This window comes from Rhinoderma darwinii, chromosome 3, assembly GCF_050947455.1.
Source record: "Rhinoderma darwinii isolate aRhiDar2 chromosome 3, aRhiDar2.hap1, whole genome shotgun sequence".
Classification (NCBI taxonomy): Eukaryota; Metazoa; Chordata; class Amphibia; order Anura; family Rhinodermatidae; genus Rhinoderma; species Rhinoderma darwinii.
The window spans coordinates 155,867,271-155,939,359 of record NC_134689.1 but is presented as its reverse complement, the minus strand read 5'-3'; the positions used below and the strand labels follow the sequence as shown (position 1 = coordinate 155,939,359).

General features: G+C 40.6%; 1 protein-coding gene across 4 annotated transcripts; it reads left to right on the top strand.

Moving 5' to 3' along the window:
• The first annotated feature begins 13,529 nt into the window (after nt 1-13,529).
• Nucleotides 13,530-55,369, top strand: CPSF6 (cleavage and polyadenylation specific factor 6). Of its 4 annotated transcripts, none has more exons than XM_075856932.1 (10): nt 13,530-13,709; nt 17,735-17,944; nt 20,003-20,106; nt 25,336-25,481; nt 30,927-31,100; nt 33,077-33,563; nt 33,654-33,769; nt 37,161-37,314; nt 37,776-37,966; nt 54,951-55,369. In XM_075856932.1, the coding sequence occupies exons 1-9, from the start codon at nt 13,650-13,652 to the stop codon at nt 37,960-37,962; spliced, it is 1,638 nt and encodes a 545-aa protein (XP_075713047.1). In that variant the 5' UTR covers nt 13,530-13,649; the 3' UTR covers nt 37,963-37,966; nt 54,951-55,369. The 4 variants fall into 4 exon arrangements, with proteins under 4 accessions (XP_075713047.1, XP_075713046.1, XP_075713045.1 ...); XM_075856931.1 differs by having other exon boundaries at nt 37,773-37,966; XM_075856930.1 differs by having other exon boundaries at nt 30,924-31,100.
• Nucleotides 55,370-72,089: the final 16,720 nt, after the last annotated feature.

Genomic DNA, 72,089 nt, shown 5'->3' with positions numbered 1-72,089 from the left:
AAGGTCAACAGAAGAAAGTTCAGGGGCGTCAGGTGCCAAGGAGAAGGCCCATTCCTGGGGGTCGTCCTGGAGCCGGGACATAATTATACCCACTCGCTGGCTCTCAGAACCTGAGGAGTGGGGCCTTAAACGGAAATAGAGCCTACAACTCTCCCGAAAGGAGAAAAAAGTCTTCCTGTCCCCTGAGAACTGGTTGGATGTATCTCAACTAGACAAAGTTTCTAGGCTAATATAATTATTGCTTTATAAAAATATTAACAATGGAATTACAGGTTATTAAAACTGAAGTGGCAGAGGGGAGGTAGTGATGTGAAATGCTAAGGGCACCACTAATGTTATCATGGTTCTTATGAGACGGAAGGCAGGTATTAAAACAGTGATTTTAAGAGGGAGCAGAAAGAGGTCTAGCTGTCCCTATGAAAAAAATATGGGTCTCTGTAAACAGAGCCCAGTTCTATCCAGGTGTAGAAGCAAAGAAGTCTTACACAATTTAGGTCTGAAAAAATTCCATAAAACCATTCAGAGATACACTATATGGACAAAAGTATTGGGACACACCTCTTAGTTATTGAACTCAGGTGTTTCATTTAGTCCCATTGCCACAGATGTAAAAAAAATCCAGCACCTAGATATGCAGTCTCTTTACAAACATTTGTGAAAAAACGGGTCATTCTGAAGAGCTCACTAAATTCAAGTGTATATAATGGGATGCCACCATTGTAACAATTCAGTTTGTGAAATTTCTTCCCCTCCTAGATATTCCATGATCACCTGTGAGTGGTATTACTGCAAAGTGGAAGCATTTAGGAACCACAGCAACTCAGCTACAAAGTGGCAGACCACGTAAAGTTACAGAGCAGGGCCTACAAGTGCTGAGGCAAATAGTGCATAAATGTTGCCAACGCTATGCTGACTAAACTTCAGAATTCCAAACCACCTCTGGCATTAACATCAACGCAAAAACTGTGCGCCAGGAGCTTCATGGCATGAGTTTCCATGACTCAGCATCTGCATGCAAGCCTTACATCACCAAATACAATGCCAAGCGTCGGATGCAGAGGTGTAAAGCATGCCGCCGCTGGAATGTGGAGCAGTGGAAACGTGTTCTGTGGAGTGATGAACCACCCTTCTCTAACTGGCAGTCTGCGGTAGGTGCGGGTCCCAGAGGTGGGACCTGCATCTATCTGACATTTATGACATATCCTGCGGATATGTCATAAATGTCCTTCATGGGAAAACCCCTTTAAAGAGGCTCTGTCACCAGATTATAAGTGCCCTATATTGTACATGATGTGATCGGCGCAGTAATGTAGATTACAGCAGTGTTTTTTATTTAGAAAAATTATCATTTTTGACGGAGTTATGACCTATATTAGCTTTATGCTAATGAGTTTCTCAATGGACAACTGGGCGTGTTTTACTATATGGCCAAGTGGGCGTTGTGGAGAGAAGTGTATGACGCTGACCAATCAGCGTCATACATTTCTCTCCATTCATTTACACAGCACTAGCAATATAGCTATATTGCTATGTGCTGACACATAAACACAGTATAACGTTACTGCAGTGTCCGGACAATGAATATACATTACCTCCAGCCAGGACATGTGTATTCAGACTCCTGACACTTCTCTGCACTTCTCTGTGATTTACAGCATAGCAGGCGAAGTCTCGCGTGATTACATTGTAAGCTGTCATTTACAGCTAGATCTCGCTGTGCTGTGCTGTAAATCACAGAGAAGTGCAGAGAAGTGACAGGAGTCTGAATACACATCACGTCCTGGCTGGAGGTAATGTATATTCATTGTCCGGACACTGCAGTAACGTTATACTGTGTTTATGTGGCAGCACATAGCGATATAGCTATATCGCTAGTGGTGTCTAAATGAATGGAGAGAAGTGTATGACGCTGATTGGTATAATGTGGTGACAGAGCCTTATTATATGTATTAGGGTGTACTGATGCTAAATTGTGAATATATATTTATGTTTAGGTACATGTGTGGGTGTTCGTATAGTATTGTAATATATTGTACTGGTACTGTGCCTTGTGTAGTACTAGTATACTCAATACATATTAACTTGTTATGTGTATTGGGGTATACTGATACTATAATGTGAATATTTACTGTGTTCTGTGTATTCTGTGTTTTATTATCTAAGTGTGATTTGTATTATTGCTTTTATTATACTATTGTGTCAGAAAAACTGTGGACATATACACTTAGGGCAAAGCAGATAGATAAGCATTATACAGGGGAAAAGGTAGGGGAGCTAGGCATAAACCTAGTGACCCCGATATAAAGGAGGTAGTAATAGTGGGTGACACTAGCCCAGTGAATCCCACGATTATACCAGCCCTTTAACACGAGACAACTGCACTACTCCAGTCCGGTGTACTAGCCAAGTCCAGTGTCTGAGACAACTGCACTACTCCAGTCCAGTGTCCTAGCCAAGTCCAGTGTCTGAGACGTCTGCAATACTCCAGTCTGGTGTCCTAGTCAAGTCCAGTGTCTGAGACATCTGCACTACTCCAATCCGAAGTCCTAGCCAAGTCCAGTGTCCGAGATGACTGCAGTACTCCAGTCCGATGTCCTAGCCAAATCCAGTGTCCGAGACAACTGCACTACTCCAGTCTGGTATCCTAACCAAGTCCAGTGTCTGAGACGTCTGCACTACTCCAGTCCGGTGTCCTAGCCAAGTCCAGTGTCTGAGACGTCTGCACTACTCCAATCCGAAGTCCTAGCCAAGTGCAGTGTCCGAGACGACTGCACTACTCCAGTCCGCTGTCCTAGCCACATCCAGTGTCTGAGACAACTGCACTACTCCAGTCCGGAGTCCTTACCACATTTCATTATCCTGCACAGGCCTGCTTCCCCCTGACTGTCTGGCATATACCCACGTCTGACCTTCTAGGTACTTTAGCATTACTGACTCTCACGGACTCTGTTGATCAGCAGCTGCTCTGTTGCGGCAGAGTGGCCCAGTAGGTCCACATACCTGCAAGTTGTTACAGATCTCACATTTAAGATCTTTGGTCCTGAAAATCAGAAATATAATTTTTCTATATTACAAAGTGGCACATTGAGCCATTACCACACTTGAACATGCCCTTAGGGCGATTACTGAGAATGTACTATAAAAAGATAACCAGGGATGCCAGTGCGCATGCACCCTGAGGAAGCCTGTGTAGGAAGAAACGTGTTGGTGACATAATGTAGAGCCCCATGTAGAGAGATTCCGGGACAAGCGCCTGGATGAACCATCAGCGACGCTGAACTATATGCTTATCTAGCACTTAGGCTATCATAGCAGTTGCATGGTGTCCGAGACCGCTATGGTATATGCTCCCACACAGAATACACCTCTCCAGTGGCGTAGCTATAGGGGTTGCAGCGGTCGCAATTGGGACCGGGCCCCGAAGTCAGGGGGGCTCGCATGCAGAAAGAATGATCCAAATTCCCCTCAGCTAGCATGCAGAAAGAATGATCCAAATTTCCACTGGTGTGTATATCTCGCTGGTACTTGTGGTACCACACAGAAGTGAAACTGCAGAAATGCAACTGCTTGCTGTGTATATCCTCAAACGTGATGTTCTAAATCTCCAACAAGGGAGAAAAAGGAGATAGTGCACTACCTTTTGGAAACTGCAAATTCCACGACTTTATTCCATACTTACAAAAATGGATATAGATAAAAGCATAAGATAAGCTCTTGTAACACGCCAAATAATGCAACCCGACCCTGGGTTTCGCCCTTCTGGCTTCCTCTGGGGCATCCGAAGAGCCTGGAGCACCTTCCTGACATGCTCAATGTGGGAGGACCAGTCCTTGGAAAACACAAGTATATCATCAAGGTACACTACAAGAAATACCCCCAGGTAGTCTCTTAAAATCTCATTTATGAAATTCTGGAAGACCGCGGGAGCATTACACAACCCAAAGGGCATGACGAGGTATTCGAAATGACCTTCGGGCGTGTTAAACGCAGTCTTCCACTCATCCCCTTCTCTGATTCGGATAAGATTATAAGCCCCCCGAAGATCAAACTTAGAGAACCATTGGGCCCCCTGAACCTGATTGAAGAGATCAGGAATCAAAGGAAGGGGATACTGGTTCCTTACAGTGACCTTATTCAAGTTTCTGTAATTAATGCACGGCCTAAGACTACCATCCTTCTTCCCTACGAAGAAGAAGCCAGCACCTACCGGAGAAGGAGAAGTAGAGGGGCGAATGTAACCCTTGGCCAGGCTTTCCTGGATATATTTTCTCAAGGCTTCACGTTCGGGACAAGAGAGATTAAATATCCTACCTTTAGGGAGCTTAGCTCCTGGTACCAAATCGATTGCGCAATCGTACTCCCTATGAGGAGGTAACTCTTCGGAGGCTTTTTTAGAAAAAACATCAGCGAAGTCCTGAATAAACTCAGGTAGAGTGTTCACCTCCTCAGCGAGAGAAATCAAATTAATAGAAAAACAGGACGTCATGCATTCATTACCCCATTTAGTAAGATCCCCAGTATTCCAGTTAAACGTGGGATTATGCCTCTGCAACCAGGGAAGGCCTAAAACCAAATCGGACGATAAACCGTGCATCACCAACACAGAACACTGCTCCAAATGAATGGAGCCAACAATGAGTTAAAAAACAGGGGTATGCTGCGTAAAATAACCATTAGCAAGTAGAGTGGAGTCGATACCGACTACCGGGACAGGATTGGGCAAATCAATCAATGGCATATCTAGAGACATAGCAAATTCCACAGACATAATATTAGCATAAGACCCTGACTCCACGAAGGCACTGCCGGTGGCAGACCTACCATCAAAAGAGACCTGAAAGGGAAGCAAGATCTTATTAGGTTTCATATTTGCGGGAAATACCTGTGCGCCCAAGCGACCTCCCCGATGGTCACTTAGGCGCGGAAGTTTTCCGGCTGCTTATTCTTACACCTAGGACAGTCATTCACTTGATGCTTGTCATCCCCACAGTAGAAGCAGAGACCATTCTTCCTGCAGAACTCTCTACGTTGTTGGGGAGACACGGAGGCCCCGAGTTGCATTGGTTCATCCGAGTTTTCCGTGAAAGAATGAAGCAACGGAACCTCGGGAGCCATCATACGGGAAGCCAGAGGACAGGGCACAAAAACGTTCAAGTCGTCGTTCCCTGAGACGTCGTTCAAGACGTACCGCTAAAGCCATAACCTGATCTAGAGAGTCAGAAGAGGGATAGCTAACTAACAGGTCTTTCAGGGCTTTCGACAGACACAATCTAAACTGGCACCTCAAGGCAGGGTCATTCCACCGAGAAGCTACACACCACTTCCTAAAGTCTGAACAGTACTCCTCAACGGGTCTCTTACCCTGACGTAAGGTCACCAGCTGACTCTCGGCAAAGGCAGTCTTGTTAGTCTCGTCATAGATGAGCCCGAGAGCAGAAAAAAAAAGGTCAACAGAAGAAAGTTCAGGGGCGTCAGGTGCCAAGGAGAAGGCCCATTCCTGGGGGTCGTCCTGGAGCCGGGACATAATTATACCCACTCGCTGGCTCTCAGAACCTGAGGAGTGGGGCCTTAAACGGAAATAGAGCCTACAACTCTCCCGAAAGGAGAAAAAAGTCTTCCTGTCCCCTGAGAACTGGTTGGATGTATCTCAACTAGACAAAGTTTCTAGGCTAATATAATTATTGCTTTATAAAAATATTAACAATGGAATTACAGGTTATTAAAACTGAAGTGGCAGAGGGGAGGTAGTGATGTGAAATGCTAAGGGCACCACTAATGTTATCATGGTTCTTATGAGACGGAAGGCAGGTATTAAAACAGTGATTTTAAGAGGGAGCAGAAAGATGTCTAGCTGTCCCTATGAAAAAAATATGGGTCTCTGTAAACAGAGCCCAGTTCTATCCAGGTGTAGAAGCAAAGAAGTCTTACACAATTTAGGTCTGAAAAAATTCCATAAAACCATTCAGAGATACACTATATGGACAAAAGTATTGGGACACACCTCTTAGTTATTGAACTCAGGTGTTTCATTTAGTCCCATTGCCACAGATGTAAAAAAAATCCAGCACCTAGATATGCAGTCTCTTTACAAACATTTGTGAAAAAACGGGTCATTCTGAAGAGCTCACTAAATTCAAGTGTATATAATGGGATGCCACCATTGTAACAATTCAGTTTGTGAAATTTCTTCCCCTCCTAGATATTCCATGATCACCTGTGAGTGGTATTACTGCAAAGTGGAAGCATTTAGGAACCACAGCAACTCAGCTACAAAGTGGCAGACCACGTAAAGTTACAGAGCAGGGCCTACAAGTGCTGAGGCAAATAGTGCATAAATGTTGCCAACGCTCTGCTGACTAAACTTCAGAATTCCAAACCACCTCTGGCATTAACATCAACGCAAAAACTGTGCGCCAGGAGCTTCATGGCATGAGTTTCCATGACTCAGCATCTGCATGCAAGCCTTACATCACCAAATACAATGCCAAGCGTCGGATGCAGAGGTGTAAAGCATGCCGCCGCTGGAATGTGGAGCAGTGGAAACGTGTTCTGTGGAGTGATGAACCACCCTTCTCTAACTGGCAGTCTGCGGTAGGTGCGGGTCCCAGAGGTGGGACCTGCATCTATCTGACATTTATGACATATCCTGCGGATATGTCATAAATGTCCTTCATGGGAAAACCCCTTTAAAGAGGCTCTGTCACCAGATTATAAGTGCCCTATATTGTACATGATGTGATCGGCGCAGTAATGTAGATTACAGCAGTGTTTTTTATTTAGAAAAATTATCATTTTTGACGGAGTTATGACCTATATTAGCTTTATGCTAATGAGTTTCTCAATGGACAACTGGGCGTGTTTTACTATATGGCCAAGTGGGCGTTGTGGAGAGAAGTGTATGACGCTGACCAATCAGCGTCATACATTTCTCTCCATTCATTTACACAGCACTAGCAATATAGCTATATTGCTATGTGCTGACACATAAACACAGTATAACGTTACTGCAGTGTCCGGACAATGAATATACATTACCTCCAGCCAGGACATGTGTATTCAGACTCCTGACACTTCTCTGCACTTCTCTGTGATTTACAGCATAGCAGGCGAAGTCTCGCGTGATTACATTGTAAGCTGTCATTTACAGCTAGATCTCGCTGTGCTGTGCTGTAAATCACAGAGAAGTGCAGAGAAGTGACAGGAGTCTGAATACACATCACGTCCTGGCTGGAGGTAATGTATATTCATTGTCCGGACACTGCAGTAACGTTATACTGTGTTTATGTGGCAGCACATAGCGATATAGCTATATCGCTAGTGGTGTCTAAATGAATGGAGAGAAGTGTATGACGCTGATTGGTATAATGTGGTGACAGAGCCTTATTATATGTATTAGGGTGTACTGATGCTAAATTGTGAATATATATTTATGTTTAGGTACATGTGTGGGTGTTCGTATAGTATTGTAATATATTGTACTGGTACTGTGCCTTGTGTAGTACTAGTATACTCAATACATATTAACTTGTTATGTGTATTGGGGTATACTGATACTATAATGTGAATATTTACTGTGTTCTGTGTATTCTGTGTTTTATTATCTAAGTGTGATTTGTATTATTGCTTTTATTATACTATTGTGTCAGAAAAACTGTGGACATATACACTTAGGGCAAAGCAGATAGATAAGCATTATACAGGGGAAAAGGTAGGGGAGCTAGGCATAAACCTAGTGACCCCGATATAAAGGAGGTAGTAATAGTGGGTGACACTAGCCCAGTGAATCCCACGATTATACCAGCCCTTTAACACGAGACAACTGCACTACTCCAGTCCGGTGTACTAGCCAAGTCCAGTGTCTGAGACGTCTGCAATACTCCAGTCTGGTGTCCTAGTCAAGTCCAGTGTCTGAGACATCTGCACTACTCCAATCCGAAGTCCTAGCCAAGTCCAGTGTCCGAGATGACTGCAGTACTCCAGTCCGATGTCCTAGCCAAATCCAGTGTCCGAGACAACTGCACTACTCCAGTCTGGTATCCTAACCAAGTCCAGTGTCTGAGACGTCTGCACTACTCCAGTCCGAAGTCCTAGCCAAGTGCAGTGTCCGAGACGACTGCACTACTCCAGTCCGCTGTCCTAGCCACATCCAGTGTCTGAGACAACTGCACTACTCCAGTCCGGAGTCCTTACCACATTTCATTATCCTGCACAGGCCTGCTTCCCCCTGACTGTCTGGCATATACCCACGTCTGACCTTCTAGGTACTTTAGCATTACTGACTCTCACGGACTCTGTTGATCAGCAGCTGCTCTGTTGCGGCAGAGTGGCCCAGTAGGTCCACATACCTGCAAGTTGTTACAGATCTCACATTTAAGATCTTTGGTCCTGAAAATCAGAAATATAATTTTTCTATATTACAAAGTGGCACATTGAGCCATTACCACACTTGAACATGCCCTTAGGGCGATTACTGAGAATGTACTATAAAAAGATAACCAGGGATGCCAGTGCGCATGCACCCTGAGGAAGCCTGTGTAGGAAGAAACGTGTTGGTGACATAATGTAGAGCCCCATGTAGAGAGATTCCGGGACAAGCGCCTGGATGAACCATCAGCGACGCTGAACTATATGCTTATCTACAAACCAATAAAATACCAACAGACAGAATTCAATACAAAATAGTGCTCAAAGAGCTAGTAAACTGTAAAGCATCGTTGCTGACTAAATTGTATGCACTATATTGGATCCTGAGTGAAAACCAAGATATACTTGGTGCATCGATCAACAATTAACATGAGAATAAACCAAGAAAATATGATCGACTTCAGCACATAGTTTTTGAAAAATTGTACAAATTTTTATTAAATAACAGACATGAGACAATTAAAAATAGAACAGGGGATGAGTCACACAACAATAAGACGTCAAAATCAGTAAAAAATCAGGTATGTATATAGTGTCACCGTGTATATGTTAGTTTGTAACAGCAGAAGTGAAACAGGCATATGATAAGATCGAGAAATAATGTTCAATTGAGATCAGGGCTGATTAGAGCCAAGTAGGTCCAAAGACGACAAAAGTATGGTCATAATGACTGATAATGGGAACGAGATCTATATAAGAGCAAAAAGGTAAGTACGGATCCCAAATATATAGTAGTACCATATCTCAGATAAATCAAAAGGAATGTAGTCTAAGGAGATACAGCACTGGTAAAGATAACGATCACTATGTAACACACAGAGGGTAAGTACAAATCGCAAATATACAGCGATCCCAAAACTCAGTCCGATTTGAGGTCAATGGATGATCAAAAATAATAAGCACGGTCAAACAACAACTGCTGAACAGGACAAAAGATAGAGAACATACCGGTGGACATGATGTAAAAGGAGACGTCTGAACCCGACGCGCGTTTCGGACGAAGGCAGTCGCCGAAACGCGCGTCGGGTTCAGACGTCTCCTTTTACATCATGTCCACCGGTATGTTCTCTATCTTTTGTCCTGTTCAGCAGTTGTTGTTTGACCGTGCTTATTATTTTTGATCATCCATTGACCTCAAATCGGACTGAGTTTTGGGATCGCTGTATATTTGCGATTTGTACTTACCCTCTGTGTGTTACATAGTGATCGTTATCTTTACCAGTGCTGTATCTCCTTAGACTACATTCCTTTTGATTTATCTGAGATATGGTACTACTATATATTTGGGATCCGTACTTACCTTTTTGCTCTTATATAGATCTCGTTCCCATTATCAGTCATTATGACCATACTTTTGTCGTCTTTGGACCTACTTGGCTCTAATCAGCCCTGATCTCAATTGAACATTATTTCTCGATCTTATCATATGCCTGTTTCACTTCTGCTGTTACAAACTAACATATACACGGTGACACTATATACATACCTGATTTTTTACTGATTTTGACGTCTTATTGTTGTGTGACTCATCCCCTGTTCTATTTTTAATTGTCTCATGTCTGTTATTTAATAAAAATTTGTACAATTTTTCAAAAACTATGTGCTGAAGTCGATCATATTTTCTTGGTTTATTCTTATTTATATGCTTATCTAGCACTTAGGCTATCATAGCAGTTGCATGGTGTCCGAGACCGCTATGGTATATGCTCCCACACAGAATACACCTCTCCAGTGGCGTAGCTATAGGGGTTGCAGCGGTCGCAATTGGGACCGGGCCCCGAAGTCAGGGGGGCTCTCGGCCCCCTGTACCACCTCAATAAAAAGTTACTAAAAGGATTTTTTGGGGAATCATTCTCATTACTTTTGGGACGCACCTCGTATATCAACTTGCTGTGAAGAAAACACTAATCTCCATTCATTTACACAGCACAGTGTTCTTACTAGAACGATGTGCAGCCACATACACATAGATTAACGTTAATCTAGTGTCCTGATAATGAATACACATGACCATCCAGCCTGAACGCCATGTGTATTCAGAATCCTGACACTTCTGACTCTTTTCTTTGAGATTTCCAGCAAGGGAAACAAAATCTCTTTTACCTCCGTAATCTCGCGAGATTATGCGTGGCTTGCTGTAAATCTCACAGAAAAGATTCAGAAGTGTCAGGATTCTGAATACACATGACGTCCAGGCTGGATTTCATGTGTATTCATTATCAGGACTCTTGTGTATGTGGCTGCACATCGCTCTAGTAAGAACACTATGTGCTGTGTAAATGAATGGAGAGGAGTGTATGACGCTGACTGGTCACGGAGTGGTTAGCGTCATACATGTAAACACGCCCAGTTAAAAACACAATACACGCCCAGTTGGACATAACGAAAAAAAAATGCCCAGTTGTCCATTTCAAACCTCATTTGCATATATATAAAATAGCTGATAACTTGGCCAAAAATGAACGTTTTTTAAAAAAAACAAACGTTACTGTTCTCTACATTGCAGCGCCGATCACATGCAATAGGAGATAGGGATTTGAGAATCTGGTGACAGAGCCTCTTTAAACTGGTCTTATAAACAGGGCAGCATGACTTTAAGCCAATGATCATCACCAGCTATGTTTAACTCTAAAGCGCTGACATATTTTAGAGAAGACATGGATTTAACACTCAGCCTCAACCAGTGTTGTTTAGGGAAAAGTGTCTGCTCAACGCCTCTCCCCTGGCTTACCCCACTCTCCCTATTTGTGAATAGGGAGAGACCTGACAATCAGGGTATGTGCACAAACACTAATTACGTCCGTAATTGACGGACGTATTTCGGCCGCAAGTCCCGGACCGAACACAGTGCAAGGAGCCGGGCTCCTAGCATCATACTTATGTACGACGCTAGGAGTCCCTGCCTTGCTGCAGGACAACTGTCCCGTAGTATAATCATGTTTACAGTATGGGACAGTTGTCCTGCAGCAAGGAAGGGACTCCTAGCGTCGTACATAAGTATGATGCTAGGAGCCCGGCTCCTTGCACTGTGTTCGGTCCGGGACTTGCGGCCGAAATACGTCCGTCAATTACGGACGTAATTAGTGTGTGTGCACATACCCTCATAGTGACCAGGGCAGTTGAAGCCGGAGAGGAGTTGCCCAGTGGACACGTCTACTCAAGCCCAGAGCATAACACTTACCTCAACTTAGTGTTAAAGCTATGTCTTCTCTAAAACCAAGCAGTTAAACATGGCTGATTGATAGTGCCAACTGTAGATAGGGCCCCCATAGAGTTCCCTGTAGAAAGGGCATTCCATAGAGTCCCCTGTAGATATTGTCCCCTGTAGATAGAGCCCCTCATATAGTCCCCTGTAGATAGTGCCCCCTGTAGATAGGGCCCCATATAGAGTCCCCTGTAGACAGCGCCCCTCATAGAACCCTCTGTAGGCTCCCCATAGAGCCTCCTGAAGATAGTGGCCCCATAGAGCCCCTTGTAGATAGTACCCCCATAGAGTCCCCTGTAGATAGTGCCCCCATAGAGTCCCCTTGTAGATAGTGCCCCCTGTAGTCTACAGGCTGTAAATAGTGCCCCCTGTAGATGGTGCTCCCTGTAGAGTGCCCTGTAGATAGGCCTCCCATAAAGTCGCCTGTAGATAGTGCCCCCTGTAGAGTCCCCTGTAGATAGGGCCTTCCGTAAATAGGGCCACACAGAGTCCCCTGTAGATAGTGCCCCCTGTAGACAGGCCCCCCCATAGAGTCCCCTGTAGATAGAGCCCCACATAGAGTCCCCTGTAGATAGTGCCCCCTGTGGATAGGACCCCACATAGAGTTCCCTGTAGATAGGGCGCCACATAGAGTCCCCTGTAGATAGTGCCCCCTGTGAATAGTGCCCCTTGAGTGAAGGGGTCCAGTTACGGGTTCCCGCTTCACCCCGGTTCTCTGAATCGTTTGTAATTTTAAAAACCGGTTCGGGAGAACTGGACGGATCCCATCCCTGTGGGGAGGTATCGGGAGATAAGGGCAGAGCTGTATGGACAGGTTGTGTAGAGCCCTGTATGTCATAGGTAATATTTTGAATTGAATTTGCTGGGAAATGGGTAGCCAGTGAAGGGACTGGCAGAGAGGAGAGGCAGAAGTGAACTGAGTCGAGAGGTGAATTAATCTGGCAGTGGATTGGAGGGGTGCAAGAGTGTTAGGGTGGATTTACACGAACGTGTGCGTTTTGCGCGCGCAAAAAAGGCTACGTTTTGTGCGCGTGGCAGGTGCGTGACAGCTCCGTGTGTTATGTTGATATGGATGCGCGGCTGCGTGCTTTTTACGCAGCCGCCATCATTAAGACACTCCGTTTGGATGTTTGTAAACAGAAAAGCACCTGGTGCTTTTCTGTTTACATTCATTCTTTTACTGCTGTTGCGCGAATCACGCGCGTCCCACGAAAGTGCTTCCGTGTGTTGCGTGTGATTTTCAAGCTCCCATTGACTTCAATGGGTGCGTGATGCACGAAAAACGCTGAAATATAGAACATGATGTGAGTTTTACGCAGCGGATTCACGCTGTGCAAAGCTCACGGACAGTCTGCACTGCCCCATAGACTTGCATAGGTCCGTGCGACCCGCGTGAAAACCACGCGGGTTGCACGGACGTATAGCACGTTCGTGTAAATCCGCCCTTAGTTTGGACGCCACAGAGAGGGATGCTACAGTAGTCTAGGTTGGCCCCCGCCCCCACCAGCGATTAGCCGAACACCACACTGGCTTCTGTTGAAAAAGGTGGTGTCTGCGTGAGAGAATCCCTAGAGTTTAACCTGAGCTTGGAAAATTAAAGCATCAATCTATTGGTTGTTCTAGCCAACTCCTCCACTTCTCCTTTTGGTCTTGTTCACACAGCGCAATTTTGATTTTAAATTAAAACAAGCAGTGGCTCCTATAATCGTGTACATTTTTATTTGCATTTTGGCTTCTGAGTTTACTGTGGCTATTTTTGGGGCACCACAGGAGGACAAAAAATATATATAAGTCCATGATTGCATTTCAAGAATACTTGGGAAGCATGTACATGTATGATTAGATTATTTTCAATAAAGTTTTCTGAATTCAACAAGCGCCCTTCCTTCTTTCGAACTACGCACATCCTGTCCCTGAATCGGAAGTGACGCACGCTGTTCCCGCTTGGCTCTCCTTCCCCCTACAGTCGCCGAGCTCGCGGCTCTCCGTGACTGGCTTGCAGGGCGAGTTGCGGCAGCAAATGGCGGACGGAGTGGATCACATAGATATTTATGCGGACGTGGGAGAGGAATTTAACCAGGTACTGGCTGTCTTTGTTCTGTGCAGTCGCAGTCTTAGAGAGCTATAAAGGCTGGGAGTGCGCTGCTTTCCTGCAGGGTGTTTGTGTGTCGTGTCGTGCTGCGCTGTAGTTCCTATGTGTCGGCAGTGACTGCTCGGTGTTGGCGACATTTACAGTAGTTTCCTTTGTGTAGGCCTCGTGCGTGTGTGTGGAAGGCCGCTCATTCTCCGCTCCAGCCCCGCCCACTCAGCTGTGGTTCAGGCCTGAGAATAACAACAACAGTCTGCGCATACAGCAGTAGTGCGTGCCTGCTACTATGTATGCGCCGCTATCCCCTATGAGCGACCAACCTATTGCCGCTGTTTAATCCACCCAAATTTTTGTTGTATTTGCTTTCTAAAGATTTAAATAGATGTTTTCCTAATTTCTCAACCACAGAAGTGAAAATACGCTAAATTATGCAAAAATAGCGCCTGTTAGATTCAGTTACTGAGATGTACTATAGGGACATGAAGTACAGATGACTCTAGTCCATTAAGACAACCGGGGCAGTACAAAGTACTTCTGTAAAGAGTAAATAGGAATTGATCCCTATTGTTTTACTTGTGATATTTGGATGGTGCACTACTACCTGTACAATAACAGCATTAAAGCATTAAGAGGATATAGGGGGGGGGGGGGGGGAATGAACAAAAAGCAGGAAAGTGTTTTAAAGCGGTTATCTGTAATGTGCTTTTTTTTTTTTTTTTTTTATTAGGGGCTGGAAATGAAGTAAAACAAATACTTACCTATCCTTGCCCCTACAAGCCAGCGCTGAGGCTCTGACGGCACTCTCGGTTGTTTACATGCAAGTAGCATGTGACCGCTGCAGCCAATCAGGGGGCTCAGCAGTTATACGTTGTATTTCTGGAATCATTTATTAATAATATCACATCCAGAATAACCGCTAATAATAAAAAGCACCAATACTCACCTATTCAACCCCTTGCTGCTTCGGGGGTTCCCGTCGCTCTGTTGACGTCTGTTCAGTGATGATGTGCTGTTTTTGCTAGCAGCATTGCTAAGGCCAGTGATTGGCTGCAACGGTCACTGCAAGAACGGCACGTCATCACTGCACAGAAGTTAAAGGGAATGTGTCGCTAGGAAATGTTTTTTTGTTAAACAGTGTATAAATGATTAAACATTGTTCTAATTTTTTTAATTTTTTCACGAGTCAGGAAATATTATAAATTAGATTCTAATTTATAACATTTCCCTGTGCTGGTCACTAGAGGGAGCAATTCCCAAAATTGCAGCATTGGCATGTGGTAAAGCAACCACATTGCTTTATGCTGCAAAATTTGAGAAGACTCTCGCTCAAGTGTAATCAAACAATCCCCCCTCCTTTATCTTGGCTAGTGCCAGGAGAAAGGAGGGGATTGCATGTTCAAACCTCCTACACTGTGTGTCACCATTTTTTGAGTGAATACACAGTGTAGTAGGCTTACATACAGTGGTAATCACACAGTAAAACACGAACAAACACAGACATAACTTACCTGCTCCTGCCGCCGCCGCTCCCTCCGGTCTGTCTGCTCCCTCAGCTCCTAGTGCTTACATCAGAAAACATGTCCGGAAGCCGCGACCGGAAGTAGTAAATGGCGCCGGATGTCGCTCGGCCGAAGACCTTCCATTTGGACTGTGTGGGAGCGGCGCATGCACCGTTCCCACAGAGATGGCGTACAGCATAGTGAATGGAACGGTTCCCGTTCGCATTCACTATGGGACTGTATGTGCCGTATTCCATGTCTGTATGTGTCGTTAATCGACACATACAGAGATGAAAAAAAAATGGCAGCCTCCATAGTGAAGAAAAAGTTAGAAAATAAAAAAAAAGTAAAACACACAAATAAATATATTTTTTTTAATAAAACACTAAAAGCAAATTGATATAAAAATTTTTTTTTTTCGCGGCACCCTTCCTTTAAGAGTGGCAGGGACCACCCGAGCAATAGGGGATTCAACAGGTGAGTATAGGTTTTTTTATGCACTAATATTTTGCGTCCTGGAAAACCCATTTAGAATTCAGTTAATCGATTTTTAGTCAAGTATTTACCAAAATATCACATGTACATACTTGGTGAATAAAGATCCATTGAACTTGTCTTTGAATTTAAATCTGTCACCAGTTTATTAATTCCCTATCCCCTAACTAATCTAATAGGCGCTGTGATGCTGATAACTGCAGTGCAATTTTTTTTCCCCAAAAAGTCTATTTGCAAAATTATGAGCATTTTTCTAAATATACTGATTGGGCTATTCTTTCCAAATGGGATGTGACACTTTCTTTTCACTCTGGGCGTGTAATGTTTTCTGTATGACACTGTCCAATCAGCATACAGCTTCTCCCCTTCGCTGCCCAGCAACACAGCGTGATCATATAGTATACTGCTTCCATTCCCGACTGTGTATTCAACTGGTGATATCTCTGGTTGTGTCACAGCTACAACTGTGATCCTGGTATCTTATGTAATATTAGAATCTCATCTTTCATATGCCACAACAACCCGAGATATGGCTGTTTAAAGAGGTTCTGTCACCACATTATAAGTGCCCTATCTTGTATATAATGTGATCGGCACTGTAATGTAGATCACAGCAGTGTTTTTTATTTAGAGAAACGATCATTTTTGATGGAGTTATGACCTATTTTAGCTTTATGCTAATGAGTTTCTTAATGACCAACTGGGCGTGTTTTTACTTTTTGACCAAGTGGGCGTTGTGGAGAGAAGTGTATGATGCTGACCAATCAGCGTCATACACTTCTCTCCATTCATTTACATGACACGCACACGCACACACGTTACTCAAGTGTACTGAGACTTAGTAGACATCACTACCAACCAGGACGTGATGTCTATTCAGAATCCTGACACTTCGCTAACCTTTGTGTGTCATTTAAAGCACAGCAAGCGTAATCTCGTGAGATTACGCTGTAAATGACAGCCCAGCGTGATCTCGATGTGCTGTAAATGACTCACAAACGTTACCAAAGTGTCAGGATTCTGAATAGACATCACGTCCTGGTTGGTAGTGATGTCTATTACGTTTCCGTACACTTGAGTAACATTAGTGTGTATGTGGCTGCACATAGTGATCTAATAAGATCACTATATGTCGTGTAAATGAATGGAGAGAAGTGTATGACGCTGATTGTGGAGAGAAGTGTATGACGCTGATTGGTCACTGTCATACACTTCTCTCCACAACGGCCACTTGGTCAAAAAGTAAAACACACCCAGTTGTCTATTAAGAAACTCATTAGCATAAAGCTAAAATAGGTCATAACTCCATTAAAAATGATCGTTTTTCTAAATAAAAGCCACTGCTGTTCTCTACATTACAGCGACGATCACATCATGTACAAGATAGGCCACTTATAATGTGGTGACAGTCTTTTTAAAGTGATCCCCTTCCCTCCAGCCTTAGTCCCTCACACTGTGAGTGAAGCAGCTTCATGCTGATAGGACAGCGTCAGAGGCTGTGAGGTAGCTCCACCTCAGGAGAATCATTGGTGTTGACACCCACTTGTCTAGTACAGCATCATTTGCATATTTAAAAAAAAAAGCTCATAACTTTTAAAATAAACTTTTTGGGACACAATTTTCACTAGCATTATCAGTGTGACAGCAACTATCAGATTAGCTAGGAGATGGGGCATTACTAAACTAATGATAGAGCATCTTTAAGTACAACTTGCTTTTTTTTTTGCCAATAACTTGTTAATGTTTGTTATGTAAACCTGATCAATAACTGCAGTATTAATGTGGCAGACAGCCCTCTTTTGGTCAGATTTATGATAGAGACTTTGCGTTCTGGTAAGGTGCTGGTATCACAAACCCGAAAGTTCAGACCAGACTCCTGCAGGGAGTTAAGTCATTTACATACTACGGTAGTATGCAGCTTTTTTGTTTTTTTTAATTAAGAAAAAATATTTTCTGATAGCCGGTTTCTGGAGATTTACCCTGCCAAGCCTATAATTCACTCTAAGTACCTTTGCCTTGTAGGAAGCAGAATATGGGGTACATGATCAGATTGAACTGTATGAGGATGTTCTCTCCCCTTCTGCAAATAATGGAGATGCTCCTGAAGATCGGGACTATATGGATAATCTTGCAACATCTGTCTCGGATGATGTAGGGAAAGGCTCAGCGCCCAATATTGTATTTACTTATCCGGGAAAAAGAATTGCTTTGTATATTGGAAATCTAACATGGGTAAGTATTTGTGTGTAATGAGCCATGAATAAGTATTTCTAATTCTGTCATTTTCAGTCTCGATGGAAGAACATTACATTCATACATAAATATATATGCACTGTGAATTCAGAAACATGACATCCATTAGGTTTTGTAGGACATATGGATTGGGATTTCCCAGAGTGGACAATCCCTTTTTAAAGAGAACCTGTCGGCTCTCCTCAAATATTTGATTTAGTAAATATTTGTATTCCCCATAATATAACCGTTCTGAAACTTCTATTAGAACTTTGCATTGTGCTGTTCCTCCGTTACACCTCCTACAAATTTACAAAGTTGAGGGTGTGTCTACACAGTCTGGCACTATCCAATTACTGCTGACCTCTAGAATGTGTAGGTTTACACCCCCTTTGACTAGGGGAATCATAACAGCCAGTTGTCAATTTATTCATAACTTTCCAGGAGACATAACAGAAAAATGACACAACGCAGTTATAAGAAAATATGCTCTAGAATGTCATAAATGTCTAAGATAGAAAAACCATTTTAACCCTTTTACTGCCAGGACGTATGTAATAGCAGCTTGCTGTGGCTGGATTATAAGTACTAGCTTTCAAATGAAACCAGACTTAATATTCTAGCTGCACTATTCGTAGCTGAGCACGCAGGTCTATGGGGAAGTAGTGAGGAATAGCTGTCAGCCCAACAGTCGTTCGGATGACAGCTATCTGAAATGTATGGCCAACTTAACTGTCATCTCGCCCCATTTATTGCCTCCTGTGACCACAGAGGGTTTTTTCATGTTATGACTCCTATTATCAATGAAAGATGTTATATTCTCTCTGTTACATTTAGGCATTGTAGTATAGTGACCAACAAAAAAACATGGATGAGAATATGAGCAGTTGCATACCGAATCACCCCTTGCATCTAATCAGACCTTATACTGACTCACTATGGATTATTATCAGCATCAGGATTGCAGGGACTTTTTGTTAAGATGTATGCACAAAGACATAGGTATAAGTGGCATGTATGAACTTTACACGTTTTGAACTTTATTTTTAGTAGGGCTCCCATGATTGTAAAATGCTGGGTGGCAGTTTCACAATATTCTTGGTATCTGCTTTCGGGAAAATATATTGGTAATTGGGTATAATATGATTTTTATATTTAATTCAGCTTATATTTGTGTCTGTCAAATGTGTGAAAATTGTCCTCGCAGCGAAAAGGGTTAAAGCATGTTTAGATGTATTTTGTATTTAATTTTTGGTAATGAAATGTTTGCTGATTTTATAAATATGCCAATGCCAATTCTGGGAGAGAAATATTTCTTGAGCATATTGCTTTATGAAGCAATTGCATGGAGTAGTATTTAAAGAGGCTCTGTCACCAGATTCTCAAATCCCTATATCCTATGGCATTTGATGCGGCGCTGCAATGTAGATAACCGTAACGTTTTTTTTTTTTTTTTTAAAACGTTCATTTTTGTTCAAGTTATGAGCTATTTTTTATATATATATATATATATATATATATATATATATATGCAAATGAGCTTTGAAATGGACAACTGGGCGTTTTTTTTCGTTATGTCCAACTGGGCGTGTTTGTGTATGACGCTGACCAATCCGTGACCAGTCAGTGTCATACACTGATGCACCGATGCATCCTATATACATAGAAGCTGTATTGTTCTCTCTCAGCCGATGCCATCAGTCTAGCTGAATGGAGTGACGGCTCTGCTGAGAGCAGGTTCTGTGTGTTTGACACACTGGATGCACCTCATATCGATCGCGCCTAAATTCATTAACTTAGATGTGATCGATATTAGCTGGATCCTGTGTGTTGAAGGTGTACAGTAAAAAAAAAATGAAATAAAAGTCCATTAAACAAGTGATTAAAAACACATCGATTTAATACATAAAAACAAAACAATGACCAATATCTATGTACATGAACTACCTCCTAGAACCTTTTCTGCCAACGGTTTTTTGTTTTGTTTTTTTAAATTCTGGTTTCCTTTTCCTAGTGCTACTTCAAGCGTATTTTGTTCATGCGTTTTTCTGTTTTCAGTGGACGACAGATGAAGACCTAACAGATGCCGTTCACTCTTTGGGTGTTAATGATATTTTGGAAATAAAATTTTATGAAAATCGGGCAAATGGCCAATCTAAAGGGTGAGTTTTCTACTCAAATGTAGAGTAATAAAAAAAAAAATTACTTTGTGAACGTTCCTAAATTTGTCAATGGGCATGTTTTTATTTTCTGTCTTTTAAATGTATAAAATACGGCAATTTGCTATTTTATGCTTTATCTGCATGACTATCACTGAAGATTAGGTAGAAATTCCACTGTAAAGAAGTGTAGCACTGAGAACGTGGCGGAAAAATGGATATTGTGAATAATAAAATCTAGCTTTTTCATTAGATGTGTATTAAAAGAATAAGTGGCGTTATAAGTGACCAATCATGTGGTCACCTTGGATAAGCAACAAAGGTGTACCCAGGTAGGTAGACACTAGTATTTAAAATGCGGCAAGGAGTACTACAAGTCCCAGAGGAACATGTAGAAATGTAGCAACGCGCTGAATAGTCAATGGCAGTCAATTACACATCTAAATAAGCGCGCTAGGGCTAATGTGAGGTTACCAAGAGTGAAGGAAGGAGAAATAGTAAGGAATTGGTGTCCACTGTTCCCCTGATATGTTCTACCACTCCTTGTCCTACTTCCCAGTCTGATGCAGACACTGTTACACTGATTGGCCTGCGAGCACACCTGCATTCAGTCAGTAACACAGGGAGCACATAGTACGATTGATCATTTATGTAAGGGTCAGTTCACACATTGCGCAAATACTGCGGTTTTTATGCAACTAAATTCATTGCGTAAAATTTACAGCAAATACAGTAGCAGCAAAGTGGATGAGCAAAAACAAATCTCATCCATATGCTGCGTAAATACTGAGAGGGAAAAACTGCTCAGAAATTGACTTGCAGTGCAGAATTTTATTCCGTAGCATGTTATTTGGTTTCAACTGTTTTTTTATTGAACATTTTTCAAAATATACACATGACATTAGGACGCATGGGCAGGCCATCAGCATGTTATTTGTATTTGCGTAAACGCTGCTTATTTGTTTTGCGAGCTTTTCCATTGAATTCAATGAGAGGTAAATCCTGCAACAAATAGCAGTGGTTGCGTCTTTTTGCGGTGGGTTCACAGCTATCCCACCGCATGAAACGCAACTCAGAAAAAAATATACTTACCCAGAAGTCTGTGTTTCTCCCTCCAGCGGAGCCTTGTGGGATGGCGTTTCAACCCATGTGATCGCAGCAGCCAATCACATGCTGCAGCTGTCTCCTGGGTTAAAACATCATCCCAGGAGGCTGGCCTGCTAGCAGGACAGTAAGTAAAGCTGTTTTCTGCAGCTGACATTCCAGGCGAAAAACTGCACCACAGTTTGGTGCGCTTTTTTGCCCGGAATTCCCTGTGGCGCACAGGGTGGATACGCTGCGTGCTATTACTCAGTGTATCCGCTCCGTGTGAACTCTGCCTAAAGGGAATAGTAGCAAAGTAAGAGGCTCAACTTAATATATATTGTGTGCATTCAATGCTACGACTACAGAGCAAGTGACCTAAGCGTATCCAATCTCACTATTGCCCAGTTGCCTTCACGCGAATGATCAATCGCACTACATGCATCCTGTGCTGTCAGTAGCTGATGCAGGGTTGCCTAGGCTAGTTAGTGTTGCACACAGTCATTTAACTGGGCAATAGTGTGATTGGATACGCTTAGGTCACATGCTCTGTAGTCGTAGCATTGAATGCACACAATATATCAAGTTGAGCATGAATGATCAATCGTACTATGTGCTCCCTGTGTTACTGACTGAATGCAGGTGTGCTCGCAGGCTAATCAGTGTAACAGTGTCTGCATCAGACTGGGAAGTAGGACAAGGAGTGATAGAAAATATTTGGGGAAAAGTGGACACCAATTCCTTACTAGTTCCCCTTCCTTCACTCTTGGTAACCTCACTTTAGCTCTAGTGCGCTTATTTATATGTGTAATTGACTGCCATTGACTATTCAGCACATTACTACATGTTCCTCTGGGACTTGTAGTACTCCTTGCTGCATTTTAAATACTAGTGTCTACCTACCTGGGTACACCTTTGTTGCTTATCCACATAATTGGTCACTTAGAATGCCATTTATTCTCTTAATGCACATTTAATAAAAGCTGGATTTTATTATTCACAATATCCATTTTTCTGCTATGTGTAAGTGATACGTTTATCTGGATGACGGTAAAAGTTTGGCGATAATACAATTATTGAAAGAGCCACTGTTGGTTTTTGCATGCTAAGAGCCAGTAACCCATTCTGAAGTTTTATAGGTTACAATTCTATAGAAAATATTTTATACATCGTATAAATGCCATTTATTTTGGTCAGAGACTCTTGATTCAATAGGTTGACTAGAGAAAAAGTTCCGCTGTCACGCCAAAACTTTTTATTTGAGCCAACATTTTCTAGATCAAGGGTGGTTAATCTACCACGTTTGCGCATCAAATATAGCCCTTACTTGTCAGAGGGTTGCACATAGTTTTCGGGAAGGGCTAGAACATGGGGTAGGCATACATACACATGAAGGGCTGGTTTACGTGATATTGTGATAGTTTTCGCTCCCCCCCCCCCCCCCTCTCCATTTTCGGGAAACTTGGTTTGTTCTATAGATTTTCAAAAAGCAACACAGACCGTAAATATGGCCATGTAAGTACTTGGCCCCTTCGCGCACCCAGACGTGCTATTACGTGCGGGGGGGGGGGTGATGTTTGGAGCGCGCTCCATATGCTGCGGGTGTCGGCTGTATTTTACAGCCGACACCCGGGACTAACAGCCAGGAGCGGAGATCGCGCTATTTCTGGCTGTTTAACCCCTCAAATCGCGAACGCAGCATATGAGGCGTTGTAGTGAAACGTATTTTAGTGAGGAAAAAAAAAAAGTTCAATAAACCCCACATAACATTTTCCCCTAAAGGAATGTAAAAAGTAAACACAATTGGTATCGCTACGTCTGTAAAAGTCTGAACTATTACAATATATTGTTATTTAACGAGCACGTTGAACGCCGTAAAAAAATAAATATGTAAACCGCCAAAATCGCAGTTTTTTTTTGGTCAACTTGGCTTTCAAAATTTAATAAGTTCTACATACCAAAAAATAAAGTTACGGCTCTCCGAATGTGGCAACACAAAACATTTTTTTTATCAATAAAAGTAGTAAAATATAAAAAAAACTATATAAATTTGGTATCCCCGTAATCGTATTGAGCCACAGAATGAAGATAAGTTGTCGTTTTTATCGCACAGTGAAAGCCGTAAAAACGAAACCCAAAAAACTATTGATTGGAATCAGATTTTTCTAACTTCAGCTCACAAAGAATTTTGTTTCCCAATACATTATATGGAGCTATAAATGGTACCAATAGAAACTACAACTCCTCCCGCAACAAAATAAGCCCCCACACTGCTCTATTGATGGAAAAATAAAAAAGTTATGGCTCTTGGAATGCAGGGAGTGAAAAATCCAAAACAATTCTCGGTTCTGAAGGGGCTAAAGAAGCACTAACTACTCATGAGCAGATACATAACTATCATACAGTTATAATGGAGGTCGCAGCTCAGCCTAGTGGGCCTATAACTGACCGTTCTGTCTGCTCATCCGCAGTTAGTGGCAGTTGTTTTTGTATCACCTCTGTGGAGACCCTGTTCGGTACACTCCATAAATCAGCAAGCAAAGAGGCTGACTCTCAGTTACATTAAAGAGGCTCTGTAACCAGATTATCAAATCCCTATCTCCTATTGCATGTGATCGGCGCTGCAATGTAGATAACAGTAATGTTTTTTTTGTTTTTTTTTAAAAACGATCATTTTTGGCCAAGTTATGAGCAATTTTATATTTATGCAAATGAGCTTTGAAATGGACAACGGGGCGTGTTTTTTTTCGTATTTCCAACTGGGCGTGTCTTGTGTTTTTAACAACTGGGCGTGTTTACTTGTTTTACTAACTGGGCATTGTGAATAGAAGTGTATGATGCTGACAAATCAGCATCATACACTTCTCATCGTTCCCACCCAGCTTCTTTCACTAAAGACACACCGAGTGATGTCAGACAAAGAAGTTACATCGGCTGAAAGGCGTCCAAAAGGTTAATATGCTCGTCTCTAGTGAGTTTGCTATGCTTACCTGCACATGGTGATGCTGCGGCAAATTCAACTGTACGCCTGGTGCTGTGGTGTCTTCTCTCGTCCGACGCCAAGGTTGAAGGACCTGTGGGTGACGTCATCACTCCCAGCCAGCTTCTTTCACTGCAGACACAGCGTGACGTCACCAACAGGCCATTCAACCTTGGCGTCGGAAGAGAGAAGACACCACAGCTCCAGGCGTACAGTTGACTTTGCAGCAGCATCACCATGTGCAGGTAAGCATAGCAAACTCCCTAGAGAAGAGCATATTAACCTTTTGGACGCCTTTCAGCCGATGTATCTTCTTTGTCCGACGACGAGGTTGAAGGACCTGTGGGTGACGTCACGCTGTGTGTCTTTAGTGAAAGAAGCTGGGTGGGAACGATGAGAAATGTATGATGCTGATTTGTCAGCATCATACACTTCTATTCACAATGCCCAGTTAGTAAAACAAGTAAACACGCCCAGTTGTTAAAACACAATATACGCCCAGTTGTTAAAAACACAATACACGCCCAGTTGGAAATACAAAAAAAAACACGCCCAGTTGCTCATAAAATTGCTCATAACTTGGCCAAAAATGATCGTTTTAAAAAAAAAAAAAAACAAAAACGTTACTGTTCTCTACATTGCAGCGCCGATCACATGCAATAGGAGATAGGGATTTGATAATCTGGTGACAGCCTCTTTAACTTCTGTAGATTTTATCAGTGAGGTCACTTGACCCAACTAAAGAGGAGAATTCAGTTAGAAAGGAATAACTAAATGAGGGAATACACGCTGAATATATTTGGGGGATAGGTATCTGATAGAACAAGAAATGCTTTTAATATGTGTGTCCCAACCCTGGTAGAGCCTGCTCTATTTCTTCGTAGCTGTGCCAATCCGTTTCCCTACTAAGTGACATCTAGAGGAAAACGCTTAAACCTCCAGCTGCTCTTAGGAACTCATCCTCCTGTCTTGAGACCTCAGAGTGAAGCAGTACTGGCTGTGGTGCACAGCCATACACGTAGATCATCAATATGGCATCATTGCTTTGACAAGGCCAGAAACCATATACTCTTGTATCATTATTTAGCTGTTTTGATTGACTGGTTATACAATAACATGGTCACAAATGTATTTGACTAATGTATACATACTTTGCTTTAATTGCAAAGGTTTGCACTAATATGTGTTGGATCAGAGTCCTCATCAAAGAAACTCATGGATTTGCTGCCTAAGAGAGAATTACATGGGCAGAATCCTGCTGTAACGCCCTGCAATAAGCAATTCCTTAGTCAATTTGAAATGCAGTCAAGAAAAAGTAAGTCTCCTACAAGTATCATAGTAATACTGTGTAAATGTGAAATTTATATAAAATATGAATGCATTGTGTGGTATTTTTATGGTAACTTCCATTCAAATATGATTTTTCCCTGGTCATAGCCTTTAATGTCTGTTAAAGGGAATGTGTTGCCAGCAAAACATGTATTTTTTTTTTTAGTTAAACATTTAGTGTGTAGGTGATTAAACATTGTTCAAATTTTTTTTATTTTTTTCACGAGTCAGGAAATATAAATTAGATTCTAATTTATAATATTTCCCAGTGCTGGTCACTAGATGGAGCTATTCCCAAAATTGCAGCATTGCATGTGGTAAAGCAACCACATTGCTTTTTGCTGCAAAATTTGGAAAAAAGCACTCGCTCTAGTGAGCTCTCAGCATCCCCCCCTCCTTTATCCTGGCTAGTGCCGGGATAAACGAGGGGTTTGAACGGTCTAACCTCCTACACTGTGTGTCGCCATTTTTTGAGCTAACACACAGTGTAGTAGGTTTACATACAGTAGTAAACACACACAAACACGAACATACATAGAAATCTCTTACCTGCTCCTGCCGCCGCGGCTCACTCCGGCCCGTCCGCTCCGTCTGCTGCCGCTGGTCCAAGTGCACAAGTCCGGAAGCCGCGACCGGAAGTAGTAATCTTACTGTCCGGCCGCGACTGCCGGTCCACAGGAAAATGGCGCCGGACGGCGCGCATTTCAAATTGGACTGTGTGGGAGCGGCGCATGCGCCGTTCCCACACAGACGGCGTACACAGAAGTGGACGGGACGGGACCCGTTCGCAGTCCCTACGGGACTGTGGCTGCCGTATTCCATGTCTGTATGTGTCGTTAATCGACACATACAGAAATGGAAAAAAAAATGGCAGCCCCCATAGGGAAGAAAAAGTATAAAAATAAGAAAAAGTAACACACAAATTAATCCAAACGTTTTTAATAAAGCACTAACATCTTTAACATATTAAAAAAAAAATTGTGATGACACTGTTCCTTTAAGTAGTTTGAATAAACATGAGGAACTTTTGGATTTTCTGTGCTTAACCCTTTGACACACCATGACCGAGGTCATCAGGGAGGGGGAGGGGGAGGGGGGGAGTGTAGGGTGGGATCACTGGCTGAGCCGGTGTCAGCTGTGTATTACAGCTGACACCTTGCACTAATGTAGATTCAGTAGTAATAGCAGGGAGAAAGGGGATGGGAGGAAACCTCCAGCTCAACGCTCCTGTGTTCCAATATCGCCCGGATCTTCCGCGACGGCACACGGCAGGTAATAGTAACAAAAGAAAGAAAGGATCCAGCGATGCGTGGTATAAGTGGGGAAACTCGGTTTCCACTTTATTGAAGTGTAAGCAGACAAAGCTTTAAAGAACACCAGGAGGGATGACAAGGTGGTAGGGATGGCAAATAGATGAAAGCCTACGCGTTTCAAGCACTGACTGTTCTCTTAATCATGGCTAAGTCAAGTGACACCTTGTCATCCCTCCTGGTGTTCTTTAAAGCTTTGTCTGCTTACACTTCAATAAAGTGGAAACCGAGTTTCCCCACATATACCACGCATCGCTGGATCCTTTCTTTCTTTTGTTACTAATGTAGATTGTTAAAACGAAGTGGCAGAAGCGCTCAGGTGAGCGCTGAGCCGGTTTGTTAGTTTGTTTTTTTTATATTCTTCTATTTAGCCCGTACACCAATTGCTCGGCTTTCCGAGAAAAGCCAATCAAAAACGAAGCTGCTCTTCGCTCACCCGAGCGCTTCTGCTTTGTTTTAGCGATCGGTGCGAGTCTCACTGCTCAGACCTCCACCGATCACTATGACATGTCAAGCGGTTTTTAAAAGTTTAGTTAGGCTTCGTTCACATCTGCGTTGGAGTTATGCACACTGCACCCTTATGGGCCTCTGTTGCAGTTCTCGCAGGGATTACCGGAGACTATAGCGCAGCATGCTGCGCTATTGTGTCCGGTAAAATCACGGACTCCCTGACGGAAAGCAGACTGAACCCATGTTAGTGAATGGGTTCTGCCGGCAGTGTCCGTTGTGCAACGGAACTGTTGGTTCCGTTCCCTGACCGAGCAGAACAGAACGTCGCAACGCAGGTGTGAACCAATTTAAATTGTTCCAATAAAAAATACGGCTCGCCCTGCAAAAAAATAAGCCTTCAGACTGCTCCATTGACAGAAATATATAAATGTTATGGCTCTTTGAAGGCCGAAAGGAATGGCCAAAATGAAAAAATAAATAGTGGCCTCGTCCTTAAGGAGTTAGACTAGTGGTCAGATTTGACAATCTATATGTTGGTGCCCATTCCCTCCTGTTATCCACCGAGCAGTAGGGTACATAACGTGGTATATATAGTTTATCCTCTCGATCTCTCTCCTTTCATTGGTCAGAACTAAAGGTCCTTTTTACGATTGATGCCATGCACCGTATACAGCACCACAAACTATTCAGGAAGCTGTATAGTGGGAGCTCTTAGCACCCATTCGTACTAAAGGTGGGTTTATAAAGAGCTCTGATCGACGATCTAGCAAGTCGACCGGTGCTCGTTAACAGGCCTTTTTACTTGGGCAAATGGCATACTGTTTTGGGGGGTGAAGGTCGTTAATTCGATCATTCCAATCCCATCAGTTTTCATAGTCAGAAGCACATCCCGTGTTTATGTGCTACTGGCAACACTGTTTATGCAGGCTATAAAATATCAGCCAAACACCTAACGAATAAGCATTTGTCGGCTGATTATTGGCCCGTGTAAATGGGCCTTAAGACATCTATAAGATACACATAAAGTACCTTGTGATACTTGTGTGAATTACCTGTAGTCACTGCTTGTAGGGAACATATGCAGACTGCTTAGGAGCTGCCTCTGTTTTATTTTATTTTTGCATGCCGCGGTGCTTATCAATTTCCTTTAACTTTCCTAGTTTTCTAATTGCAAAATTTCTTTGCAGCAGGTACAGTCCCCATAAAGCATTCTTTAACTTAACCCTTTCCCGTCACTCCTCCGGTGATTCACATCGAAAGGGTTTTTAAAAATGACACAACAGGGACCCTGCGGCAATGCTTGCGATCAGAAACTCCTCTGATAGCAAGCATTTAACCCCTCAGATGCCGGTGTCCGATGTGACCACCGGTATCTGGAGATTGTTATTGAGGATTAAGTAGCAATAGACTGCAATATTGTATCTGATGATCGCAGGTTCTAAAGGGCTAAAAAATAGTAATGAAAAAAAAGTCTGTTTAAGAATTAGTCACCCCCCTTTCCCTAGATCACGTATATATAAAAAACCAAACATAAACACATTACGTATCCCCATGTCCGAAAATGCCCGAACTATAAAAATATTTTTCCAATACCCCCCAAAAAAATGTAATAAAGTGATCGAAATGCCAGACATTCCCCAAAATGGTATTAAAAAAAACCTTCATCTTTCCACATACGAAAAGACGCCTTTTACAGCTTTGTACACAGAAATATAAAAAAGTAACGGGGGTCACAATGTGGCGATGCAAACATTTTTGGTTTCTTTAAAACTTTTTAAAAAATGTTAAAGGTACTAAAACTTAACAAAAACTATATAAATTTGGTTTCAGCGTGATCCTACCGAATAAAGTTAACGTGTCATTTTCACCGTACAGTGAACACCATAAAAACGAAACCCATAAGAAAATGGCGGATCTGCTGTTTTTTCCAATTCCACCCCAGTCCAATTTGTCCTGTCAAAATTAAGCCCTCATATGGTGGTCAACGAAAAAAATAAGTTATGACTTTTTGAAGGCGGGGATTTCGTGGCGATTCACAGGTATTGCAGTCTTCTCCCTTTCACTTCAATGGGAGAAAAGGCTGCGATGGCCTATGAATCACCGCTAAATGTGTGTCGACGTTTCAGTGACAACAAACAAAAGCATAAAAACTACAATTGGTCTTGTCCTGAAAGGGTTAAGGAGCATGCTTGCTCTACTGTCCAAAGTTTAAAGCAGGTGGCAGAAGATGCGTAGTTTAACCAGGGAGCATCTTTTCCTGTGACACCAGAGCGCGCCCCCCCCCCCCCCTTTTCCTGTAAAGCCCTGCCTCCACTTCAGAGTTTTTACCCCATCAGTTTTAAACTTTGTGCTGGAGAGCTGACTTGCTTCATAAGTGGAGCTGTTCTACAGTTAGAAAGATGTTTTTGCATCGTGCATTTTTTATTGCAATTGTAGCATTTCTATTATCAACCTAAAGCTAACCATTCCTTATGCAAGCTGGAATTTTTAAAATGATAGTCACACTAAACAACATGCACAAACAAATATAAAGTTATTCCAGCAATTCCTCTTTTCTCCTTGCCTTTTATCCCATTTTGTTATATTTTTCAGTATTAATTCCAATATATAAAGAATTCTTGGGTTCCAGGAGATCAGCCACGCCCCCTCCTCTCTCCCTCCCTCCCTGTTCAGTGTCTGGCTGCAGGGGCCTCCCTCTCTGCCTTGTCTGCAGTAGGACACACAGATTAAGCCACAATCCCTCAGTTGTTCACCAGCGGAAAATGGAGCAGATGAGCAGGAAACTAAAGGGGTTATCTGGGGACCAAAAATTGCATTGCAATAATATATTTATGTGAAACTAACTTACTAATATTCTTTAATTAAAAATTCTGGCTAAAGGGTGCAGTTCAAACCTCATGAATTATTCAAAAAGTGCTGGAGCTTTTCTAATAGTGATGACGCTCCGACAAGGTCCAACGTGACTGTGATCTTGCTTCATGTGCTCTTCGTAAACATGACCGCAAGGGGCTGTCACATTGCCTATTGCTTGAGTCCCGAGCAGAGCATCAGCTAGCGCTTTGCTCGGGACTCCAGCTGTGCTGCCGACTGCCTGGGAACTCCACACTTTCTGCCGACGTCACTGTCCATATATGGACAATGATGTCTACAGCACTACTGGAGTCCCCGAGCAAAGAATCAGCTGACGCTCTGCCTGGGGATTCCACACTTTCTGCCGACGTCACTGTCCTTATATGGACAATGACGTCTTGCACCACTACTGGAGTCCCCGAGCAAAGAATCAGCTGACGCTCTGCCTGGGGACTCCACACTTTCTGCCTATGTCACTGTCCATATATGGACAATGACGTCTCCAGCACTACTGGAGTATATTAGTAAGTTACTTAGTTTCACATAAATATATTATTGCAATGCAATTTTTGGTCCCCGGATAATCCCTTTAACCCCTGTGTTCTCTGCAGGAATTCTACAGGACTTTTTTTTTTTTCAGGAACTACAGAAGATCCTGCAGACTGAAAAAAACATTGGGGCACAATTTTCTCCTGTTAACTTTTATCATTCATTTCTAGGTTTAGTGTTCCTTTAAGCCACTCTCTGGAGTCCCATGTGTTTGCTTACGTTTACAATGTTTTGAGGTGTAGATACTTTTTGTTGTATTTCAATTGTTGCAGCTACACAGGCTGGTCAAATGTCTGGAGAAGGAAAGGCTGGCCCACCTGGTATAAATGCTCGATTACCATTTCCGCCGGGTGGCAGAGGCAGGGGTCGATTCCCAACCTCAGGTCCTGGTGGTGACAGATTTCCTGGACCGACTGGACCCGGAGGGCCTCCTCCACCTTTTGCGGGTAAGTGCAGTTTCGAACATAAACATAAGTATTACAGAAACGTGACGGATTTCCAGCACTCAGTCTTGTGATAGAGGAATATTTTTACCAAGTAAAATGGAATAGAGGTGTATTTTCATCTGTTCATGAATATGTACATAAAACACTTAACGAAAAGTTCTTGAATCGTTCGCTTCTATACAAATAAGTAAACCCATTTTGGCAGTTATGGTTTAAATTACCTTACCTGGGAGTAAACTGTCATTTCCATTTATTTACAGAATAGTGATAATTATTGTTCATTGCATGTGCAATAAGTGAATAATTATACAACCTCCATCTTCTGCTTTTATTTTAATGCTAGTTGGTTTTCCACTTGTATTTGATTTATGTAAACATGCAAAAGGTCTACTTGATGCACGTTGAAGTACTAGTCCTTCTCAATGAATTAGAATATTATCCAAAAGTTAATTTATACCAGTAATTCAATTCAAAATGTGAAACTCATATATTATATAGCTTCATTACACACAGAGTGATCTATTTCCAGCATTTTTTTCTTTTAATGTTGATGATTATGGTAACCGTTAACGAAAACCCAAAATGTTGTGTTTTAGAAAATTTGAATATTATTTAAGCCCAATTTCAATAATTATTTTTAATACAGAAATGTTGTCCTACAGAAAAGTATGTACAGTATATGCCCTCAATACTTTATCGGGGCTCCTTTTGCATGAATTACTGCATCAATGCGGCGTGGCATGGAGGCGATCAGGCTGTGGCACTGCTGAGGTGTTATGGAATCCCAGGTTGCTTTGATAGCGGCCTTCAGCTCATCTGCATTGTTGGGTCTGGTGTCTCATCTTCCTCTTGACAATACCCACATACCCTCTATGGGGTTTAGATCAGGTGAGTTTGCTGGCCAATCAAGCACAGTGATACTGTGGTTATTATACCAGGCATTGGTACTTTTGGCAGTGTGGGCAGGTGCCAAGTCCTGCTGGAAAATGAAATCAGCATCTCCATAAAGCTTGTCAGCAGAGGGAAGCATGAAGTGCTCTAAAATTTCCTGCTAGACGGCTGCATTGACTCTGGACTTGATATAACACACTGGACCAACGCTATTGCTCAGTGGTCCAAAGGCCTATTTTCAGATGAAAGTAAATTTTGCATTTAATTTGGAAATGAAGGTCCCAGAGTCTGGAGGAAGAGTGGAGAGGCATCAATCCAAGTTGCTTGCGGTCCAGTGTGAAGTTTCCACAGTCAGTGATGGTTTGGGGAGCCATGTCATCTGCTGGTGTTGGTCCACTGTGTTATATGAAGTCCAGAGTCAACGCAGCCGTCTACCAGGAAATTTTAGAGCACTTCATGCTTCCCTCTGCTGACAAGCTTTATGGAGATGCTGATTTCATTTTCCAGCAGGGCCTGGCACCTGCCAACACTACGAAAAGTACCAATACCTGGTTTAATAACCACAGTATCACTGTGCTTGATTGGCCAGCAAACTCACCTGACCTAAACCCCATAGAGAATCTATGGGATATTGCCAAGAGGAAGAGGAGACACCAAACCATGCAGGCGAGCTGAAGGACGCTATCAAAGCAACCTGGGCCTCCATAACACCTCAGCAGTGCCACAGGCTGATCGCCTCCATGCCATGCCGCATTGATGCAGTAATTCATGCAAAAGGAGCCCCAACCGAGTATTGAGTGCATATACTGTGCATACTTTTCAGTATTAAAAATCATTTTTGAAATTGGGCTTATATAATCTAATTTTCTGAGACACTAAATTTTGGGTTTTCATTAACTGTTAGCCATAATCATCAACATAAAATAAAAAAATGCTGGTAATAGATCAGTCTGTGTGTAATGAATCGAAATGAGTTTCACTTTATGAATTAACTTTTTGATGATATTCTAATTCATTGAGGACTAGTATATAATCATTAAATAATTCGTTTAATGGTAGGAATAAAATATTTGTTTCAATTTTAGGAATGAATCCTCCAAGGCCGCCTATGTGTCCACCTGGTCCTCCAGGGCCACATGGTCCCCCTCCACCTGGCCAGCCACTTCCTCCCCTGTTGACTGGACCTCCAAATAGGGGTGAACGCCCTCCTCCCCCAGTACTATTTCCTGGTCAGCCGTATGGCCAACCTCCCCTAGTTCCTCTCCCTCCAGGTCCACCACCTCCTGTCTACGGACCTCCACCTGGTCCACCACCGCCTCAGCAAGGTCCACCTCCTCCACCTGGACCATTTCCTCCACGCCCTCCAGGTCCCCCAATGGCACTTGGACCACCACCTCACTTACCAGGCCCACCTCCAGGTGGACCTCCTCCAGCTCCACATGTGAATCCAAACTTCTTCCCACCCCCGGGAAATGCTGGTATGCCAGCATCAGATAATAGAGGACCACAATCATCAGATCCATATGGTCGACCTCCTCCGTATGACAGAGTAGATTATGGACCACCAGGAAGGTAAGTCCATTATCTTACTAAGCTATAGATTTATTTATTTTTAAATTTGCTTACATTCATAATTTTTTTCTTTTTTTTTTAAATATACAGGGATATGGATTCTGTCAGAACTCCTTTAAGTGAAGCAGAATTTGAAGAAATAATGAACCGTAACAGGGCAATTTCAAGCAGTGCTATTTCAAGAGCAGTGTCCGACGCCAGTGCTGGTATTTTACATCTAAATAAATTTAATAAAATAAGATTCCAGACAGTCTCAATTAGTAGCAATATTTATTTAGGGTAGAACCCCCTTTAAACTACTTGTAAAAATATTACACAATTATTTCTACAGAAAATGCGAAAATGGCCATAGTCTGTACTAGTAATCGAGGGGTTGGAGAAGTAGTCAGTTTGGTAATTGTTTGCTTTGCTTAGAGCGCGACATTTTTTTTTTGTAATGTGCGCCAGTTTTGCATAAGCAACAACACAAAGAGCAGCTATATTGGTTGTTACATCCACTGCCATTTTGTCAACTTCTTCTATCATTAACAAAGTTTCAGTTTAACCCCTAAATGACTTCCAATAGGCCTTTCGAGGCGTTCATTATAGGTACTTATGCCACAGTGTCACCTTTTCGCGGCGCTGTGTCATAAGCCCGTCACAGGTGTCCAACTGTCTAAAGACAGCCGAGCTCCTAGCCGGGACCTGTCACCTCTGATAGCGGCATCTAAGGGGTTAAACAGCCACGGTCAATAGCTACCACGGCATCAGTGATTTCTGAGGGAAGGGTCTTCCTCTGTCATCCTATCGGCACCCAACAACGCAATCGCAGAATGCTGATGGTTTCCATGTCAGCTGAGAGCCTTGCGCAGGTACACTTATATTAATCTGCACACAATGTTGAAACTAAACGCTCACTCAATGTTAGATTATATTAACTAGTACCCAACACTAAAATGTAACATTCAGCAATAGCGGCATCATTATAAATTCTCTTTGGTTCCAGAAATGTAGCAGGTCGCTGATTCAGATGTCCTTTTCTTTATGCCCCATGTAATTTTAGAAGAGTCCTACCAGAAAGAAAATTAAAAAAACACTTATGACTTGATTCCCTTTTTAAAGGGAATGTGTCGCTAGAATTTTATTTTTATTTTTTTCAGTTAAACAATTAATATTGAAGTGATTACACATTGTTTTTATTTTTTCACAAGTCAGGAAATATTATAAATTAGATTCTAAGTTTTAACATTTCCATGTGCTGGAAACTAGAGGGAGCATTTCCCAAAATTGCAGCATGGTCAATGTGGTAAAGCAAACCTCATTGCTTTATGCTGCAAATTTGGGGTAGACACACTCTCTCTAGTGCCCTCACACAATCCCCCCTCCCTTATTCTGGCTAGTGCCAGGAGAAGGAGGGGTTTGAATCTTCAAACCTCCTACACTGTGTGCCGCCATTTTCTGAGCGACTGCACAGTGTAGGAGGATTGGATACAGGGCTCACCAGACAGTATCACACGAACATACACAAACATAATACACACATCACATACACAAACATAAATTACCTGCTCCTGCCGCCTCCGCTACTATTCCTTGCGCCTTCGCTTCCTTGAACATATGGCCGGAAGCCGCGGCCAGAATTCGTCATCTTACTGTCCGGCAGCGGCTTCCGGTCCACATGAAAATGGCGCCGTATTCCATCTCTGTATGTGTCGTTAATCGACACATACAGAGATGAAAAAAAAAATGGCAGCCCCCATAGAGAAGTAAAAGTAAGTACAAAGTAAAAAGTACAACACGAGAACACAAATAAAATGTGTTAATCATATTAAAAGCAATATGATAAAAAAAAATATATAATTCATGACACCTTCCCTTTAAGAGCTGGCATGTGAATTTAAACTGTCCTATGCAACATACAATATACAGTGAAGGAAATAAGTATTTGATCCCTTGCTGATTTTGTAAGTTTGCCCGCTGTCAAAGACATGAACAGTCTGGAATTTTTAGGCTAGGTTAATTTTACCAGTGAGAGAGAGATTATATTAAAAAAAAACAACAGAAAATCACATAGTCAAAATTATATATATTTATTTGCATTGTGCACAGAGAAATAAGTATTTGATCCCTTTGGCAAACAAGACTTAATACTTGGTGGCAAAACCCTTGTTGGCAAGCACAGCAGTCAGACGTTTTTTGTAGTTGATGATGAGGTTTGCACACATGTTAGATGGAATTTTGGCCCACTCCTCTTTGCAGATCATCTGTAAATCATTAAGATTTCGAGGCTGTCGCTTGGCAACTCGGATCTTCAGCTCCCTCCATAAGTTTTCGATGGGATTAAGGTCTGCTGACTGGCTAGGCCACTCCACGACCTTAATGTGCTTCTTTTTGAGCCTCTCCTTTGTTGCCTTGGCTGTATGTTCCGGGTCATTGTCGTGCTGGAAGACCCAGCCATGAGCCATTTTTAATGTCCTGGTGGAGGGAAGGAGGTTGTCACTCAGGATTTGACGGTACATGGCTCCATCCATTCTCCCATTGATGCGGTGAAGTAGTCCTGTGCCCTTAGCAGAGAAACACCCCCAAAACATAATGTTTCCACCTCCATGCTTGACAGTGGGGACGGTGTTCTTTGGGTCATAGGCAGCATTTCTCTTCCTCCAAACACGGCGAGTTAAGTTAATGCCAAAGAGCTCAATTTTAGTCTCATCTGACCACAGCACCTTCTCCCAATCACTCTCAGAATCATCCAGATGTTCATTTGCAAATTTCAATCGGGCCTGTACATGTGCCTTCTTGAGCAGGGGGACCTTGCGGGCACTGCAGGATTTTAATCCATTACGGCGTAATGTGTTACCAATGGTTTTCTTGGTGACTGTGGTCCCAGCTGCCTTGAGATCATTAACAAGTTCCCCCCGTGTAGTTTTCGGCTGAGCTCTCACCTTCCTCAGGATCAAGGATACCCCACGAGGTGAGATTTTGCATGGAGCCCCAGATCGATGTCGATTGACAGTCATTTTGTATGTCTTCCATTTTCTTACTATGGCACCAACAGTTGTCTCCTTCTCACCCAGCGTCTTACTTATGGTTTTGTAGCCCATTCCAGCCCTGTGCAGGTCTATGATCTTGTCCCTGACATCCTTAGAAAGCTCTTTGGTCTTGCCCATGTTGTAGAGGTTAGAGTCAGACTGATTAATTGAGTCTGTGGACAGGAGTCTTTTATACAGGTGACCATGTAAGACAGCTGTCTTTAATGCAGGCACCAAGTTGATTTGGAGTGTGTAACTGGTCTGGAGGAGGCTGAACTCTTAATGGTTGGTAGGGGATCAAATACTTATTTCTCTGTGTACAATGCAAATAAATATATATAATTGTGACAATGTGATTTTCTGTTTTTTTTTATATATAATCTCTCTCTCTCTGGTAAAATTAACCTAGCCTAAAAATTCTAGACTGTTCATGACTTTGTCAGTGGGCAAACTTACAAAATCAGCAAGGGATCAAATACTTATTTCCTTCACTGTATATGGTCAGAACACAAGAAAGACGTCCGAGTAGGTCCTGTATTTATTTATTGCATTTTTGGGTTGTTAATTATGTGTATTCTTTTTTTCTCAGGTGATTATGGAAGTGCAATAGAAACTTTGGTAACAGCTATTTCTTTAATTAAGCAATCCAAAGTATCTGCCGATGATCGTTGCAAAGTGCTGATAAGTTCTCTACAGGATTGTCTTCATGGAATTGAATCAAAATCTTATGGTTCAGGGTCTAGGTAATGTGTTCTGTCTTCATTGCATATGCTTATTAGCCGTAGGAAAGCTACAGAAGTGCATTGTAAGAAATGTAAGAAAATATTTTATATATTAATATATATATATATGTATGTGTGTGTATATGTATATTTATTTTTTTATCAATCATATTTCTTGCATTGGCTATTAAGGAATGGTTTTCTTTTCTCCTAGTGTCTGTTTGCCTAAACGTGGCTGAATACAAAAGCTGCATAATAACTTCATCTAGTAAGACACTTGATGTCAGTCTTAAGGAAGAGAGCAATTAATGTCATAACAAGCCTAAGTCTCCTTAATGTGAAGATCATCTGAGACTTTAAAGACATTAGCAGCATTCCTTGTAGTGGAGACCTGCCTTTTTAAGAATATCATTTTAATTTGTGTGTTGGGAGAGAATGTTTTCAGTTTTAAGGGAAATTAATTGAGTGATTTCCTTTAGAAGACGTGAGCGTTCAAGAGAAAGAGACCACAGTAGGTCACGAGAAAAAAGCAGGCGTCACAAATCTCGCAGCAGGGATCGCCATGATGACTATTACAGAGAAAGAAGCCGTGAACGAGAAAGGCATCGTGATCGGGAGCGTGATCGTGACAGAGAAAGAGACAGAGAAAGAGAGTACCGTCATCGCTAAGCAGGTGGGTATGTTATAGGCTGAATCATGGAGGCGTTAAGCTCTGCAGAATAAGTCAATCTGTGTTAGGTTAACAAAAAAAATCTATCATTCGAAAACGTTGGTGTATTGGTAAGTACCTGATGGTTCAGATACTAGTTTTTATGTTTTGTTTTAATCTATTAAAACGTAAGTGCCGTTTTAAGCAAGCCTTATTACAGTTAATGGAAAATTGTTTTGTAGGAAGTGCGTAATTTTATTATCTCAGTATCAGCAATTTTAAAAGATATCGTGAAAGAATAACGTATGTATAGCAGGAGCATTGAAGGGTGAGAAAAAGGTTGACATGTTCTTCAGATGTATTTTGGGGTTATATGTACTGTGTACAGTGTTATTTAGTGATGTCATGAAAATTATTTGTCATCAAATAACATACTAGAAACAGGTGAGTCATTTCAATTATCTTCTGTTACTCTTAAAGGGGTTCTTCACCTAAGTTTATTTTCTCACATGTAGGATTAACATGGCAGTTTGGCCCACAGCTCAATGACCATTTGGCGCTGAGTTGAAGACATTTGAAGGGGCTTTCTCATAACGATTATCACCTATCCACAGCGGACAGATCTCTACTGATGATACATTTATCACCTATCCTGTGGATAGGATATAAATGATCATTATAGGAAAACCCCTTTATTTGGGAAACACTGGTTACCCTTTGCTGTGGACACACTTTCTAACAGGCACAGTCTTTCTTTTATTGGGGTTTGTCAGGCAACCAGTCTATCTAGCAACTTAAAGCAAAAGTTCCTTTGCTGAATCTTATCTTATATCTTCGCTAAATTTACCGCAATGCATAATTATACTTCTAATACTCCAAACACACTCTTTATGAATGGGAGTGATTCAAGTATTAGGGGAAAGCAGATACATGGAATTCAAATTCTAAGCTGCTGTCAACAAAATACTTATTTTTGTCTATTTTGTTAATGGCACTGGTAAACCATATGTGGGAAATTGGTAGTAGTAGACGTTTTAAGGGATTTGCTTATAATACAATTCCTTAATGGGGTTATCCGGGGAGTGAACCTTTTTTTAGTAGGGACTGCATAGGAAATCGAAAAAAGCAACACTTACCTATCCTTGCCCCTGGCGATCCAGTGCTAAGGCTTCGGTGGCACTCCCGGTGGTTGTGTACATGCACGTAGTATGTAACTGCTGCAGCCAATCAGAGGGCTCAGCGGGGTCTGTGGTTACTAATCATATTTCTGGCATGATGGCAGAAAAAAACCACATGGGCGCTGAGCACTCTGGCTGCAACGGTCGCATGCTATATGCATGTAAGTCAACCATCGGGAGTGGATAGGTAAATATTGCTGTTTTGGTTTATTTAATTTACAGTCCCTACTAAAAAGAAAATGTCACTTCCCAAATAACCCCTTTAATGTTGAATGAATTAATACAATAAAAAAAAAAAAGTACAACTTTTTTTGGTATGTTGTGTAATCTGTACAATTTCAGTTCAAAACCCAGGCGTAAATTTATATAACTTTTTACGCCATTTTTCTGGCTTAGAAAAGTCACAATAAGGCCGAAGTATCGCAATTTGCAACTTTCGGGCCTTTTACGCTACACTCAGCACTTTTTGAAAAGGGGGCTTGGCTTACAAAGGGGCGTGGCCATGGTGGCTCAGCAAATTTATCTTCGCTTACTCCATAAAACTGGAGCAAATAATTTTTTAAAAAAAAACCATTTGTATACTCTCCACACTGGTCCTCTTTGATACACCCCTCCGGGTTCCCCCCCCCAGCTCTCCCTGCAGGCTCCTGGCTCATCCAATGTACTGATGCGGGGCATCGTTAGGACGTTGAATGCTGCGTTGCATATAAGGCCCTAAGGCTACTCAGCTGGTTGATGCATCAGATTTATTAAGAGGCGTGCGCCTATTAATAAATCTTTTGCATCTTACTCCAGCAGAGCAGAAAGCTAAGACTGGCGTAGGAAATTAATGTGAATGCTCCCATCTGTGTTTAACCGTGACTTTTTGTCTAGGTTGGCCATATGTATTTTTTCCCGTATGTATTCACAGTGGCTTAGTTTTACACGTCATGTAATTACAGAATGACTGGGAAGCCTGCCAGATAACGGTAATGAAACGTTGGCAGTTTCCTGTGGAACAAATACGTATTTTGAGAATTTAATTTTGCATCATGTACGGCATCCAACCATTTGTTTACTTAATAAGTAAACATCCATGAGCCATTAATAACGCTTACCCGTTAGTGACCGCCCCATAATGTTTTTACGGCGGCCACTAACGGGCTTCATTCAGATGCAATAGCCTTTTTACTGCGCTGCATCGGAATAAGTAAACAGAGCAGGGAGCCGTTAAATCTCCCTGCTCTCAGCTGCCAGAGGTAGCTGAGGGCTGGGGGCATCCCTGCTCAAACGTGAGATCGATATTAGTATCGATCTCACCCGTTTAACCCCTCAGATGCAGCGCTCAATAGCGAGCACTACATCGGAGTTGTTTTGGAGAGAGGGAGGGAGCTCCCTCTCATCCCACTGATACACGGCGATAAGATCGCCGATTGTCTGTGTCTTCTATGGCAGCCGGGGGCCTCTGGCATGATCTAGCAGATGCCTGTCCGTTTTGCACGGACAGGCATAATACACTGCAATACAGAAGTATTGCAGTGTATTATAAATGCGATCGGATAATCAAAAAAAAATAATACTTTTCCCCCTTTACAAACTGCTTTAGTATTAAAAAAAACAAAATAAAGTAAAAAAGTTATACACATTTGGTATCGCCACGTCCGTAACGACCCCAACTATAAACATTACATCATTTAAGCCGCACGGTGAACGTCGTATAAAATAAAATATAAAACCATGCAAAAATTTTCTTTGAATTCAGCCTTAAAAAAAAAATGTGATAAAAAGTTGCATCTACTCCAAAATTGTACTGATAAAAACTACAAGTCTTCCCTCATACAGCTGCATTGGCGAAAAAATAAAAAAGTTATGGCTCTTCAAATATGGAAAAACAAAAAAAAATAATTTTGATAAAGTGTTTTTTTTGTGTAAAGTAGTAAAACCTACAAAAACGATACAAATTTGGTATCATTGCAGTCGCAACAACCCGCTGAATAAAGTTATTGTGTTATTTATACCACAGAGTAAACGGCGTAAATTTAGGACGCAAAAAAGTGTGGCGGCGAAATTGCAGGTTTTTTTTTCTAGCCCCACCAAAAAAAGTTAATATAAGTTAATCAATAAATTCTATGTACCCCAAAATGGTGCTATTAAAAATGACAACTTGTCCCACAAAAAACAAGACCTTATACCGCTATGTCGACGCAAAAATCAAAAAGTTATAGCTCTTGGAATGCGACGATGGAAAAAATGGCTTGGTCATTAAGGTCTAAAATATGCTGATCATTAAGGGGTTAAAGAAGCACTATCGGCAAAAAATGTTTTGGCCCCCCTTCATTTGTAATTGAGGTATCTTAAACCTTATTGTGATTAGGAAACTCGCCTATGGCTTTATCTTGATGATTCAGCCTCTGTTCCAGACTGCCGTTCAGTTACATGACCCCTCTCCGACTAGCTTAATCTTATATTCCTATGTGACCCACATCGAGGCTCCTAGTCAAAGCAGGGATCATTTGACTGAACAGCAGCCCGGAATGAAGAGTGAAACTACAAGATAGTCATAGGCTAGTTTTCTAACCACCCTATCATTTGACACCTCAATAACAAACATGTGGGCCCAAACGGTTTTGCTGGGAATGCTTCTTTAAGATTTGTCATAAAAGGTCTTGGGCTCTTACCAGTCCTAAGAACTGTTTTCGTAAGGTGACTTCATGTGCGCAGTCACTCTCCGTTAAATTGAACAGGAGATATTGCCAAAGTGATGCTTTGGAGAACCCTTCCAATATTAACTTAGAAACATCAGTAAAATTGGCAAGAACATTTTAATGGCAAAAGATTTTATTCCTTGATTTTGTTATTTAGTATAACTCGTATTCATTTTTTTTTTTTTTTAAAGGGAATCGGTCAACCCCAACGTCCCCCAAAAAAACTAAAAATACTGCTATTTGTAAATAGCTTAAAAGACGCTGATCCAAATTTGCAATTTTTCTACTACTGTTCGCTTGCATTCACCCATGTAAGTCTGCAGACAGGCCGTGTGCAGCATGCTGATGAGTCCTATGAGTTCTCTCCATTATATCGCTGAATTTAGGAGTCCTCTCTGCATTAGCATACAGCGCGTGGCCCATTTGCGGACGTACAGCAGGGAAATACAAGTGATTATAAAGCAAAAAATTGCAGAATGGCAATCTGCATCTTAAGATATTTACGGATTACTGTAGTCTGTGGTTTTTCAGAGGTGACAGGGTCTCTAACTATTTTTGTCTTCATTTCCTATTTTTAGATTGAATTTTAAATTAACATAAAAAGCTGAGCAACTTTTCAAATTTGCTTTACATATGGTTATATCCTAGAACAAATAAAAAAAAATGCTTTTTCCGTAATTCTTTTAGTATGCATACAAATATGCTCCATTTTTTATGGCACGGACACCTTTCCGTAGCGCTACGGAAAGGTGTCCGCGGCCAATAGAATCGGGCGGGTCCGTAATTGCGGACCGCAATCAGAGGTTTTTCACTATCGTGTACATGGGGCCTAAAGCTGGATTCATATATGCAGTTATTAGTGAATTTTCTTAGATGCTCTGTCACCACAGTATAAGTGCCCTATCTCCTACATAATGTGATCAGCGCTGTAATGTACATAAGTGTTTTTTATTTTGAAAAACAATCTTTTTTTTTTTTTTTTTAGCAAGTTATGAGCATTTTAGATTTATGCGAATTCGTTTCTTAATAGACAACAGGGTGAGAAGTATATGATGCTGACTTTACCTAAGTGTTGGGAGTGTGAATAGACAGTCCTGGCTGGAGGCGATGTCTATTCACTCTCAAGACACTTCAGTAAAGTTAATGTGGGTGTATGTGACAGCACAGCGTGATCTCGCTAGATCACCCTGAGCCGAGTACAAATGGACATGAATGGAGAGAAGTGTATGACGCTGATTGGTCAGCCTCATACACTTCTCTACATAACGCCCACTTGGTCAAAAGGTAAAAAACGCCCAGTTGTCTATTAAGAAACTAATTAGCATAAATCTAAAATTGCTCAAAAATGAAAACTTATCTACATTACAGTGCCTATCACATTATGTAGGAGATAGGGCACTTATAATGTGGTGACAGAGCCTATTTAATGCAATTACTATTACTTTTTTTAAACTTAAAGGGAATGTGTTGCCAGAAAAACATGTTTTTTTTTTAAAAAATTAAACATTTAGTGTGTGGGTGATTAAACATTGTTCAAATTTTTTTTATTTTTTTCGCGAGTCAGGAAATATTATAAATTTTTTCTAATTTATAATACTACCCATTTTTGGTCACTAGATGGAGCTAGTTCCCAAAATTGCAGCACTGCAACATTGGGTTAAAAGCCCTCGCTCTAGTGAGCTCTCAGCATCCCCCCCTCCTTTATCCTGGCTAGTGCCGGGATAAACGAGGGGTTTGAAAGGTTTAACCTCCTACACTGTGTGTCGCCATTTTTTGAGGTAACCCACAGTGTAGTAGGTTTACATACAGTAGTAAACACACACAAACACTAACATACATTGAAATCTCTTACCTGCTCCTGCCGCCGCGGCTCCCTCCGGCCCGTCCGCTCCGTTTGCTGCCGCTGTTCCATGTGCACAAGTCCGGAAGCCGCGACCGGAAGTAGTAATATTACTGTCTGGCCGCGACTTCCGGTCCACAGGAAAATGGCGCCGGACAGCGCCAATTTCGAATAGGACTGTGTGGGAGCGGCGCATGCGCAGTTCCCACACAGACGCCGTACACGGCAGTCAATGGGACGGGAGCCGTTCGCAGTCCCTATGGGACTGTGGCTGCCGTATTCCATGTCTGTGTGTGTCGTTAATCGACACACACAGAAATGGAACAAAAAATGGCAGCCCCCATAGGGAAGAAAAAGTGTAAAAATAAGAAACAGTAAAACACAAACACACAAATGAATATAAACGTTTTTATTAAAGCACTAACATCTTTAACATATAAAAAAATTATTTGTGATGACACTGTTCCTTTAAATGTATCCCAAAAAAATGTATAGGAAAAAAAAAAAAATCTCCTCTTTGGATCCACACTTATTTGCAAAAAAACAAAACAAAAATGTGTGAGTCCAGCATAAGACTTGAAGTACCTTTTTACAGATCATTGGATACCTATATTAAAAAAAAAAATAAAAAAAAAAATCATTAACCCCTTAAAGAGGCTCTGTCACCAGATTATAAATGCCCTATATTGTACATAATATGATCGGCGCTGTAATGTAGATAACATCAGTGGTTTTTATTTTGAAAAATGATCATTTGAGCAAGTTATGAACAATTTTAAAGTTATGCTAATTAGTTTCTTGATGGACAACTGGGCGTGTTTTTACCTTTTGACCAACTGGGCGTTGTACAGGAGTGTATGATGCTGACCAATCAGTGACCAATCCGCATCATATACTTCTCACTGTTCCAGCCCAGCTTCTTTTACTGCACAATCTCACTGTAACAATCACACTGTGCAGTGAAAGAAGCTGGGCTGGAACAATGAGGAGTGTAGGACGCACTTTTAATCTGGTGACAGAGCCTCTTTAAAGGGAATGTCTCGCTAGAAATTCTCTTCTTTTTTTTTTTTAGTTAAACGGTTAGTATATAAATGATTACACATTGTTCTAATTTTTTCGCAAGTCAGGAAATATTATAAATTAGATTCTAATTTATAACATTTCCATGTGTTGGTCACTAGAGGGATCAATTCCCAAAATTGCAGCATTGGCATGTGGTAAAGCAACCTCATTGCTTTATGCTGCAAAATTGGAGAAGACACACTCGCTCTAGTGTGCTCAAACAATCCCCCCTCCTTTATCCTGGCTAGTGCCAGGAGAAAGGAGGGGGTTGAATGTTTAAACCTACACTGTGTGCCGCCATTTTTTGAGCGAATTCACAATGTAGGAGGATTAGATACAGTGGTAATCACACAGTATAACACAAACATACACACACATCACTTACATGCTCCTGCCGCTGGCTCCGCTCCCTGTCGTTGCTTCTGAACATATGGACGGAAGCCGCGACCGGAAGTAGTCATCTTACTGTCCGACCGCGGCTTCCGGTCCACATGAAAATGGCGCCGGATGTCGCTCTGCCGAAGACCTTCCTTTTGGACTGTGTGGGAGCGGCGTACACTATAGTGAAGGGAACGGCTCCCGTTCGCATTCTCTACGGGGATGTATGTGCCGTATTCCATCTCTGTATGTGTCCTTAATCGACACATATAGAGATGAAAAAAGAAATGGCAGCCCCCATAGAGGAAGTGATCTTTTGTGTAAATGCATGTAACCAAACTAATGTAAAAATGTCTCTTTATACGATGTGCTTTCGTTATGCAAATGACCTGACTTCCCTGACTTGCATCTTCCAACAACTGTCCATGGCAGCAACCAGTCTCAGAATTCGAGATCTCACTGGTTATCGCTATATCTCGTATTCTGTGTATAAGAACGTTATGTACTGTGTTAATGCATCTCTACTCAATCTGTATATAGAGATCTTTTTCTGCATAATGAAAGCACATTTTATACTGATGCATTTTATTTACATTTGTTTAAAGTACATTTAGAAAAATATTATTATTTAAGGGACTAATGATTTTTCTAATAAAACAGGTACTTTAAAGTGCGCTGATAGGTCCTCAAAGGGGGTTGCCCACGTTAGTTTTTTTATTCATTTATTTTCTAGAATAGGGAATTATACAGATTATATACATGTATTTAAAATTCTGCTGACATTCCTTTCTTATATCAGTGCAGTTGTCTCCGTCTAAAAATAAAAAAATGGTGTAGCCCACAGATTTGTCCATAAAAAAGCCCCCATAGGATAACTGAATGGACAGTCAATGTGGCCCACATCATGTGACCACTGGCATTCAGGTAACTGTCCAGGTATATAACAGGTTAATAATAGATTGAGGAGCAGAAATTAAGTATTTCTACTTACAGCAGCATCTCATCATGTCTGTCAGTGTGTGAGGAGCAGCCCTTATATTCTTCTCACGGCCTCCACGGTTTGTTTTGTGGGGGGTTTTTTTTGTGTTTTTTTTTATTTTACTTTATTAACAAACTGACAACATCACCTAGAGACTGGCAGTTATTTTATGAATTATCTAGAGACGGTGAATACAGGTAGGCTGAATCAATTGTTTATCATTATTCCACTGTTACTCCTATCCACATAGCCAATGTTGTCCCAAAGTGCGTGTGTGCGTGCGTGCGTGCGTGCGTGCGCTGGTCACATGACTGACGCCATGTTTAGTCATAATCAGCCTGTGGATGCATTACACTGGACTATCTGTGGGCTGTACCATTCTACTGTGACAGGGGCATCATGAACTAGAAGAAATATGTGACCAGAATTTCTAATACATGTATATTAGAAAACTGATTTCCTATTTTACAAATAAGTAAAAAAAAAAAAAAATAACTTTAAAGGCTTTTCTTGATTGTCAAGTAACATGAGGTGGTCCATGGTAAACACACTGCAGCAATACGAGGCCGATAGAAGTGAGCACTGTGGGAAAAGCTGTAGACAAATTGAAAATTTCTGCCTTCAACTAAGTTTTTATTAGATATTAGACATGGTTTTCAATACAGTATAGGTGACAGCTCTTTGTCCATGAAGGTTTTTATATGAAAGGTCTTGTGGCCATGTTAAAAAAAAAAAAAGATAGGGTTTTTTTATTGTCTTAAAAAAAATTTTTTTTACTGTTGTTTGCATGGTTGCTGACGGTAAGTGAAATTTTGAAAATCCGGCTGTGTAGAGTTGAAGAGATTTGGCTTTTAGACTGCTTGGTCTACCAATTTTTGGCCTAGTTAACAACAAAGTTATGTTAGAGATCAATGAAAAACTGCCCGGTCTACTTCCAGATAGACAGACCGGTCAAATTAGCAAGTCTAGAATCCTTGAAACTGCTACTTACAGCCTTGAGCTGCACACGGTGGTTGGTGTCCATTTCCCCCATGGTGATATTTTTCATGGCTGGGATGCTGGTCGTTAATGGGGCATACAAAATGATTCTTCTTCCAATTAATGTATTTTTTGCATCTGTTAAAACGGATCTGTCGACATACTATGCTAACCAGTTTAAGTGCCGCCTATTATGGGGAAAGGTCCACTGTAAAAAAATAAAATATTGTGTTGCTTGGCTAATGGTAACCAACAAAGAATGTAATGGACTCGGTTATGAGTGGTGTATTTATGAGGATTGCACCCCCTACCTACTTCCAGCCTCCTCACCAGTGTCAGATAGCCGACATACATACATGAAGATACACAGCACCTGTCAGTCACTGGTGAGGAGGGGTGGGGGAGCGCGCCCCTCATGAATATAGATGTCAAACTATTAGTCCACTGTATTCTGCTAGAGCTACTATTAGGCCAAGCGGCACCATATAATTTTTTTTTTAATGCTGTTTGGGTAATAGTATAGTGAACTTGTCCCTGGAATATGCTGCCCTTAAACAGGACAGCATAGTATGGTGCCCAGATCCACTTGGAGAGAAGTGCTCTACTGTAGCCCTCCTTTATGTCCTTCCCTTCTCTGTTTTTCAACAAGCTATTTGTTTCATTGTGTCCTTGTCCTGGCGTTGCCAGCAGGAGATGTCTTGCTTACCATGGGACCCTTTACCCTGGTTTTTACCGTTATGGGAACATGGCATGCAACGGCTAGGTTTCGTGTATCATTTAACTTCATACCCCATTGTGTTGTGTAAAAACTGTTTCATTCAAAGTGTCAATAAAAACCTTTGAAATTTACATAGTCCATTTATGAAGTGTTTTTTTTTTAATTGTTTTTAAGTTGTACACAATGTATTCCTCAAAAGCTCAAGAGACTTAGTATGATATATGAACATAAATTAAGACTAGCTTATATATATATATATATATCTATAGCTATAGATAGATATATTTTCTACACTACATTTGCCACTTGCATATCAGACCCAGATGCGTGGAAAAGCAGCGCTGATCTTATAAGACTCAACAGCTTTGCTATAAACTAGAGAGCGTGCCCCTCACTGTATCAATCTATAGTATGTAAATATCCCATACTTGATAAAAAGAAAAACCGTCTATTCTGCGTATGGGCTGCGAGGAAGCCATAAGAAATGTGAATTTCCTGGAGAAGCCTGCATGTTGTAAGGAACTGATACAGGTTTGAATTAAACACTCGTATATCAATGCCAGTCTACCAAAGGAAAAGGTATTTATGGCTGTAATTGGTTCGCTGAAGGTATATCTTATTTAAAATGTATTCTGCTTAAAATGTATTCTAACATGCAAACACCTCAGCTGAATGGGGCTGTGCTGCAGTTCCTTGGATGGTCCGTGACCGGGAAAATGTAGCGCGGGTTGGGATACATTCTTATGATCATTGGGGGTCCCAGAATCCGATCCCATCGATAAAAAAGTGATTGAATATCTTAGCGATATGCGATCTCTTTCTGTGCAGGGAAAATCAGGGGGTGGTTTTCATCATTCACGAGACTTGCATTAGCACTGGATAAATTAGAGCAAGCTTAAAGGGAATGTGTCGCTAGAAAAAAGTATTATTTTTTTTTTGTTAAACAGTTAGTGTATAGGTGATTAAACATTGTTCTAATTTTTTTTATTTTTTCACGAGTCAGGAAATATAAATTAGATTCTAATTTATAACATTTCCCAGTGCTGGTCACTAGATGGAGCAATTACCAAAATTGCAGCATTGCATGTGGTAAAGCAACCACATTGCTTTATGCTGCAAAATTTGAGAAAACTCACTCGCTCTAGTGAGCTCTCAGAATCCCCCCCTCCTTTATCCTGGCTAGTGCCGGGAGAAACGAGGGGATTGAACGGTCAAACCTCCTACACTGTGTGTCGACATTTTTTGAGCTAACACACAGTGTAGTAGGTTTACATGCAGTGGTATTCACACAGTAAAACACTTACATACACAGAAATAACTTACCTGCCGCCGCCGCTCCCTCCTGTCCGTCCGCTCCGTCTGCTACCCCCGCTCCAAGTGCAGAAGCCGCGACCGGAAGTAGTAATATTACTGTCCGGCCGCGACTTACGGTCCACAAGAAAATGGCGCCGGACGTCGCACAGTTAAATTTGGACTGTGTGGGAGCGGCGCATGCGCCGTTCCCACACAGACGGCGTACAGCATAGTGGATGGAACGGGCCCAGTTCGCATTCACTATGGGACTGTATGTGCCGTATTCCATGTCTGTATGTGTCGTTAATCGACACATATAGAGATGGAAAAAAAAATGGCAGCCCCCATGGACAAGAAAAAGTTAAAAATTAAAAAAAAGTAAAACACAAACACACAAAGAATTGTTTTTTTAATAAAACACTAAAAGCAAATTGATAAAAAAAAAAAATTCCCGTGACACTGGTCATTTAAGTCAGGGAGCCCCCCCCCCCCCTTCCCCAGCTCTAATTATTCATCTTTTCCTATACGTTCTAATGAAGGAAAGCTGTCGGAGGCTAGTGGGAGCTCGGAGCTTGAGAATAAGTCAAGAACTCGTGCTACTTGCACAGTATGCTCAGATGAAATGTAATCCAGTGCAGTGTGTCCATTCTGACGGGTATACTTACTTTGTACTTAACTCTAAGTCTCTCGTATGTTAACTCTTTCATTTACTGTAAATGTGTACAAAACATTTGTATGTGAATGCCAGCAATCTTGTTCAGAGCCCGTTCAGTACAAATATGTTGTATTTTCACTATTCTGTGACTTGTAATTTTCTTATATAACTCATTAAAAATAAACCTAATTTCACCGTAAAATTAGCTATTTGCAGTAACGATTCAGTACCCTTATTTGTGGAAACAGTTTAAGGGTCACTTACTAGCTATTGTTCTGTTTCTCTTCCAAGTAAAGGCTGTAGGCATGTTAGCAGTTGTCCTTTTTATAGTTTAGTATAGTACTTCGGTATTGCACTGTGACTTCTTTCACACTAGCAATTCTAAACTGCTATGTTGGTTTGGAACCTCTGCGTACTCCAGTATATTATATTTGTGTTGTCAGCTATTCATTCGATGCTAAAAAAAAATTGATCTTTATCTGAATTGATTATGTAAGTGTGACTGTATGGGTCCATAGCACAAGCCCTGGTTGCAACAATAAGGATTTTGGCAATTTTGTGATGTCCAACCTTCCTTATACCATAAAAACGACCTGTCAGTCGTTGTTTCTCGATCGCCATATGCACAATTGTGGATTGTATCTTGAGCACATTTTTACACTATAGTAAAGGGGGGGGGGGGGGGGGGAATGGTCTTGCTGTATTTTGGCTTCCAGTATATGTTTTGAGCTAGACACCGCACTGATGCACAGAGGAGACAGATCTTACAGATGAATACACATTCAATGAATGAACGCTCTCTATGAACTCCTGAATGTCAGTTGGACATTGTGAACATTTATCACACCTTTTGTTATTGGTATCCTGTGTGTTAACAGGATGAAAACTTTGAATTAGTAGGATGAATAACTAGATCACTATGACAATGGTCCATAAGTAATAACTCCCCCACATTAGTCAAATAAAAACTGCCTGTTGTATTTCGGTTTACCTCCGCATTTATGTACCTTGGGAATAAAAAGATGTAGTAAGGATTTTTTTTGTAGCTCAAATGTGTTGCCATCATAAATCCTTTTTGTATTTGAGGATTGTCATCTGAATTTCAGGTTTTATCAATAGTTGTTCTGCCTATTTCAGTTACCCTAATTTTTAAGCAGTCTCCTAAACTTACAGTAAACTCAATTGTTGTAACACATTGTAGCTTCACTCCAGTCCTCTTGTACAATGTTCCTTTGAACTTACAACGTAAAAAAAAAAACCCCGCAATTTGCATTAAAACATTCTCCTTATTTTGTAAACTGTTGTTTGTTCCACATGTTTTTTTTTTGTTTAGCTCTTTGCCTTATAGAAAAATTCTGTTTCTTTTGATGTGCACAATCTTTTGTCTACGCTTTTGTGACCTAGTCCTAAATATCTCTGTTTAGCAGCATTAACACGTACCATTAGGCAACATATGAAGAGGTTGCTTTGGTGTAAAGGATGTGTACTTTAGGATGAATTTTTACACCCATCTTCCAATAGTCTTTTCAATATGTGGGTGATGGGAGAAATTTATTACACGTGACACTGTAAACTTTGTTAAAAATGTTAAAAATATATGTAAATATATATATATATATACATAGATGCGAAGAATAACTGGGTATGCAAATTATAAACGGCCTAAAAATGTGTGTATTCTTATTGATAATTGTACCACCCAAATCTAATGCTGTTTTTCTAGAAGTACAAAACATCTAATCTCTAACTTCAATAAATGATAAAGACCCCTCCCCTAATGTCGTAGGACTTCTTCTTATTTTTAGTTTTTTTGCAGAAACTAGGTAGAGCTCAATACATTGCAATACAAAATAAGTTGTGCGTTTTTTGTTTTTTTTCCTTTACACCTCCTTGTTTGTAGGGCCTTAGTCCTCCCCTTTTTTTTTTTTTTTTTAAATCCTCTTTCTATAGTGGCTTCTAGTTTCCGTGTGAAGCTGTGAAGGGCGATGCACCCTAAAGGAATGCTAAACTTAGAAACTAATGATAAAGTAATCCTAACCACTTGCAAAAAACATTAGTATTTCCCCCTGATCTCATCCATTTCGAGGTGACGGACTGCTAAGGGACAGGGCTTGTCCAGAGGTGGGGATTTTTACTTAAAGGCTATGTACACCTTAGAAAGCGATTTTTATTATTTAAAAAAAAAAAAAGTGTGTTTGCAACTTTGTAATTGCATTTTTATTAAAATTATTCTTTTTGAGATACAGCTTCTCTGTATCCTGTATTTTGGGCTGAATCCTGTATCGGTCAGGTCAGCAGGACTGACTGGTTCAATGTCAGCGGGTTGAGACACGCCGAATCAAGCTGTTATCACATCTAAGTTCGTAACTTAGATGTGATTGTTTACAGATGGATCCATGCAGGACCCGGTGTCACCAAACCCGTCAGTGCCGCTGACCTGACGGATTCAGGTCTCCGCGTACGATAGACCTGCTCTGTATACAGAATAAAAAGCATCTGTATCTCAAAAAGTAAATAATTTTCAATATAAGCTAATTAGAAAGTTGCATCGAACACTGATACACATTTTTGTTTAAAAAAAAAAAATCACTTTAAAGGCTATGGAAAAACACCCTCCCCGTTTAATAAGAAAAAAAATGTATGTATTTTGTCATAAGACGTTTTTGTAATATACTTTTATACAAATGTTGTTTCGTTTTCAATCCTGCAGCTTCAATGTATGGCTATACATAGAAGCTGCAGAATGCTGTTGTCGGCCGAATCAGTCAGTAAACTGGTCTGATGGCTTGGTCTGCAGCGGCTTTTTTTTCCTCCTGAGACCTCACCTAAGCCTAACAATTGCTTGTTATTGTTTAAAGAGTTAATTGTAGAGGTATTTCTCGTGGTGCATTAATCCATTTTATTTATCTAAAGTGCTTGGCATCCATGTGTCTCCCCGAGCTCCATGAAAGCGGGTTTGTCATAGAGGTACATATAGTTTAACGTAAACCTGGAACTTGGGAGCTCCTGCTTTCTCTATTGTACCCACACACACAGTGGATTTGTTACAGATTTTCAATCGTGTTACACGCAAATTTAACCCTTTCAGCATTAAAAAGAGTGAAATCCGCATTAAACATCCAGAACAGTGAGCATCTGCAGCATGCTCTGATCTCCTTGCGGAAAATTGTTCAGCAGCATGTGGATGAGAGCTTAAGTATCATCCTCTTGCCTACAAGTCTTTTCTTGCTGCTTTTCCGCCCGCAGATCCAGACCGAAAATACGTAACAAATCCTGTACTTGTGCAGGAAACCTTATCAACTTTTTTAGGCCATCTATGCTAATGATGGCACGTTGTAAAGGTACTGTCATATTTGACACTGCGCTTGTGCAGTGTTGTGCTTTTGAGTCACGGAGGTATATGCTGCATAATTATTCAAGCTTGTACCTCCGTGACAGATCTTTTTATAAGTAATATGCATAGTTTCTTGAGCCAATGGGTGAATTCTGACTGATCATGGTTACTGACAATCACTTGTATGTCTGACCAGCTTAAAGTAAAATTTGTTTCACATAAATCAGTCTATTGGCAGGGGCAATAAATTTCATTAAAGGTGTTGTCATTTGGCCATCAAGTGGGATGTTGATATGTATTCATCGAGAGAGATGCTGTCAATTTTATGGCCAAACAAAGCCTTTGCCAACGAATGTTCCCTTTGCTGTTGGTCGTCTTTCTTTTGAAGCGTCAGTCACAGGTATACAGTACATGTATTTGTATATGTATGGGGACCAGACATATTAATATTGTGCATAGAAAAGGGTACTTTTTTTTATTTGCTATGCAATGGGGACGTGGCTGGAAAAAATTTTTAGTCTCTTTCTACACACTGTACAAATAGTGATTTGGATATGTACTAATTCTTGTAAATACCCGTATAAATAGAACTAATACTTGGTTAGCTCTGATGTAAAATTTATTTTATTAAAGAAACTTGTATATTGCAAGGAATAATGCACCCTTTCTGAATCATAGCTGTGAGTATTAGTAACCACCTAGTATCTTTGACCTGAATAGAATTATTCTGGTCTTAGCCTTTATGCTACTAAACCTTGTTAAACTTTTTAGAACGGGCAGAAGGGGTGTATTATTCCTAGAATAACTCATGACTTATTCTCATGTAGTACTATTTGTATATATTTTGGATAATTTTGGTGGATCTTGAAACAAATATCTGTACTTATGACATTTTCTAGGTCTTTTAAACTGTACAAGCATGCTTCTGGTCTCCCTAAAAAGTTTAAATTGGACAGTGGGAGATGCAGCTGGCAGATCGATGTGGTTTAAGATTCTTGGGCCTTGTACGTTTTGCTTTAAAAATCGTACCTCCTGATAAGCCGGCTGCGTCTCACGCCGTCTGATTTAAACTTCTGGCGAGAGGTGAGAACGGCTGCAACATTAGAAGTATCCTTAAATGCGTTTCCTTTGCAAACCCTGTTAAAAGTTTGTCAAGGTATTGCACCTAGCATGTAATGGAACAGATTTGAATAAAATTAGTGAGTTATTAGTGCTCCTAGCCAAAGCATACGTGTTGGATCATTTCAAATGTAACTGTTAAATCAATAGGAAAATGTAATGTTTTATTAAATAATGTATTTTTAGTCAATTTTGTGTACACTAAGCCTCTTTTGGTATGATTTAAGTTTTGAAATATTTAGTATTTTGCTTTTGTGTACTTTCTATTTTTCTAATTTAAAGCTATATTCATTAAAAACTGAGTACCCGGTATTTGGCTTGTTTCTGGAGATGCGCTCTTTTAAAGCCCATCTAGAGACCGGTAGACTGTAATGTGGATGATACCTTCGTTGAAACCTAACTTGTACAATCCTGGTAACATTTTTAAAAGTTTTTATTGGTATTTTGTGTGTTTATAAATATTAGAATGTCTAAACATTTGCTGTTATGTTTATAGCTGTACTTGTGTGTTTATATGCGCTAGTTCACATTTAACTGTACATAAGACTGTAAGTATCTGATAATTGTATTTTGAGAACAAGTTTTCTTCCATATGATACTGGACAATCTTATATACATGTAAATGTGTAAATATACAAAAATGTATGTAGCTGCATGTAAAGCTCTCGATGCCACAAACTCTACAGCTGTAATATTTAGTGAAACGTTAAATGTATTTTGATTCTGTTCTGACGAATTGAATATGCCTCGTACTGTATCAAATCTACATCACAATTTTAACACATTACAGCTGACAGAAGAGGAACATCTTGAACGATCAACACCTACTCTTCACAGAAGACACTTTGGCCTTCAGTTTGCTTCATGACTCACTTTCTCAGAACTTGTGGATAAAAATGAACAGATCTAGATGTGAATAAAGCAAATCTGCAAACATGGTAACCAGTAGATCTACTTTTATTTTTAAGTTGCTTAAATGTTTTATTTGACTGAAACCCGTGTGACGTAAACATTAATAGCTCTTGCTACTTTGGTTATACATTACAATGACAACTTATAATGTGCAAGCAATTGGAAGTCCAGTTCTTTCTTGTTTTTATAGTTGTTTGTTCCTGTTAAAATATTCATGTTGATGTTTGTACATTACACCACCTCAATTACAAATTCTGTGGTATTGTAATAAATTGTTTAATGGGGCTGATGTGTAAAGCTGTTCAAGTTATTTTCAATTTACACCTCAGGGAAAGGCTTGTTTTAGCAAATAGATCGTGTGTTTGTTTGTTTTTTAACCACAATTTGCAATTATTGGGTCTCCATAGTTCATGTAAAAGAACGGAATTAGATGTATTTGTTGGCTAAATCACTGTTGGACATTTTAATTTTATTAATTAGCTTGTATATTAAAATACCAATTATTGGTAGCAAATCGTGTGAGACACGAATAATTGGTTTAGCCAATGCATGCCATAACTATTCGAGTAGGCAGCCATTCCATCTTACATTTATGACTGTATTAAAACATGTGTTGGAGTATTAATCACAATGTCACCACTGGTTTTGCAAATTTGGTTTAGTTTAAATCCAACAGTTACTATTCCATTTAATATTAGCGTTAATATTCGTTTAATATTAGATTTGAGTTCTTTTCATTACTGCATCATCCTATGGTGGAATTAACTTTGTTTCCGTTCAACGCTAGTTTTCTTTCTATGAAAGATTTAATGTAGATCTTATCTACTTCCTCTTATATTGGAATTCTGTATAATAACAAGTTTTCAAGATCGTTGGTGGCATGGTTACCTTTACACTGCTTGAATACTGTTACAGGTTCTACCGACAGTAAATTTGTCTTCTCTGTGGTAAAATAGACTGCAAGCTGTATGCACAAAATTTATTATTGAGACAAAAGGATCTTGCTTTACAAGAATTTGCATTGCATATGTGTTTGTACAATTAGTAGGTTCAATTTAAATGCAAAGTTAAATTGTACAAAGATTTTTCTCTTTAATACATGTTTGTCACATTGTTAACCTGTTTAAATGCAGTTAAACAGAACCAGGTAAGCATTTTTATCCTGATTTAATGTTCCCCTTTTATTGATCCTGCATGTGCTTTTATTCAGGCCAGGATCACACACACCGTTTTGATGCAGCTTATTGTGGTAGCTTTTGGTTGTGTTTTGAGACAAACACAGAAGTGGACTCAAAAGTAAGGAGGTGCGTTCTTTTCACCTTTCCTGCATCAAAACTGTATGTGTGATCCTGGCCTAAAGGTTTTCTGGTCAAAGTGAATTGATGAGCGTTTTTTTGTTTTTAATGCTAAAAGTGACATTTATCTTTAGAATTATTCTACCCTTTTGGGCTATTTGCTCCCTAATTTCCTGAAAATGCCACAATCTTTCTCCATTGCACCTTTTTCCTGCATACACAGGCAGAGGTGTTGCATCATGTTGGCAGGGGACAGTTGGAGTGCAAACTGTTCAATGTGCTTTGAAGACATTTACTTGGCTGGTTTGACCTTGTACTGAGAAGGGGAAATGCAGTATGGCAGCGTTCAAGCAACGGTATTCTGCATCTTAGACTGATATAAATGTATCGGGTTTAAAAAAAAAAAATGAAATGTAGAGCCTCTTCTGTGTGGCATTAGAATAAAAGGTTCTGCTCCTTCCCTACCTAAGAAACAAAACCACTCTTGTCCTTAAAGAGGCTCTGTCACCAGATTTTGCAACCCCTATCTCCTATTGCATGTGATCGGCGCTGCAATGTAGATAACAGTAACGTTTTTTGTTTTTTTTCAAAAACGAGCATTTTTGGCCAAGTTATGAGCAATTTTATATTTATGCAAATGAGCCTTTCTTAAGTACAACAGTGCACAGACACACAGCGTGTTCCCAAGAGATCACGCTGTGACGTCCCTTCCTGCCCCAGGTTCTGCATCGTGTCGGACAAGCGAGGACACATCGGCACCAGGCGACAGAGGCTACAGTTGATTCTGCAGCAGCATCGGCGTTTGCAGGTAAGTCTATGTAGCCTCTGGTGCCGATGTGTCCTCGCTCGTCCGACACGATGCAGGACCTGGGGCAGGAAGTGAGTGACGTCACAGCGTGATCTCTCGAGAACACGCTGTGTGTCTGTGCACTGCCAGAAGCTGGGTGTTAACGAAGAGAAGTGGATGATGCTGATTCGTCAGCATCATACACTTCTATTCACAACGCCCAGCTAGTAAAAGAAGTAAAAACGCCCAGATGTACTTAACTTTAAACACGCCCAGTTGTACTTAAGAGGCTCATTTGCATAAATATAAAAATGGTCATAACTTGGCCAAAAATGCTCGTTTTTGAAAGAAAAAAAACGTTACTGTAATCTATATTGCAGCGCCGATCTGCTGCAATAGGAGATAGGGGTTGCAAAATCTGGTGACGGAGCCTCTTTAAGCTGTCCCCGCTGTAGCAGTTCATCCTGATTTGCTCTTAAAAGCTATGTACACCTTTTTAAGGGGCGTTTTTTGTTTTGTTTTTATAAACATGCCAATCTGGTGTAACTTAACCCATTAGTGACCGGCCCATAGTCTTTTTACGTCGAGGCATCGGAATTAGTAAACAGAGCAGGGAGCTGTCAAATCTCCCTGCTCTCAGCTGCCAGAGGTAGCTGAGGGCTGGGAGCGTCCCTGCTCTGCCGGGTGAGATCGATATTAGTATCGATCTCACCCGTTTAACCCCTCAGATGCGGTGCTCAATAGCGAGCACCGCATCTGAGAGGGAGGGAGCTCCCTCTCATCCCACCGACACCCGGCGATAAGATCGCCGAGTGTCTGTGTCTGCGATGGCAATAATAAAGGCCCCCAGGTCTGCCTGTAATGAATGCCTGCTAGATCATGCCGCAGGCATGACCTAGCAGATGCCTGTCCGTTTTAAACGGACAGGCAGTAATACACTGCAATACAAAAGTATTGCAGTGTATTATAATAGCGATCGGAGGATCGCATAGTGAAGTCCCCTAGTGGGACTAGTAAAGTTTAATAAAGGTAATTTAAGAAAATGTGAAAAAAAAATGAAAACCCCACTTTTTCCCCTTACAAAATGCTTTACTATTAAAAAAAACAAAATAAAGTTAAAAAGTTACACATATTTGGTATCGCCGCGTCCGTAACGACCCCGACTATAAAGCTATTACATTACTTAACCTGCACGGTGAACGCCGTAAAAAAATTAAATAAAAAACGACAGAAAAATTGCTGTTTTCTGTGAATCCTGACTTTAAAAAAATGTGATCAAAAAGTCGCATCTACTCCAAAATGTTACCAATAAAAACTACAAGTCGTCCCGCAAAAAAAAGCCCTCCTACAACCGCATCGACGAAAAAATAAAAACGTTACGGCTCTTCAAATATGGAGACACAAAAACAAATAATTTTGAAAAAAAGTGTTTTTACTGTGTAAAAGTAGTAAAACATACAAAAACTATACAAATTTGGTATCTTTGCAATCGTAACAATCGTAAAAGTTAATCAATAAATATGTACCTCAAAATGGTGCTATTAAAACATACAACAAGACCTTATACCGCTATGTCAACGCAAAAATAAAAAAGTTATAGCTCTTGGAATGCGACGATGGAAAAACTTAAAAAATAGCCTGGTCATTAGGGTCTAAAATAGGCTGGTCATTAAGGGGTTATATTAAAAATTTAGTTTTACTTTTTTAGCTATATTTGCTCTGTATTCTCTATACAGAGCAGCTGTATCGTTCGCTATTACCTGAATCTGTCAGTCCGCGGAACTGACGGGTTCAGTGTCAGCGGGTCCTGCGTGTCTCTGACACGTTGTGTCAGCGGGTCCTGCATGTCTCTGATACGCAGGATCCACCTATAATCTAAGTTATGAACTTAGATGTGATAGATAACAGGTGGATCCTGCGTGTTCCGAAACACAGGACCCGCTGTCACTGTACCAGTCAGTCCCCTGGACCTGATGGGAACAGGATTTAGCGCTACATACAGCGGCTTTGTATACAGAGCAGCTGTATCTAAAAAAGGAACACAATTTTTTAATAAGACTAATTATAAATTGACACCAAACACTGACCTGTTTATTAAAAAAATAAAAAAAAAAGCCCATCATGGTTTACATAGCTTTTAAAGGTACACTAAACATAGAAAATTCACACAAGATGTAAATATATCTTCGCATTAACGGCCTTCTCTTTGATCATATTTGTCTCATAATTAAAACAGAAATACATAAATGTCTTGTGTCTCCCAGCCATTTTCCTTCTCATGGTATTGTCTGACTGTAAGACCACTGGCTGCAACAGGAGTCTCCCCCTACCCCTCAGCCGTTCCCCAGCCAAAATGAAAGGGCTTTAAATAAACCCTGGTGTTCTCTGCTTGATTTCTACAAGACTGTTTGTATCCGTCACATGCTAAAAATCCTGCAGACTGACAAACCGTGTAAGCAAGTTTATCTCCTGCTTACTTTTCTCAATTCTTTCTAGGTTACTGTTCCTTTAATAACTTGCAACAGCAGTCTCCGATAATACACAAGAGTGGTGCTGTTTCTGAAACCAAGCAGACACACCTACAATCCCATTAGAAATTACATTTTTATCATGAAAAGTTGTAATTCTGCTTATATTTTTTTAAAACACTTTTTTATTTTTCTTTAAGAAATCTGCATTTTGTGTATGGACTGGATATTTAGGGTGCTTGCTTAGTATTACGTTTGTCATAGCTAGTACATTTTCTTACCATATATAAATATAACTTTAGACTGCAGCTTTCTTCTGTACACATTCAATACATTTTTGTTTTAGTTTGTAGAACCTATGCGTCTAAAGACTTAAGTGTTTTTAATCTAGCTGTACTATATTTTTGCCAATATTGGCTGCCGATGTAAATATCACACATGTGGACACATTAAATTTATTTTCTTAGAAATGTTCATGTGGTACAGTCCTTTAGCTAAAGCCATTTATTTTGTAAACTGAAGGGTGTAATTTTGAATGAAGATTTGTTTTTTTTGTTTAGTGCTTGGCTTTAACTAGTTATCTTCTAGGTAAATCTTGGGTGTTAAGTTTTTAGATTCTTGTTCATGTCATTAAACGTTATAATGCTAAGTGTTTTAAAAACAATAAACTACTTTATATATCTTAAAAAATGAAAGCACTGTTTGAATTGGGTTTACAAACCATGGACATCTAACTGTAAGTAAATTTCTTGTAATGACAATTTTGTTCTCAAGTCTGAAATTATTATTATTTTTTTTAACATTTTTAAGGCTTCGTTCACATCTGCGTCAGGCTTCTGTTCATGGCTTCCATCAGACCTTTCTGTCGGGAACCCATGAACGGAAATCATAGCTTTCAGTTTGCATTACCATTGATTATGTACAGTTGACTACGCTATTGATTTTGCCCAAAAAATACTGAAACCTTACGGAACAGAGACAAACGGAAACCATTCGCAACGGAAGCATTACCATTGAAATAAATGGTAATGCAAACGGAAAGCTATGGTTTGTTTGGTTTCCGTTCGTGAGTTCCCCTGACTGAACCCATGAACGGAAGCCCAACGCAGATGTGAACGAAGCCTAAGACCATAAGTCCATAACTGTGGTCTCTTCAATAAGAGATACCAATAAGCATTAATTATATTACAGTAAGTGACTGCCACCAAGATACTGGTTTTTCTGTCTTTGAGTGATATGATAAATATATTCTGCACTGACACTTTTTTTTTCCTGTACCTTACTCTGCAGCTGTCCTAAATTTAAGCTATTAGAGGCTCTGTCACCAGTTTATAACTTCCCTATCTCCTACCTAATCTAATAGGCACTTTAATGTATATTTTTTTTGAAAAACTTTCTGAACATTTTAAGATTTATGCAAATTTGTTCTTAATGCCTAACTGGGTGTTGTAATAGAAAAGTGACGCTGACCAATCAGCGTCATACACTTCTCTTCATTCCAGCCTAGCTTGATCCACAGCAGTGTGATCTCGCGAGATCAATCTGTGACATCACTTTGTCTTGCGAGTCCTTCACTGGAGCGATGGAATACTGAATAGACATCGCCTCCAGCCTCTGCAGATTCACGTCCTAGCACAGCTGTAGGCAATACCTGTTCACTTGCCGTCGCTACGGTGAAGGACTCGCGGGATGAGGTGACGTCACAGCGTGACCTCGCAAGTTCACGCTGTGCTGTGGATCAAGCTAGGTTGGAATGAAGAGAAATGTATGTATGACACTGATTGGTCAGCGTCATACACTTTTTTCTTTACAACGCCCACTTGGTGAAAAGTTTAAAAAAAACGCCCAGTTGGGCGTTAAGAACAAATTTGCATAGATCTTAAAATGTTCATAACTTGGTCAAAAATAAACGTTTTTAAAAATATAATGGTAGCTATCTACATTAAAGAGGCTCTGTCACCAGATTTTGCAGCCCCTATCTGCTATTGCAGCAGATCGGCGCTGCAATGTAGATTACAGTAACGTTTTTATTTTTAAAAAACGAGCCTTTTTGGCCAAGTTATGACCATTTTTGTAGTTATGCAGCAGCATCGGCGTTAGCAGGTAAGTCAATGTAGCTACTTACCTGCAAACGCTGATGCTGCTGCAGAATCAACTGTAGCCTCTGGTGCCGATGTGTCCTCGCTCGTCTGACACGATGCAGGACCTGTGAGTGACGTCACAGCGTGATCTGGCAGAAGCTGGGCGTTCTGAAGAGAAGTGGATGATACTTCTCATCAGAACGCCCAGCTAGTAAAAGTAGTAAAAACGCCCCGATGTACGCACATAATACACGCCCACTTGGACTTTTACTTTTAAACACACCCACTTGGACTTTTGCAAGCCTCATTTGCATAACTACAAAAATGGTCATAACTTGGCCAAAAATGCTCGTTTTTTAAAAATAAAAACGTTACTGTAATCTACATTGCAGCGCCGATCTGCAATAGCAGATAGGGGCTGCAAAGTCTGGTGACAGAGCCTCTTTAAAACGCCTATTAGATTAGTTAGGAGATAGGGCAGTTATAAACTGGTGACAGAGCCTCTTTAACAAAATGGCTTATCAATATTCATTAGATGCTCTGCCTTTGTCAAAATTCAGGAGCTGATTGCTTAATCATGTAACATTGCATATTCCGCTGAGATACATTAAATCTAATTGGCCAGAGCCCTCGCTGCAGCTCCAGTCTTTAGAATCATTCAGACCCAAGCTGGGCCTTTAGACTCATTCAACGAAAAGTTTCTGAAATATGGTACAAAAGTAAAAATAAAAAGTTGTGAAAGTGTCCACAATGGAAATGATCATAAACTTATACTGGTCACACCCCAAAAATTTGTGGCTAATACATTTTAATTGTTCATGGCTATAGCTCAGATACTAAGGTTGAGCACATTAGCAACATTTACTGTGACCTGTACTATAGTTACAACCTCAATAACCTGTACAAGCTGCTCCAATGTGGGGGAAAAAAAATCATGCATGCATCAATTTTTTTTTTTCATGGAACTGAAGAGAAGTCTCCTATTTTTACCGATTGTGGTTGAATTTATGGACCGTTGCCAACCCATATCACATCCTTCAGTCCTGTGTACCTATAGTCCATTAGAACCTTTGTCAAGTGACCAAAGAAACATGACAATAGCTGAATAATTTGCATGCAGGATTTAAAGAGCTGCAGCCCATGGCACAGTTGTTAATAAAGTGATATTGGTAATAGATCTGTTTTTCATAAATGAAGCACAATTGTGTACTTTAAATACAAGAACAAGGTTTACATTGTTTTATATTTTTTTATTTTTTTTTAAACAAGTCAAGTTAGTTATTAAAGAAAACCTTCAGAAATGAAAAATATAACTGCACTTTCTGATGCTTTTTTTTACTTCTGTACAGAATTTCTAAGAGAAGTCATAGGTTGCCAATGAAAACGCTCCAATTAGTAGCTGAAGCAATATGACATAGTTTACCTCGGTGCAGAATAATTTGTAAGCTCTCACATGCGACTTACTTTAGCCATATTTACCACAGTCTGATAGTGGCATCCCATTTATAAACTGAAGTGTTTTAAAATGCTGACTGTAACTGGAGCAAGGAGGGAGGACATCACTCGGGTAAATTATTGGAATAGTATTCCTGTTTTACAGCTGACCTCCAGTTAAGTAACCTATTGGTGCATTTACATATCTTCTATTATGCCTAATATGTGGCTGTGTGGTAATTGACATCTCTGGTTTTCCCTGCAGCAGCTCTTCTACATCTTGCTTTAATTGTCACGTCAGGTTTATAGTGACAACTAAATCTTCATCATGTATGTAATGGTAGTCATGACCCAGCATGACTTCTTCCATGTGTAGTCCCCTTATAGATTGGGCTGCTGGTATGTAGTCTCATCATAAGCGGGAGGGAGGATGGGGCTCCATTGTCAGATTGCAGCTATTGTAGATTTTAGCATTTGAACAGACGTCATGACTGCAGAACACATAGTAAGTTCGCTCACTGGAACATGAACCTAATTGCTATAAGTGATACAAGTAAAGGAGGTAATAACATCCAGTATATGTGTGTGTAACAAACTTTAGATATATATATATATATATATATATATATATATATATATATATATATATATATATATATAAATATATATATAATATATTCTACTCTGACATCTATGTAGATTATAGGTTTGCAAATTCCAATGTGTGTGAGATTCTACAGGGGGTTGTGGGAGAAAACAATCCATTCCGCCCATCCCAAAAAAGTGACACTCTACATTTTTATTTAAATACGACATTTAGGGACTTTTTAAGCGGTTGTCTGAACACGGACTTGAATAATAAATAAAAATCTGTAATGTTTTGGTTCAGTGACGTTTTTGTGGCTGGCATCATCCTGTAAAAATGACCTGCCTTTTATATGTTCAAAGGGGTATACCGACCACTCACCTTTTATGATCAATCATTCTGTAACAGGCTCCTGGTTAAATCACAAATACGATTTAGCCACCAGTTCAAATACTGCAGATAAAACCAAATGTAATGTAACATAAAAAGCCTGAACTGGTTCTAGTATACAAACTGTATTCTAATAAAATTATCTTTGATTTCATTTTTTATGGTGTTTGATACAATATTATATCAACATTACATGCACAGAAGTCGCAATTGTGTGAAGATGATTATATGCTAAATTGCACAATTGTTTGGATTAACGTAAACTGCAACAAGATTAAAAAAAACGTTCACAATGTAAACGTTCAACTTCCTGAACCTATTTTGTTCTTATGTAGACCAGATGAAGGCCGGTGTAAGGCTGGGTTCACATGAGCATGTTCCGTCCGTAATGGACGGACGTATTTCGGTCGCAAGTACCGGACCGAGCACACTGCAGAGAGCCGGGCTCCTAGCATCATAGTTATGTACGATGCTAGGAGTCCCTGCCTCTCTGTGGAACTACTGTCCCGTACTGAAAACATGATTACAGTACGGGACAGTTGTCCCGCAGCGAGGCAGGGACTCCTAGCATCGTACATAACTGATGCTAGGAGCCCGGCTCCCTGCACTGTGTTCGGTCCGGGACTTGCAGACGAAATACGTTCCGTCCTTTGCGGACCGAACATGCTCGTGTGAATCCAGCCTAAATGTTATCACCCCATGCAAAGCTTGATATTTAGTGCTCCAGGGGGGAGGGGGATCTTTTACTCATTCCTATTTATAGAAAAAGCACACTTACCAGTGTGTGTTAGTGTGTCTCCACTCAAAAAAAAAAAAAAAAATGATATATAGTGTGTGTGTTACAGAAAGCCAAGCAAACTACCTTGGAGTTGAATGAAGAGAGCCGTGTACATGTTTGGCCACCTCCATTAAGTTTGCGGCTGAATGCTTTCATCCGCTTCACCTGGGGAGTGGTCCCCGAGGAGGGACACCCATGTATAAGACATTTTATCATGTGACGCAGACGGTCGGAGATGGGGGAAACCCCCCCTTTATAAAATTGCATATGTAATTGTAACAAGCAAAGACCATAGCTCTGAAGAAGAGATTGGGTTTTGTCGATAGAATACGTTTCTCCCATATGTGTGTGTTTATTTCCATTGGTGCATTTCTGCCGGTAAGGGAGTCCGTTTTTGTTTTTTTAACTGGGGTAAAAGCTCTGCCTAAATATCATTACAAAATCAGTCACCTGATGTATTTTTCTGAAGGTAGGTGGTTTTATCTTCTTAAACTAAATAACATGTTTCCTCTAGTGTAGTTGAAATGATGTGTTTTTGAACTGCATTAATGTAATCACATACAATTTACTAAACGTTCAGGTTTATTTCTATGGAATATATACTGGTTTCCAATATATATGTCTGTTCTGTTTAACTGTCGATTTATTTGCTGTGTGTATTTTATAAAGTCCTTGTTCAAAATATGCCTTTAGTGTGTAGTGTGTGTGTTTTTAGTTTTTAATATTTAATTATGCAGGAAGAACACAAATACATTGTGCAAGAAACTTTCCAAGCCATGTTAAAGTGTTCTTAATGTTTGACTTTTTACACTTTTTTTTTTTAATAAAGATTTTTTATTTTTTTTTACAAAATAAAGTACAGCGGTTTATTATGTACAGAAACCTACTTGTCTTTCATCCATTTTAATCACTGCATGACCGAATTCTTTGTGTATTCAACATTGAGAGGTATCACTGAAAATAGTCGAAGTAACAATAGACCAAAATAATTCAGACGAGCACAGAAAAAGCAGTCCTAAAGCTTAAAAGCGGTGTCCCATCACAGACCGCTCCTTTAACAGGAGAGCTGTCTGGGTATGGCTCCGAGACCCCTGGCAAATGAGGGAAGTACCGTAGTCTTAGGTGGTAGTAGTTCAGATGGATGGTTTGAGTCTGCTCTGACTAATAGAGGGGTTGTCCCGGAGCGGCAGAGCCCTTTCTCTATGTTGTCCATATAGGGCAAATTAACAGGGGCTACCACTTTTATTTTTGCTAAATATATTTAAAAATTACGCAGGGGGCACTAAAAAGCAGTAAAAATAAATACCTGAAAGAGAGTTGTTCTCATGAGTAGTAGGAGTGAAAGGAAAGAGATGTGGGAAACATAGCCCTAAACTTAAGAAGGTTTTACACTGGACAATTATCGGGCAGACGAGCGTTCATAGAACGCTCGTTGCCGATAATTTCCCTGTGTAAACAGGAAAGATCAGATGAATGAGCTGGTCGTATAGTTTTAAAAAAAAAGTGAAATATTATCGTTTGTAAACGGAGATGTGCTGCCGACATGATAATGGATGGGGACGAGAGATCAGAGTAACGCCCGATCGTCCCCATCCATTGCTCCGGGAGCAATTGTGGCGGGAGCAAACTAGTGCCGATCATGTCTCGTTGATCAGTGCTTGCTGCATGGGCTGGTGTAAAAGGGCCTTTACTCAAGTGGAATGCATCTGTCAGGAAAAACTATTAAAACCTGCTTCAAGCTCTTGTTTGCAGTAATCTAAAAGATTACAATGTGGAATCGCATAATTGGCATTATACATTTTTTAAAAAGTCACCTGAAACTGTCCAGGGTTGCATGGTATTGGGAAAATAGGCAGGGTGCTTGTGCAATGAAAGAAGCTGGGCTGTAACAATGAGAAGTGTATGATGCTGATTGGTCAGCATCATACACTCCTGTACAACGCTGAGTTGGTCATTAAGAAACTAATTAGCATAAATCTAAAATTGCTCAAAAATGATAGTTTTTCAAAATAAAACCCACTGTTCTCTACATTATAGCACCGATCACGTTATGTAGGAGATAGGGTACTTATAATCTGGTGACAGCCTCTATAACCAGCTGAAGAGCAATAGCATGTCACTTTTTAAAGTGCAAGTTAGAATCTAAGGAAAAGTATAAAAGGCAGATTCTCAATATAGAGAAACCTGTCACTGATACTTATTTTAAAGCATTCGTGATCTACCCTATCAGAATTGGGCTTCATTCAGATGGACATAACCCAGCCACTATTCCGTGTCCATATTACAGCCCCACCTCCCATTGTTCAACTGAATTTAGATCACCATGGAACCCTACGTGGCCTTAGGTGTCATGTACACAATTATATTTAGCATCCAATGGTGTTATTCCATTTCAATTAGGCTATGCATACCACCCTATCAAAAAGCTGGTATATGCAAGTTGTTTTTATAGTGTGTCTGCGTTAAATAAAATAAAAAATGTGCAGCATTTTCCACTGGATGCTGTTTATGGGGCCCCTGTCTCCCCCGCCCTAGAAGTTGTAGGAAGGAACTTGATCTGTGAAATGAACTAAGTGTCTCACAATATGGTTTTCTATTCTGTGCCGAATTATGGAGAGACATGCACCATGCTCGTGAGCATGTTCCACCAAAAGCAACCTCCAGAAGGGCCACACAAGGCTCTGGAAATAGTTTTCTGGTGTCTGGAGTCACATCAGGTAACGCATGATGCAACTTAGCGGATTTATTCCTAAAACTTCTTTATCTGATGCATCTTAAAGTGTCTTTCAAGTGCACTCCATACATGGCTAAGCCAACTCTTTTAAGATCTGAAGGAAGGTGTGCCCACAGCCAACATTTTCTAAAGTATCTCTATGATGAAAGCTGCTACTAAGTTCTTGTTTGACTAATCTTTGGATGTCTTAACGGTTTCCAGATCTTTGGCCCTCTGGAATGCGGCTCAAAGTTTCCTTTGGATTAAAGAGACAGTCACTAGTTTAGCTAGGAGATAGGGCATTACTAAACTAATAGGTGATGTCACATTGATCACGCAAGTGAAGATTGTCCCAAAAGATTTATTATTTTAAAAGTAATGAGCTTTTTTTCTAGATGTGCAAATGAGGCTTTATTAGACAACGGTGAGGTGATGGCAGCGATTTTCCTGAGGTGGAGCTACCTCAGTCTCTGACGCTGTCCTATCAGCATGAAGATGCTTCACACAGTATGAGACACATTCTAGATGGAAGGGGGATCACTTCAAACAGCCATATCTCGGGTTGTGGACCATCTAGTACAGTGGTGTATTCTAGTGGCATATCAAAGAGGAGATTCTTATCTTTCATATGACACCAGGATCCCAGTTCTAGCTGAAATTTCACCTGTTGAATACACAGTCGGGAATGGAAGCAGTATACTATATGATCACATGTTGCTGGGCAGGGAAGGCGGGAGAAGCTGTATGCTGATTGGACAGTGTCATACAGAAAACATTACACCCCCCAGAGTGAAAAGAGGCACCTCCTATTTGGCTATTGGAGCCACATTAGTATATTTAGAAAAATGCTCATAACTTTGCAAATAATAAAACATTTTTTAAAACAAATCATACTAGTTATCAGCAGAAAAGCGCCCATTAGACTAGTTAGGAGATAGGGAATTGATAAACTGGTGACCGATCCTCTTTAAGAAGTGATCCAGGGATATTGTATTGAAAAATTACCTGCAAAATCGTGCGGCCAATAACTTACAATTTCTTATCCGTGCCCACTGCTTGTAGGCGTAGTATTCTGTTGCATGCGGATGCTGCTATCTGGATCCTCTTGAGTGTGTCAACCGGAGTGTTCATTATCAGCCCAAACATTCAAACGTCTAAACTTAGGATCAGGGCAATCTGTGATTTCAGTTATCAACAATATATTTACATTAACCCCTTAATGACCGGGCATGTTTGTACCTTAATGACCAAGCCAGATTTGTGAAATCTGGTATGTCTGACTTTATCAGAGAATAACTCTGTGAAAGTTTTGAATATCCAAGTAATTCTGACATTGTTTTTTCGTCACATGTTGTACTTTATTTTAGTGGTAAAAGTAGACTGATACGATTTGCGGAAATTAATTAAAAAATAGAAAAATGGAAGAAATTTTGTAAAAATTACCATTTTCCCCTATTTTTAACTGCAATATGTCACATATGTACATACATACTGTACAATTTTTTTAATTAAATATATATTTCTATCTCTTTACTCCATTTTGGCAGCACTTTTGAAAAAATAAAATACATTTTCAGCAATTTAGAGGACTTACAAATTGAATAATAATTTTATAAATTTTGAAGTACATTTTGTTTTCCTGCACCAAGCCAGGTTTTCAGAGGCTCATAGGTGTCAGAATGGTGGAAACCCCCACAAATGACCCCATTTAGAAAACTAGACCCCTTAAGGTATTTACCTAAGGGTATAGTAAGTATTTTGACCCCACAGTTTTTTGCTAAATTTAATGCATATCAGGTGAAAAAAAAAATAATTTCACTTTTTTCATAAAAGTATTTGTTTGAAGACCGATTTCTTTGTAAAGCGACCATGAAAATGAAGAAACACACCCCAAAATCTATCACCCTCTTTCTCCTGTTTTCAAAAATACCCACATTGTGGCCCTAATGCGTTGTTTGGACACACGGCAGGGCCCCAAAGGAAGGGAACACCCGGAGGCTTTCAGGACTCATATTTTGCTTGAAAATGTTTTAGGCCCCAATGTACATTTGGAGAAGCTTTGAGCTGCCAGAATGATAGAAACTCCCCATAAACGACCCCATTTCGAAAACTAGACCCCTTAAGGTATTAATCTAGGGGTATAGGTAGCATTTTGACCACACAGGTTTTTCGCTAAATATATTGAAATTAGTCTGTAAGAATTAAAATGTACTTTTTTTCTGAAACAACATAGAAATTTTTATTATTTACAAGGAATAACGAAGAAAATGCACCCCAACATTTGTAAAGCAATGTCTCCCGATTACGACAATACCCCATATGTGGTAATAAACTGCTGTTTGGACCCACAGCAGGGCTCAGAAGGGAAGGAGCGCCATTTGGATTTCTGATTTTGCTGGAATGGTTTTCGGTGCCATGTCGCATTTGCAATGCACTGGAGGGACCAAAACAGTGGAAACCCACCAAAAGTGACCCCATTTTGGAAAAACCTTCAAGGAAATTTTCTAAGGGTATAGTGAGCATTTAGACCCCACGGGTCTTTTGCAGAGTTTATTAGAATTAGGGCGCGAAAATTAATATCAACATTTTTTCCACTAAAATGTTGCATTTTCTCATTTTCACAAGGGATAGAGGAGGAAAAAAACAACCATTTTTTTATAAAGCAATTTCTCCCGAGTACGGAAATACCCAACATGTTGTCATACGGTTTTTCATTAGAAATGAATTAACCCTTTCAGGACTGATCCATTTTTTGCTTTCATATTTTAGATTTTCACTCCCCGCTTTCCAAGAGCCATAACTTTTTTATTTTTCCATCAATAGAGTGGTGTGAAGGCTTATTTGTTGCGGGACAATCTGTAGTTTTCATTGGTACCATTTTGGGGTACATGCGATTTTTTTTTTTTTTTTTTGATCACTTTTTATTCTATTTTTTTGCAATCCTGAGCAAAAAACAGGAATTCTGACACCGTTTTTTAGGTTTTCTTTTTGCGGCGCTCACCGTACGCTATAAATGACATTTTTACTTTATTCTGCGGGTTGGTACGATTACGGCGATACCATATGTATATAGGTTTGGTCCTTTTTTTTAGCGTTTGCGCAATAAAATGACTTATTTATAAAAAAAAAAAATTCTGTGTCACCATATTCTGAGAGCCATCATTTTTTAATTTTTTAGTCAAAAAAGCTGTGTAAGGGCTTGTTTTTTGCGGGACGGATAGAAGTTTTTATTGGTACTATTTTCGGGTACATGCGACTTTTTGATCACTTTTTATTCTTTATTTAGGGAGCGGTGGTGACCCAAAAAATTCCTATTCTGTCGTAGTTTTTTATTGATTTTTTTTTGGGGTGTTCATCGTGCGGGAAAAATAACATTAGAGTTTTATAGTTGGGTTCGTTACGAACGCGGTGATACCAAATATGTGTACTTTTTTAACGTGTTCATTTTTTTTCTATAATAAAAGTCTTATTATAGGAAAAAAAGCATTTAGTGTTTATAGAACTTATAACTTTTATTTTTACACTTTTTTTAAAACATTTTTATTACTTTTTTTTACTTTTTTAACTTGTCCCACTAGGGGACACTTAGTCTTGCAGCTTTGATCGCTGCTAGAGTACATTACACTACACACGTAGTGTAATGTACTCTAACTGTCATTGTGACGTGACTGTCACACTGACAGGAAGCAGAGGAGGAACGGCCGGAGGCTGTTCCTCCGAGGCTTCCGTGCATGGCAACCCGGAGGTCATTATCTGACCTCCGATTGCCGTGACAAGCATCGGTAGCCCCCACGATCACTTCGTGGGGGCTGCTGATGTGCTTCAAACCACTTAAATGCGGCGACGGCAATCCGTCGCCGCACTTAAGGGGTTAACTGCCGAAATCAGCGGCGATGGTCCGCTGTCCGGCGAGACTGATGTCTCAGCTGTCTAGGACAGCTGTCAGCGCGGGTCTGTCACTCTGTGTTTACACAGAGTGACAGTTTGAAATGCGGACGAAAATGAACGTCATGGTGCGGGAACTAGCAGCCGACCATGACGTTCATTTTCGTCCTTGGTCGTTAAGGGGTTAAGACTTCACCTAGGTGGAGCCCTCTTATGACACTAAGAGCTTGTCCACACACAAAGGAATTGCTGCTGAAAATTTCTGCAGCAATACTGTTTAAAGTATCAGACTTTCTGCTGCGGCAAAAACGCACCATTTCCTGCGGTTTTTACAGCAGAAAATGGTGCGTATTTTTCTGCGTTTTTTACAATGCAAGGAGATGGTGACATCTCTGAAAAACACAGCAATTCTGTCCCTTTCTGCAGCAGGAATTGACATGATGCAGTCCGAAAATTACACACCGCAGATCAATTTCTGCTCAAAATTTTCACGCAGTGTGTGGATAAGATTTGTTAAATCTCATCCACTACGGTGCTACTGTATTCTGCTGCGTTTTTTCCGTCAACAATTCCGTACGTAAAAACGCAATTCCGCAGCGT

Excerpts from the sequence above, each read along its gene's own strand:
- CPSF6 (XM_075856929.1), top strand. The coding sequence starts at position 13,650 with ATGGCGGACGGAGTGGATCACATAGATATTTATGCGGACGTGGGAGAG. Across the intron at positions 25,482-30,923 it reads TGAAATGCAGTCAAGAAAAA|CAGCTACACAGGCTGGTCAA; the intron begins GTAAGTCTCCTA and ends TTTCAATTGTTG. Across the intron at positions 31,101-33,076 it reads GCCTCCTCCACCTTTTGCGG|GAATGAATCCTCCAAGGCCG; the intron begins GTAAGTGCAGTT and ends TTTCAATTTTAG.